General features: G+C 39.8%; 2 protein-coding genes across 3 annotated transcripts in view; one reads left to right on the top strand and one right to left on the bottom strand.

Annotated features, from left to right (window-relative positions):
* Positions 1-1,417, top strand: part of CNIH4 (cornichon family AMPA receptor auxiliary protein 4) — a 12,885-nt gene extending 11,468 nt beyond the window's left edge. Inside the window, exon 5 of the mRNA XM_058533633.1 lies at positions 1,219-1,417. Coding sequence (XP_058389616.1) covers positions 1,219-1,246 — 28 coding nt within the window. The 3' untranslated portion in view covers positions 1,247-1,417. The remainder of the gene's footprint in view (positions 1-1,218) is intronic.
* Positions 1,418-10,367: 8,950 nt separating this feature from the next.
* WDR26 (WD repeat domain 26) lies at positions 10,368-53,034 on the bottom strand. Of its 2 annotated transcripts, none has more exons than XM_058533630.1 (14): positions 52,027-53,034; positions 50,024-50,123; positions 49,819-49,923; positions 43,622-43,758; positions 40,114-40,211; positions 38,840-38,996; positions 33,451-33,589; positions 27,798-27,938; positions 24,774-24,893; positions 23,151-23,296; positions 22,765-22,843; positions 22,333-22,462; positions 18,390-18,575; positions 10,368-15,117 (listed from the first exon to the last, which is right to left on the bottom strand). In XM_058533630.1, the coding sequence occupies exons 1-14, from the start codon at positions 52,440-52,442 to the stop codon at positions 15,092-15,094; spliced, it is 1,980 nt and encodes a 659-aa protein (XP_058389613.1). In that variant the 5' UTR covers positions 52,443-53,034; the 3' UTR covers positions 10,368-15,091. The 2 variants fall into 2 exon arrangements, with proteins under 2 accessions (XP_058389613.1, XP_058389615.1); XM_058533632.1 differs by having other exon boundaries at positions 49,867-49,923.
* Between the last annotated feature and the right edge of the window lie 16,432 nt (positions 53,035-69,466).

Below are 69,466 nucleotides of genomic sequence, written 5' to 3'. Positions count from 1 at the left end.
CCATATCATTAGATTTCTAATGCAGGAATTTTGTGCTGCTCCCCTCTGTATTGCTTGCCACGGCTTGCTGGGTATCTTGCACATAGCAGACGTTCAGGGTTTATTCAATAGAATTAAAGGAAAAATGCCCGGCTTCTTTAGAGATTGGTGGAATCTATGCCTTTGCTTTTTGGTTAGGTGCTAGCCTAGTGGAATCTGGACTCTACACTTACTGTGTGACCCAGGGCAAGTTTCTTAACCTCTCTGAGCCTCAATTTCTTGATCTGAAAACGGGATAGTAATAGTACCTACATTATTGGATTGTGATGTGGACTGAGTGAGATACTGCACGTAAAGCACTTAGGTTTGTGTTGACCTATAGTAGACTCGCAAAAATCCTTCAAAAATATTAGCTACTACCATTAATCTGTGCTGTGTACTGAGTCTACTTAGCATGGTTACGTTTGGACAACTAATCACTCATGTGATTACTTAGTAATGTAAGGGTATCTTTGTGTATTTTAGTCACTTGATCTCAGCAGAGCAGGGCTGAATCCAGTGAAGGAAATGCTAGTTTTGTTACTGTTGTTAACTGTGGTGGCTCTAACAGAGTGTTTATAGGGTGATTCCTGTTTCGGACACTGTGTGCAGCACTGCACATGACACAAAAGAGTAGCACAAAATCCCCATGTGAAAGCTGGGAGCTTGGTAATCGCAGTGCCTGGGTGTCATCCTGGAATATGACAGTGATGACGCCCGTGTCCTGCTCTCGTCTCGAAAGAGCTCACAGTCCACTGGTAGGAACATAAGGAGAAGTGTGCGGGAAGAGGGCGAGCTATGGAAGGAAGCCATGCGACTGCCCTGGGTGGAAACACCCGCTCCCAAAGGAGCTGCCTGGGGGTGGGTGAGGAGGGGGTCCAGGCACAGAGACAGCATCTGCAGAGATCTGGCTACAGAACTAAAGTGTGTTTCTAGACATAGCTTGTTTTTTCTAGACTGTAGCCCAACATTGGTTTCCAGTTATACTCTCTGCCCCCACCGCCACTCCAGTTACATTTTAGTGAAAAAAATCAGGGCACTGAGAGGCCCTAATGTAGATATTCTTTCCTTTAGGTGTAAATTGTCTTGTACCAAATGAGTGTTCCTTTCTGAGCTTTAGGAACACAAGTCTGGACAGACCAGACTATGAAGGAACATTCCTAAGGAAACGTTAGTAACATTAATGTCTTCTCTCCACAGTATGATTTTAGCTTTGATTAATGACTGAAGCTGGAGAAGCCATGGGTGAAGTCAGCCTACACTACAGTGCACAGTTGAGGAGCCAGAGGCTACGTAAATCATCCTTACAACCGTGACCATAGCAGTATATTTTTTCCTCTTTGGACAAAAAAATATTTTTGCTGTATTTTTACCATATAAAGTATTTAAAAAACATGAATTGAGTTTTTGTAGATTTCTGGTTCTCAACTTTAGCCTGAACCCCAACATGTGAAGGTGTTTTTCATCGTCTGTTATTTGTCTGTAGAACAGGACTGCCGTTCCAGCCTTGCATGCCTAAGAAATAAAGGGATAAATGCCCCCTTTAAAGGGAAAACGTAATAGATGGCAAAGCTGCTCTTCAAGTCCCCTGAAAAGTCAGAGTACAGAGCAATACTGCTAATCTGGGCAAAGGAAGAAGGAAAGTAAATTACCCTTTTGCCTAGATTGTGGCAGCTTCATATATTTAATATGGTTTAAAGATTTATGGACTGTCAGCTAAGACTTTTCACAAGAATGTTAACAGAAAAAGACATTTCAAAAAACATATATTTCTTTGCAGTTTCTGAAACCTTATAAGCCATTTGCCCAGGTACAATGTAATTCCTGCTTGTAGAAAGGAAAATAAATCAAAAAAGCAAAACTTTATCAAGAAGCTTTCATTTAAGAGCCACTGCCTCTACAATCACCCTGCAACCCATACAGTCCCACTGGCTCTTTCCAGGTCTTGCTTTTGTGTTCTAACTGATCCAATTGTATTTGATCTTCTGACGTATTTTCTAATGGGTTTGGAGAGGTGATTTGTAGAAGACGCTCATCACGTTAGACGCAGGAAGAGCTGGTCATTCAGTGTCAGTGAAATGGAGCCTGTCAGTGCTCTGCTTGTGCCAGATTAACTGTGACACTTCTGTCCTGCTGCACAGACCATTTTGTGAATTGGGAGACCCAATACAAGCCGTTTCATAGACATAGCAATATCCACCCAAACTCCGTTCCTTGGAGGTGTATTTGTAAACTCTTGCCGTTGATGAGAGCAGTTAACCTCTTCAGTTCTGTTTGCCAGGTAAAGTGAACCTGGCAGTTTAGTCTCAGTCCTAGTTTGTGCTTTAATGTTACTATCTGAAGTGTTGGCATTTAGGCGAAACATGAGTGTGTTTTATGCAGAGTCCAAAGAGATTACTCACTCAGTTGAGGCAGAGTTGGGTGGCTAAACAAGGTGTGCGGTCACCAAAAGATCAAGTGTTGCCTGTCCTTTCAGCCTTGGCAGAAGCCAGGGGGCTGCTAAGCAACTCCCTATACAGATAGACCCACGTTTCGAGGACTACCCGTGAAAGGAACAGTGAAATGGTAGGCAAAGTCAACTTCCTTCTCTTGGCCTCTTTGGGTGTCAGAAGTTGCTCCTTGTGGTTATCTTGTATTTCTGCCAGGCCAAGAGCCAAGAAGCTGTAACATGGATCTTAACCTCGCTTGTCTCTCTCTCTCTCACCTTCGTCTGTTTAAAAAAAAACATTACCTTCACTCTGCCATTCTCTGTAACTTCCAGTGTCTCTTAATGTTCTGCTCAAGCTTTTAAAGCAATGAAGTTGTTGGAGAACTTAAGTCCTTAGGACTGAGAGGCAGACAAGCTACTGTAAGAAGCTCAAAGATGGTGGAAGACGGTTGACCAAAATGTTTTATCTTCTCATTCAGTTATTCTTAATAACCAAAATAGAAACCCATGTAGTTGTAGGCTGTGTCTACATATTGTCAGGCATAAGTTGCTGAGGCTGAGCAAATCAGAAAGGTGCCTTGTTTATGACAACAGGAGCTCTTTGCTTCTGAAACATTAACTGGTTAAAAACAAACAAAACCACCTTTCTTATATTGCTTGTCTGTATCAAAGCCAGGAAAGGGGGTAACTAGGTTTTTGTTTTTATTTTTTAGGGGCTCTTCTACAAATGATGTAAAGGGGGAAAAGCACTGACTTTAAAAGCTGTGCTTAAGATGCTAAACATTAATCTTCTATGCTTTTCATTGATTGGAGAGTTGCAGAGAACAACCTTAGAGGTCATTTGGTCTAACTTCTTCATCCTAAAGATAGAGAACTGAGGCCTAGAGATTGCATCTGGAATCCTGATGGTTGGTCCAGAGTTTTCTCCCTTGTCCCTCCTCTTCCCTGTCCCTCTAGAAGGCAGCACCCAGGGCCCAGCCAGGGCAGACCACCATGGGCTGCTCCTTGTGCAAAATATTTTTATCTGTATGTTGTGTTATTTTCCCTGGTCCTTTTCCTTCCATCCTTTCCGTGGTACCAGGGCCCTTGCTAATCACTGGAATCGCAGATGAGAGAGCTGAGGAAGCAGGATCTAAGATGCAGCTCAGTTCGTCAAAGCCTGGCAGGTCCCCTCAGCCACCTTTTCATGCTACCCAGGTGACAATGGAATGAGTCCAAATGTGCTTGCTCTCACCTGGTCTTACTTTGAAGTTGAGAGCTAAGAAAGCTGCCCATGGAACTCTGTCTTCTGTGGCACTTGCCGCTTTCTGTCTGATCTCAGTTATTTGTGTGCAAGTGATCTCTGCGACTAGACTGTACGCTCCTGGAGGGCAGAGCACACGCGTATTCATATTTGTTTCTTCCTCCGACTGCTCCTGGCACCCAACACAGTGCCTTGCACACAGAAACAATAAATGATTGTTGAATGAACAAGTAAATCGATTGTGTTGTTCTCTTGCTCTTGCAGCACGAAGTCTAACTGATGTCCTTGACATCAGAGAGGTGAGAAGCAATGGAGCAACATAATCAAGGTCTGCCATCTTTGTTTTCCGGGCAGTCACATTATGAGATGTTCTAAGACATGTTAGGCTAGGAAGAGAAATTGCTGTATTTGGTGCACTTGAGACTTGTGAAATCAGCTTTACTCATAAGTAATATTTTGTTAAAAGTTGTGGTGAAACTATTATGCATTAGGTGTAATTAACTGTCCCCAAAATGTAAATAAACTCGTTCTAATATATAGAAACAGGCAGCAATATAGAGAAGGTAAGTTTGAAATTCTGTGCTTATTATTAGATTTCTGCCACGTGAGTTTATGTACTTTAAACCAAATATACTGTTTTGCTATGCAGTGTGACAAAGATTGAAATTTTTAAATTACTTTTTTTTTTTTAATTTTATTTATTTATTTTTTTCCCCCAAAGCCCCAGTAGATAGTTGTGTGTCATAGCTGCACATCCTTCTAGTTGCTGTATGTGGGACTCGGCCTCAGCATGGCCAGAGAAGCGGTGCGTCGGTGCGCGCCCAGGATCCGAACCAGGGCCGCCAGCAGCGGAGCACGTGCACTTAACCGCTAAGCCACGGGGCTGGCCCAAGATTGAAATTTTTGTGTGTGTGAGGAAGACTGGCTCTGAGCTAACATCCATTGCCAATCCTCTTTGTGCTGAGGAAGGTTAGCTCTGAGCTAACATCCGTGCCCATGCTCCTCTACTTTATGTGTGGGACGCCGCCACAGCATGGCTTTGATGAGTGGTGCATAGGTCCATGCCCAGGATCTGAACCCGCGAACCCTGGGGCGCTGAAGCAGAGCATGCGAACTTAACCGCTACACCATTGGGCCGGTCCCAGGTTGAAACTTAAGTGTAGTGAAACTTAAGTTAACAAGGCTAGTCAAAGAATGGGCTATTCTGGCTTTCTGAGGGTTTGTCAGTGAAGCCCTTTGGTTTTTTGTTTTTTTTTTTTTATAATTTTATTTATTTATTTTTCCCCCACAGCCCTAGTAGCTAGTTGTATGTCATAGCTGCACATCCTTCTAGTTGCTGTATGTGGGACGCGGCCTCAGCATGGCCGAAGAAGCGGTGCGTCAGTGCGCGCCCGGGATCCGAACCCGGGGCCACCAGTAGCGGAGCGCGTGTGCACTTAACCACTAAGTCACGGGGCCGGCCCATCCCCTTTGGTTTTAAGCCATACTTATCGTGAAAATTCTAAAAGCTAGTAGCCAAATTGTTTTGCTTAGTTACATGAATATAATCTAAGGACAGAGGGTCAAAGCCTTAGGGCCAGCATTGTGAACTGCGGAATCACAGTACTAATCGCTGTCAGGACCATAGATGTCAGAGGGAGTGTTGTCGGAGTGAACTTGGTACTGAGCTCAACTTGCTCTTTAGAATAAATTCCTTGATAAAAGCTGTTTTTGTTTTCAGTTTCTTCCCTCTGAAGCTGGGGAGGGGAGAGTGAGTGAGTGGATGGTCAGAATCAGCTAGCCGAGAGCTCAGAGGTTTGACTGTGGCTTCCTCTGCTGTGTATTGGGTTTGCTGCATCCGTTATGGAGCAATCTTGGTTTCATTTGTATCAGTTCCCGTTAAACATTAGAACCTAGTCAAAATGTGAGTCGGTTTAACAAATACTGAAATTCCTGTTCTCCGATGGAGCACCTCGTGTGTCAGATATTGAGAGGGCACAGTACGATTCTGAGTCACACACTACTATACCATCACTCTCCAGCCATCTTTCTTATTCCTGGGTCCCTTCTAAGGGCCCTGTGCTTTATCAGAATCCCCACTTTGTTGTTGATCCAGGACACTTGATCTCATTTTATGTCTGCTATTCTAGGTACCATATACTCTGGCACTTAACAAGGAAGGAGCTTGAATCCTTCGTCTGTTTTCACAGTTCACTCAAATTGATAATCTCTGAAGGAGAGGATATAACATGGACTCAATTTAGATGAGGAATGAATTTCCTTCTAGAGCCTGGTCTTATCACTTGATTTGATCAGCAGAGTACTTCACAGATTGGATGCAAACTGGGTGTAAGTTGAACCTGATGGCTCAATTAAAAGCAACAAGTTTGGGGCCAGCCTGGTGGCGTAGTGGTTAAGTTCACACGTTCCGCTTTGGTGGCCCAGGGTTTGCGGATGAGATCCTGGGCGCAGACCTACTCATGGCTCATCAAGCCATGCTGAGGTGGTGTCCCACATAGAAGAACTAGAAGGACCTACAACTAGGATATACAACCATGTACTGGGGCTTTGGGAGAAAAAAAGAAAAATGAAGATTGGCAACAGATGTTAGCTCAGGGCCAATCTTCCTCAAAAAACAAAAACAAAACAAAACAAAACGCAACAAGTTTGGCTGCCACTGTATCTACTCTGAGAAAGAGACCTGCAGGGCAAGGCTAGTCCTCTGGTGTAGCTCTATGTAAAGACACTAACTTTTTGCAAGAGATTAATAGGACTAATCCATGTTACTTGGTAATGTTCTTTTTTTACCAGCTATAATAATCAAACTCATGGGCATTCTTGTTTTATTCACAACCTACTACCTTCCCTCCCCCATCCCACTTTGAAGCAAATACCAGACATCATTACATCTGTAGTATTTTTTTGTGTGTGTGTGTGAGGAGATCAGCCCAGTGCTAACATCCGCCAATCCTCCTTTTTTTTTTTTTTTTTGCTGAGGAAGACTGGCCCTGGGCTAACATCCGTGCCCATCTTCCTCCACTTTATATGGGACGCCACCACAGCATGGCTCGCCAAACAGTGCTTCGGTGCGCCCCTGGGACCCGAACCGGCGAACCCTGGGCCGCCGTAGCGGAGCACTCGCACTTAACCACTTGCACCACCAGGCCGGCCCCATCTGTAGTATTTTTGTACGTGTCTCTGTAAGATAAGAGTTCTTAGAACACAAACCCATAACTGTAGTACCAATGTCATACAGAAACTACTAATTCCTTAGTAACTAAAGATCCAGTTGGTGCCCAGGTTTCCCCCATTGGCTCAAAAGTTTCACAGTTGGTTTGTTCACACTGGGATCCAAACAAGATCTGTACATTTCACTTGATTAATGTCTCTCAATCCACTAGGTTCCTCTCCCTCTCCTTGCGATTTGTTGAAGAAACTGGGTCATCTGACATAGTAATCAAGTCATTTGTTGTGTAGAACCTCCAAAAGTCTGGATTTTGCTATGATTGTAACTTTTGAATCACTCTTGAAAAATTGTTTGTGGTTTTACTCTGTCCTCACCCATTGCAGTGCTGTTTGTGAGACACTGTTGGCTGCTGTTACAGATGAGGGAAGTAGGCTTTGACAGGACAGGTTAAGTCACTTTTCTGAAGTGACACATCAAGTGATAGGATTTATATTCAGGTCTCATGACTCCAAAACCCCTGCTTTTAACCACTACTCTACAAATTCATAAGACAATTTAAAGATATCCAGATTTATTGTGGAGGTTTTCCTCTATAAAACATCGTCTGTTTTATTGATTGCTTTGATTGTATGGAGAAAAGTCTCCTGATATTATTTCAAAAGTGTCATTTTCTTCTTTGAACTATGCAGTTAACTAGAATCAGTCAGGTTGCACCTTCAACTTCTCACCTATCTTGGACAAGTTTTAAGTCACTTTTTATTCGAAGGTGAGTGCCCATCTACAGACCAAGGGAGAGGTTTGTATAGTACAGTGGTTAAGAACATTAGCTCAGAGGCACCTGGCTTTGAGTGCCAGCTCCTTCATCCCAGTTAATTTATTTAAGCCTATTTCCCTCATTTGTAAATGGGAATTAGATCTGCCCCATTGAGCTACCTTGAGAAATAAATGAGAATGCATATAAAGCAGCTCACCCATAGCGACTGGCCTACAGTGAGCACCCAATATATTAGCCCAGATGAATACCTCTTCCATATTAATGTTACTCAGTGGCCAAAGAGGTGTGTAGTGTTGTGGTTAGTCCCTCTCAGTACCCTTCTTGCTCCTGCAAGAAGTAACATAGCCTAGTCCTGTGGTTCTCAAAAACCACCAATAAGTGCATTAGTGCCAGCTGACAACATAAAATTACCTGGGGTGTTAACAAATTTACTCAAGATCTGGAAGGTGGCTTAGAAATCTGAAAGTGAAAAAGCCTCCAGTTGAGTCTCATGCACTTGGATTTAGGAGTTAAAAGCACAGGCTTTGGAATCAAACGGGTTTGAATCGCAGCACCACCATTAACTGTGTTACAATTGCTTTAAGCTTGAGTATATCACACAAAAAAGTGAGCAATAATCCTTGCTCACAGAGATAGAAGTTTAATGTACATAAAATGCCTGGTGCTTAATAAGCACTCCAATTATATATAAGTTGCTCTACACTAGGAGCAAGTATAGAAAGAAAAACTGTATTAAAACCAAATTAGTTGCAGTTCTTTGTGGACAAGGAAATAGAAACTTACTGAAAAGGTCTTTTCATGCAAAACCACTAATAGGGAAAAAGAGCCCATTTAAACATATCTTCCTGGAAAAGGATCAGGCATGTTCATTTAAAGTTTATTTTCCTTTTTGAACTGTAGCTTTAAGATCCAAGATGTTTTCTATCAGAAAGAAGTGCATCTATCTCTTGAAAGCACTTTTAGAAAGTTGTTTTCATTGATAATAAAATCAAGATCCCTTTTCTGAATTCTCAGGCCCACAAACTGATATTTTTCAGTATGCAGGATGAGGGAAAGTTATTCAATATTTGGAAACTATTTGGTGTGTGACTCCCAATTAGCTCCATTTCTTACCTATAAAACAGGAGGAAAATGAAGCCCCACAGGAGGACTTCTGTAGATTAGGGACATTCAGCATAGTCATTAATTTGAATTCTAGATGTGGTCTATCACCGTGGCTAATTATGTCTTAAGTAAGATGTTTTTCCTGAGGCTATAAAGTCTTACATTGAGACGAGGGATTCCAGCGGCATCCATTTAATACAGTGACCCAGGAAGCCACTAATTCTCACGTCAGAAAAGGAAATTAAAACTGGATTGAAAATTTATTTCCCCTTCCCTGTTTACTGCATTAGCTGTAGTTACATGCTGAGTTAGTATTTTAACTACAAGATTAGAATACTGTTTCATATACAGCAAGCTCATGTTGAGTATGCTCATCAAGTTTGAGGGAGAAGAGCCCGCTGCCACAAAATCAACCGCAGGCACTTAAGATTCTTGGAAGTAGTGACACGATGATGGGACCATTTTGTTTGTTGACTCTTCCTTAACAGTTTCAAGTTTTTTCTAGAAAAAATTCAAGTAGAAGTCATTAAATGTCGTAACTAAGGACCATCAACTTTTCTTTTGCACAAGTGGAAGAGAACTGAGTTTTTAAATTTTTTTTGCGATCAGCCCTGTGCTAACATCTGCCAATCCTCCTCTTTTTTTGCTGAGGAAGACTGGCCCTGGGCTAACATCCGTGCCCATCTTCCTCCACTTTATATGGGACGCCGCCACAGCATGGCTTGCCAAGCGGTGCGTCGGTGCGCACCCGGGATCCGAACCCGCGAACCCTGGGCTGCCGCAGCGGAGCGCGCACACTTAACCACTTGCGCCACCCAGCTGGCCCTGAATTGTCTTAAAATAGCCTCTACTCTTAGATTTGTTAAGGTTGGGAAATTTTTTCTACCTGGTGCTGGGATCTGGCATGAAACTTTAAATGTAGATGAACAATCTGACAGCTAAATCTACAAAATATAGCTGTACTTAAAGAAAACAAATACAAAAACTTCTCTTTTCCCTTGCCTGTTGATGAGAGGAAGCTGCGAACCACGACTTCCAAAGCAGTGAGCAACAGCGTGGGAGAACCACCTCTCTGCCTCAGCGGTGGGTCTGCTGTTCTAAGCTGACTCTCCACTCACTGCCTGCCAAATAATCATGTTTCACATTTGAACTTCCTTTTACTGCGTAGAACTCCACTCTTAGTAGTAAAAATCTTAAAGCCCACTTCTGTAATAATTCATCCAGATGAGGCAACTGGTTCTACTTTTTATAACTACAGATGTAGTTTTGTACTGTGTAGGTTTGTACACATTAATGCTTTCTCCAAGGAGATCTTTAAAGAACTATATAATTAATCAAGTATCCAATGTCTAAATGCATAATTTCACATACAGTAGTATTTTTGAACTGGGGCACGTGATTCCTTAAAATGCAAATGTTCCTTAAAGTTTTCTAAATTAATCCATGATTACATGCAATAGCTCTTTAAAAAGATATCCCAACGGACGAAGCAGTGCTTCCTTAGACACCACTTAAAAACTCCAGATAAATATATGGAAGTCAAATTCAGCAAATCAGTTGTTTTAGATGAAAAAAGTACCATTTAAACACTCAGATTAATGGATATTAGGAGATTTAACACAGCAACAATGACTTAGTTATTCATTCTGTTTATTGGATTGAAAGGGAATACAAACGATTGGTTAAGTGCTACGCACTGACATGGAAAAGGTGTTGTATTAAAAAAAAAAAAATCCCAGTAAAGCAAATCAAAGTTAATGTAGTTTCAATTGAACAAAATTTTAAAGACGTTTAATATACTACACATTTATAAAATAAAAGTTAACAAAGGGTGTTTTGTAAATAATTAGTAGAACAGTGAAAATAAATATCAGAGACCTGAAGTTTTTTATGCTTTAATGAAATAATAAAGCAAAGAAATTTAAACTACTAAATATAATCTGAGAGGCAGTTAAAAAAAACTAAAACAAAACCCCCCAAAATTTAAGAACACAATCCTTTGAAACATTTAATCAGTCCATAGCAAATAGTTATTACATACCAAAAGCTCTAAATGTTAACTAGTTCACCACAATGCCATGTAAATCTTGACAATTTAGAAATCTTGAGATCAACACTTAAGTTCTTTTCTTGATCTCTACAGCTTGGTTTGTAAGTACATACATGCTTTTGTGGATCTATTCCCCACGCCACACACACACATTTTCAAGGAGCCAATAACATTTTTTCCGTCTGTGCCTAAAAATGTTACGATTCGGTTTTAGCACATTGACCCTGATAGATGAAAACGTTTAAGTTAAAGATGGGGACACAATTTCAGTCTTATAAAAATATACCAGTATTAACCAAACCTTAAATTCAGAGAGGGCACTTCATACGTGCACGAGACTTTTAGTAAAATTGACAAGAACCCAGAACAGCTGTTTCCAGGACTTTTTATGAATTAAGTACTCTCTCTCTTCCACACAGACACAGAACACACGCGCGCGCGCACACTAGTTTCATTAAATCCAGGCTGCCTGGATTAGGTAGACAGGGGATGGGGCTTTATAGTTTTTGTTTTTGCAACTATAGGGCAGCTACCATAACAATACCTTAATAACACCAAAAAATTTCAATTAAGTTCACCCTGTTTTTAGAAAGTGTCTAAGTGTAAATGCAAATTCACCTCTTCTTTTAAAGTTAGCAGTTTATATTAAATCAGATATGGTTTTTGAAATGGAAGTAATATGTTGGAGAGCAACCCCAAAAGAGAGTTTGCTAAAGTCTAAATGAGAAATTAAAGTAAAACTAAGTTGAGATATTTATACATTTTAGAGATGGGACAAAAAGGATATTAAGAAAAATGTCTTCTTTCCTCCCCATTCAAAAGCAGCCATTCTTCTGCTGTGAAAGAAACTGACATGGATATTTCCCTTTCAAGAGATGTAGAATATATTTACCACTGTGAGCAGAGGTGATAGGGGCAGTTCTTGTGTGCAGGAACCAACATCCTAAAAAAGAAAATTTCAAGATGGGGAGGGGTGGGAAAGAAGAGTTTTCTATTAATGACATGGAATGCCACTCTAGAGGGAGAACACTCCTAATAATAAAAATCACCATATTACTACTAGTGTGATTTCAGATTAAGAAAATATTGACAAAAATTGGATTTTTTTTCCAACTAGCAGGTTATTTTAATAACTTAATTTATATTTAAAGTTAGGTAATCCCTTTTTGTTCTGCCACCCACTAAAATGGGCTAATTTGTAGGGATATTTGCAAATAAAATTTCTTCTGTTTAAACTACTTACCTGGTTTAATATAACACATTTACTTGGCAAATAAGAGTTAACAGAAATGTAGCTGGCATGAACACTAATAAAATACAAAAACCCAAAACTGAAGCTTTGTCATCCCTCCCAATTCCCCACTCTAATTCTTTATTACCACCCACACTCCAATTTTAGTAATCCCCAAATCCAACACTGTACTATTAATAACCAATTATTTGGAGGAAAAAGACATTTAATTTCATACTTGCTCTAGCCCTTAATCAATGAATAACAACAACAAAAACATTTTTAAGCACATGGAAATGAGCCTACTAACCTGATTTTTGGAGCCAAAATTCTCCACTCTATTTTGATCTATGTGCAAAAAGTATTGGTACTTTTCAATTTATACATTTGTTAGTATCTTGCGGCTGGCTTGATAGTATTCTCACTCATATATTCTCACTCTTAAGCCTATATAGAGACTATAGCAGTGTCAGAAGTTTTTAGTTAACAGCTTTGGGTTAGACCATCTTGCCATCAGGTTCTTGGTACCATAAAATCCTAGGTTTCTTCACCATTTATTTCACTTTTCTAGCACAGTCACTTGTGGCAAATGCATGAAATAGATGTTTACAGCAAATTGGCACAGCAAAGTGCCAGTATAGACAGGAAGCTGCCAGTTAGGACAGACCTGGAAAACAGACTCACCTAGCTGCTACAGAAACCTTTGCATAGTTGTTACTCCGTTTTAATGGAGTTATGTTCTTGTAAAATGTGCCTCACTTTTACTCCACTGTGTTCAAGTGTTTTTAAACGTACTTCAGAAGCACTCTGAAAACTCAGATCTAGGGGTGGCTGGGTCAAGTATAGTAGAAATCTGAGTGCTTAATTGCCCCTGAATGGGCACAAATCTCAGTGAATGTTACAAATGTGCCATAGCACACCAAATTTGTAAACAGCTGTGGAGTTTCTATGCCCACATTTTGTTAGTGATGTTACTGTAGAGACTGGGGTGTATTAACGGCTTCAGGGTATACATGAATCACTTAAAATATGAATGGATTTAACTGTACTGAGATAAAGAGAAGTTGCCACTTAATTGTATACAGTTACCAATGAAGATTTTTATTCAAGCTTAAAGTAAAAATTTTAGTTAAGAAAAATGAAGTACCAGATAAACTGTAACATATAGTTATTTTAACTTAGAAGTATCAAAACAAGAATTCTTGATTTTCTAAGTGGTGGTCTCTGCAAAATGGAGCTTAAAGAAATCTTTTACATACCAATTTGATAAAATAATCTGCTGACCACGATCTGTTATTTTCTTACTATGAGCTTTTGAGAGAATCCATGTTTTAAGGCCAATTGTGTTTTGCTTTCTTCTCCCCTTCCCTGCCTTTCCCATTTCTCCCTGCTGCCATCCCCCTACCCCTCACCCCCCAATGGAAGAATTCCTGACATCCAAGCCCTTCTCTTCTTTGTGGATCCTGAAGGAGTCTACTCATGCTAATAATGTATTTTAGACTTGGCTGGGCCTAAAGGGGAACTTAGTACAAGGCTTTTTCTTCACCAGAATCTTATTTTGGGGGTACTCCCACTCTTCGCAACATAACAGCTGTGGTCACCATATTTATCCTCTACTAGAAAAGGGAGGGAATTTTAAAGACTAAGGATGCTGTAGTCAGCTGTTATGGGCTTTAAAAGCACAATGTGAACACCAGGCTTTTGGCTTACTTTAAATGTGAAATTCTCAAAATTAAAAGTGCTTTTCCATGAAGGAAACTTTTCCTTAAACTAAAAGGGGAGGGGAGAGGGAAAGACTATCCACAGCACCAGTTTAGAATGAGGTTCAGTATGGCAATATCTGAAAAACAGGAGGAATCTTCTTTAAATTTATGTATCCCTATATGTCAAAATATTAAGGGCAATTAAAAGAAAGGACTATGAGGTTTTAAACCCAGTTTGTTTGTAACCTGCTGAATTCTTCTAACAAGCTCAGTTATACTATAAACTTCCAAAGTGGTTATATCTGCTGATTCCTACTCTCTTGCTAGATTTCACACCAAAATGATTTCCCAAGTGGAGAACAACTTGGAACAAGTTTTGTCGAAAACCTACATCGACTACTGATCTCTCATGTTGGTATATATTTAAAATTCTCTTTCTGAATCTTGAATCTCTTCAAGATCAGGTACTGATGTTCCTTCAGGAATAAAACAAAAGGGGGAAAACCTTCCAAGGTTGCCTCTGAATTTCCTGTGTAATGTCCTTCCAAGCACTGTGTCTGACCACATCTCTCGGGGAATTCCAGAAGAGCATCAGTTATACTGCGTATCTAAGTCACAGAGAAACTGTTTTTAAGCTGGTTTAGATTCCAAATGTATACAAATGAAGTCACTTTAATCCTATAAATACTTCTTAATTTATTTTTAAAAAATTGTGCTGTTAACCCTTTTACGGGGCAACAAGCTATGTGAAAAGTACAAAACTTTTTGTCAAATGTAATATTGAGAGTGCTTTTGACATAGTTCACTGGTTTATCATCTGGATCAGTATATACTGCGCAACGGGCAAGGCTAGAATCCATGAACCAAGCTGCAAAGATCTCAAGCTAAATAAGGCGGAAAGATTTGGAGAAACAAAAGAAGGAATTCTTTCCTATCCAATGTATACTCTTCAGACTAATGCACTCTTTCTATCAAGCCTTCTAAACTGTTAAATAAAGTTTTCCAAACAAGCATTTAAACTTCATTACACAGAAGAGCAACAAGAATGGTATCCCGCCAGACAAAAGGCAGGAGGGAAAAAAATATATATACTGAGTTCAATGGGTAAGCCTGAATGTAGCACAGTTCTTCACGACCGATGGGGGGTAATTCAACACGGTGTCCACCAACGTTCTAACGACGTGCTTCATCTCAACTGGTTACTATGAAGCAAGGTGTGAATGTTTGGCCCCAATCGGGCTTCAGAAATGGTTCTTTTTTCATGACGAGCATGTCTGTCCAGCTATCAATCATGTTTGTTTGCACCAAATCCCAAGCCATTAAAATACGACTAATTTTAAGTTAAACAGAAGTCGTCTGCTCCAAATTCGCCATCAACTATCCATGCTACTGCATTCCTCTGAATGAAGACAAGATGAAATGTGTATTGGGGCGAAGAGGAAGAAGAGGGGAGGGGGAGAAAAAAGTTACCAGTTAGAAAGTTTTAAATCAGCATCATGACATTACAAAATCTACTAACATTAAAACACAATCATATCAAGGCAAATTCTTAATACTTTCATTATAATCATTAAAACAAGGTGTCTGCATCACATCTTAGGCTATACATTACAGTATTAACTCATGATTATTTTAAATATTGGAGAACCTAGGTGAATAATCATATTGGAATCTCATACTTTTAAAATGAACCTTGAAATAGTTACACAGAACAGAAAAATCTTTGACAGTTTACAATAGAAATAAGGCAAGATCTGGCAGTCCAAGGCAGAACTGTGCCTTATAACTACGTACTTAATTCTCCTTTCAGTGATTCCTAGTGAAATTCTGCAATATCACCCTACACTTTTCTTTTTTAGGTGGGGGGGAGATATGTGTCAACAGCTTTATTGATATAATGCACATACTGTACAAGGCACCCATTTACAGTGTACAATTCAACAGTCACTATTATTATATTCAAAGGATTGCACAACCATCACCACAATCAATTCTAGAACATTTTCCTCACCCATTAGCAGTCATACAGAAACGCCCACCCCCACCCCTAAGCAACCACTAGTCTCCCTTCTGTCTCTGGATTTGCCTATTCAGGACCATTTCATACACATTGTGGAATCACAATATCTGCTCCTTTGTGTCTGGCTTCTTTCACTTTGCATACTGTTTTCCAGGTTGATCCATACTGTAGCATGTATTAGTACTTGATCCTATTCCATTTTACACATTCCTCAAAAAAAACATACAGTACGGAACTCAACTGTTATGATAAAAGGTCCGCAAACTCTCTTTACTGAAATGGAGTTGTTAAGTGAAGTATTTTTATTTGAATGACTTTAATGGTATCCTAGGTTATGATTTTTCTTTATTTTTTATAATTTTATTTATTTTTTCCCCCAAAGCCTCAGTAGACAGTTGTATGTCATAGCTGCACATCCTTCCAGTTGCTGTATGTGGGACGCAGCCTCAGCATGGCGGGAGAAGCAGTGCGTTGGTGCGCGCCCGGGATCCGAAACTGAGCCGCTGGCAGCAGAGCGCACGCACTTAACCACTAAGCCACGGGGCCAGCCCGGTTATGATTTTTAAATGTCATTTTCTTTAGCTTCATCTATATCTTTCAAAATTTCTATTCCAAACATGTTTTTCTTTAATTAGAAAAAACAAGGTTTTCAAGCAGGGGAAAAAGAACCCAGAAGATACCTGCATAAAAGGCACATGACCAAATTCCTAGCTGTATAGAAGCTGTTTTTCTGTTTTAGGTGAAAATGAAAATCTTTTTAGGGCTGTGCCTATGTTGCCAAAGAACAATGGAAAGTTGCCAAATTGGACCCAGATCTCACAACTGAGCCACGATTTGGCCCACCCCACAGTGAGCATCCATGTTGACTCGATTCACCAAGAGCAGTGTGACTCTCACCCCACCGCAGCGGAGGCGTAAACATGTCGCCAAGGCAGGTCTAATAAACCCACTTACAGGGCAAATCTGTTACTACCTCCCTCGTATTTGCCTATTTCTTCAAATCAAATACGCTTATTTGAAGAAATAACTTCCAAATGACTAATAAAATTAGAAAAGCACATATAATCACAGTTACAGATCTATAAAACATATAATCACAGTTATAGATCTATAAAACATCTCTCTTGGAGAGTGGGCCTGGAAACCTAAACAGGACAACATAAGAAGATCGTGATTTTTGGTTTTGGGTGACTTCCCAGAGGAATGGGAGAACGGGAGAACAGAGGAACGTAGGCGGGATCTACGGATAGAGACGGGCCCTCAAGGTTCTGAACAACTGAACAGCAGTTCTCAAACTGGGTGCGCCACGTGCTCCTCCCGCTTCACTCTCATCTTCGGCAGGGTCTCCTCACCTGCCAGTAAGATCTGCTCAAGCCTTTTCCAGTTTGTACCACAAAGACAAAAAAAGGTATAGAGAATATGCTTTTTCAAACCATACATGCTACCTCGATAACCCTCCACTGAGGATAACTTAACTGAGAGCCATAGGTCATCTTTCTTACTAAGATATTTAGGGGGAACACAGTGTGAACAAAAAATTTATCTGTTTCTAGGTAAATTACTTCCTTCTAAGCAAACTAAATATTTTACCTGCTCTGTCTGAAAAAAGGGTGATAGGTCATTTACATAAAATTTCTCATTATCTTGATCTAGTACTGATATCTTGCTCAATTAAGCTATGTCCTTAACTGTTAGCCTTCTGGCTTTGGGCTTTCTTCATCTCCAAGTATCTGAAAGTAGTGGAAAAAAACCTTTCAGACCTAGATTTGAAGACCTGGCAGCACTCAAGTTAATTAGTCTTGCCATGTGTCAGTTTTCTCAGCCGTAGGAAGGAGGATAAAAACCCTTCTCTTGCAGGGCTATGAAGACGTCATGCACGATGGTGTACATACAGGGCCTACCATGATGCCTGGCACATTGAGACACGATCAGTTTCAGTCCCCTTCTCTTTCTCTACCCGTCATGCTCATGCTAGTGTGCTACGTGGTGTCAACAGATGTTTGTTTATTTATTTATTTTTCTTTGTGAGGAGATCAGCCCTATGCTAACATAGGCCAATCCTCCTCTTTTTTTGCTGAGGAAGACTGGCCCTGGGCTAACATCCGTGTCCATCTTCCTCTACTTTATATGGGACGCCGCCACAGCATGGCTTGCCAAGCGGTGCGTCAGTGTGTGCCCGGGATCCGAACCAGCGAACCCCGGGCCGCCGCAGTGGACCGCACGCACTTAACTGCTTGCGCCACCGGGCCGGCCCAACAGATGTTTATTTTTAATAGTAAGATCCATAATTGAGATCATTCTAAAGTTGTTCAAATTTTGTATACTAGGCTAGTTCTCACATGTATAAAAGTATAAAATGCTTCTTGTATGATGAAGCAAGATTTTCAAAGTGACAATACTAAACAGCTAACTGGATGTAAATGAGGTGGCACATTCTACCTTATTCTTCCCACTGTCACCAATAAAACAAACAGACAAACACCATTGTATCTTAGATACTTAAACTCCTTCTATGGAGTGAGACAGTGTACAATCTCTAAAAGAGGGAAAAATAAATTACATCCCCCCCATAACTAAAGTACGGCCACTTCCTAATAAGCAGAGCAGCGTCTCGTGTGGAGAAAGCACTGGCGGCGGGACAGCAGCATTACCTTCAATATTCTGGTGGTCTATAAAAGGTGCTGGTCCCCATATCCTCACAGTGCCATCGTCGGAGGCGCTGGCCATCATGGATGGAATCTGTGGGTTCCAGCTCACACAGTTGACTGTGCGCGTGTGCCCCGTGAGCTCCGCAATCGGCAGTTCGCTACGTTTGTGCCAGATGTAAACCTTGTGATCTGCAGGCAGGGATGCAGAGAACAGTTACGGTGTGGCTACACAGTAACAAACCAACTGGCTTTAAATTTACCATTCTTTACAAACAGAACATACAAGTTGATTGTTAGAACTTAAAAATAGAACAAATATAACATGAATAGTTTAACAAATTACCTTATGAAAAGCCATTTTAATAAGATAGACATTTTTTTCCCTGTTAAAGGTGGTTAGTCCTCAAGTCACCACAAAACCTACCCACAATATTCTCTAATTCAGCAAGGTCTTTGAATGTAAAGAATTCTAGGATAGAGATGACAAATTCCATGGAAATGTGAGGTGACAGAAAAGCAATGTATCCCAATTCAAAAACAGCAATAATGAAGAGGATAGCTAGACCTTTACTGAGTGCGTACAACAGACTAGGTACTGAATGCTCATGTACATGACTGAGTCTTCACCACCACCCCAAGGCGGCCCCTCTATGGACGGTGACTGAAGTCCTGCGAGGTTAAGCAACCTGCTCATGGTCAACAGCCAGTAACGGCGGAGTCGAGGCTGAAATCCAGGAGATCCTGCTCTAGAGCTTCCTAGTGAGTCTAGACAGCTGTCCCTCCCTGCATCACCACGTGGCTCCGTAGCAGACTAAGTATAATTTCATGAAGTGACCACAAAAACCAACCCCTGGAAACCTTGTTACTTTGTGATAAACTAATCTCCAAAAACACAAGCGAATGGTACAGAGTCATGGTTCAGGATACGGGCTCTGGAGTCTGACCATCCCGCTCACCCCTCCCTCACTGAGCAGCTGGGTAACTTTGGGCATGTCACCCACTCTTTGCAACCGTTCCTCTTAAATGGGGATTCGTACTTACCTCATCATGTTATGAGGAGAAAATACATTTGTATATGACAAAGTGTTTTGAACAGTCTAGCACATGTAAACAACCATGTATTACTGTAAAAAGTTAACTAAATGTAGGTGATGGTTCTTAAACAGAAGGCAGAATCCCAGAGTAAACTAGAAGTGTTCAATCTGAAACATGTCAGTCAACTATGTGGCCAGCGTGAGAACGCTGACTGGGTGTGCCGCCAGCTGAAGAGACTTGAGTGGTGAAAAGGGAATTAACTTGTGATGCACGAGTATGTCCTGGTTTCACAACTTCTAACGTAGAGATACAAAGCTGGGACTGTATCTGAACATTTGTGTGTGTGTGTGAAGCAAAAGCTAAAACACACTTACCGAAAAACTGAATTTATTTTTCCTAGACGGTATTTGTTTTTCAATAGTTTTTGAAAAGAATTTTTCCTTGCATTAAATGAAATTAGCAAAAAAAAACAAAACGAGAGATTAGCTATGTTTCCCATTCAACTGAAGAAGTCCACAAAGGAGAAAGATTTCAGGCTTGAAAAGTGTGAATGCAACTGAAATCTGCCTATATATGGAGGAAAATGCTTTTGTGAATACATATCCAAAGAGGAGGTTTGCTGAAGAGGCAGCCAAAACCAATATGTGAAGAAGTAGTCAAGGTCAGAACGACAGGCTTTATGATCAAGCTCTGCTTGCTTTATCAGTCTAGGAAATCCAGTGCTTATGCAAAAGTAAAAAATAGGGAGTTTTTCTGTATATGGACAATGCAATGAAAGGCTTGAGTAATGGCACAACTTTGCAGGGGACAGGCTTCCTAGCTGCTCTGTTTCATCCTGGTATTCATATACTTGGGGATTTGGAAGGTCCTTGGAATATATTCCTTACAAATGGGGAGATAATACATTCACTGTACCCACTTGGTGTTCAAAACATTTTTAGAACCATTCTAAACCACCTGAGTGATGAGAACGCTAATCTCTTTACTTCAGTTATGTTTCACTTTCAGCCCTAAACAAAATATAATGTGGTGTAATTACATTATTCATCAGGCTTAGTTCTAAGTTAGTTTGGGCTTAAAAAGAAAAGATTGTCATCTCTAGGGATAATGGTAGCCATACATATTTTTAAGCACTTCTAGGGTACATATTATTTTTAGAAAGAGCTATGGGGGATTGTGAGGCATAAGTAAGAGGAAAAAGAAACCTACCAGAAACAAGACTGAATAGAGGACGGGGACAGAGATCTTAGAGTAGGAGGAGCTAAAAAGCAAGTCGAAGGCTTAATACATTTAGACCATATCAAATTAGAAACCAATGGAGGGGCCGGCCCTGTGGCTTAGCGGTTAAGTGCACGTGCTCCGCTACTGGCGGCCCGGGTTCGGATCCCAGGTGCGCACTGACACACCGCTTGTTCGGCCATGCTGAGGTGGCGACCGACATACAGCAACTAGAAGGATGTGCAACTATGACATACAACTATCTACTGGGGCTTTGGGGAGAAAAGGGCAAAAAAAAAGGAGGAGGATCGGCAATAGATGTTAGCTCTCAGGGCTGATCTTCCTCACAAAAAAAAAAAACAAAAAAGAAACCAATGGAGAATCAGAAGAACATAACATGATTACACTAACAGGTAAAGAAGTTTTGACTGGAAAGAAGTCAACTCACAACTGTTACCTAACAAACCACCCTTCTCTCCTCTCAATCTTATCTGACAGGAATTTTTTGGGGAAAGAAAGAATAAGTAAATTCACACGCTTCTTGCTAAAATCTAAATCCCTAAATGTCTCTCTTTGTCCTAATCCTTACATACACCTTATACACAAAGGAAAAACTCATGTGTCACATTGTGATCCTCTTATCTATTGATATCAGTTTTTTAGTAAACATCTTATACAATAAATGATTCAGTACCAAAAGTGTTTACCAACACAATCCAGTTCCCTGGTCTATCTTGTAAAACTAGATTCAGTATTTTTTTTTTTTGCTGAGGAGGATTCGCCCTGAGCTAACATCTCTGCCAATCTTCCTCTATTTTGTATGTGGGACGCCTGTAGGTTCGTGCCTAGGATCTGAACCCCTGACCTCGGGCGGCTGAAGCAGAGTGCACGAATTTAACCACTAGGCCACGAGGTCAGCCCCTAGATTCAGTATTTTAAAAAGTGACTTAAATAATTTGCTGCTGCAGCACTTAGAATATCAGTTTACTGGGTACTCAAGAAAAATGTGTTGAATGAAAATTTGCAATAATTTGCCATTATTTATGTTTCTATTACCTTAAAAACTACACTAATTTTTAATACTGCCTCATTTACCTGTGCTTGCATATTTTAAACAATTTATATTTTAAATTAGGTTGGCTACTTTAAGCACATGCCTGCCTGAAATACTGATGTTGTTAGACTGAAAAATAAGTTTATTCAAAAAGGTAGTAGAGACAATTCCGTAACTACAATTCCGTAATTTCAACTTTTCTGAGACCATAAGAATTATCAAAGTGAGTTATTCTCTTTGGCCATTACAGAAACACTGAAGATCTAACTATAGTGAATTCTGTCCAAGTTCAGGTAAAACATCATAATTAACCTTTTTTTAGATACTACTAACCTCTGAAAATCATCAGTCTGATGAAAAAACAAGTCACCATATGAAAAAGTAATGATTTAACTAAACCTGGATTTGACTCATGCACCAAGCACACCCCCACGTGGCCAGAAGAGGCACTACTGCTTTGTGACAAGAAAATAAGGACTCAAGTCATTTCGAAAAAGGGGAATGTTTGAATAAATAACTCATACAATTTTTAATTTAACATCTTGAGTTTGCTTGGAGATGCAACTACCTTCACAAATTGAGAGAATTATAGAACTTTAAATCCATCAATATAAGTGAACTGATAGTGACATAATTTACCTTCACTGCCACTAGCGATGAAGTCTTCATTATGGCCTCCAAAACATGAATGAATTGTATAAAACCCTTGCGTAACACCTTGATACTTTCTTACTAAAACTCTGTCTTGCAAGTCCCATAAATGAACTCCCTGTAGGCAAAAGAGAATACAGGTATTTATTCTACCTCAACTCAAAAGAATTTCAAAAAGTAATCTGTGAATATCCCTTTGCTTGATGGAACGTTTTCATTTTCTATTTATGCAAAATGCCAACGTTCTGACAGACTTACAGTTGACTCTACACACTTAAGGATCAAACACATGCAATAAAATTTAAGAATTAGTAGAAATATTTCTGTTTATATGTATGTGTGTATATATACACACTAAAAAATCACAACTAAAATTTGAACTAAGCTCAATTTTCCTGAGAATTATATTAATAAACTTACCTGAGTTGCTACATTTAACAAAGCTAATCGGCCATTCTTTGAAATAGTAAAAGACATAATGGGATGATCTTCTTGTACTCTGTAACCAGAAAATAACTTGTCAGAAGCAATATACTGAGAATCAAGACATTCAAATTATCAAAATATAAAATGATCTAGCGTCAACACCACAATTTTGTCTGTAATCACTATTATACACTATATTTAATCAAGAAAAAGAATCTGAGTTCATGATTACTAAGCACCACCTGACCATCAATCCACATTACCGAACAATCACACCAAAACAAAAAACAGAATAAAAACTCTTCTGAAAAAGCTAGTTCCACTACACATTTTCATATAAATCAGGTTAACTGTAGCTTAGTGGATATGAAAATCATTACATGTTCCTATCTGTAAGGTCCTCGAAGTTGTATCCCCGGATTCGCTGGTGTGTGTCTGAGGCCAGCACAGTCTTTCCGTCACTCAAGCACCAGAGGCACTGCACCCTCACCCCTTCCCAGGAGTCCAGGAGGTTACCATCTAAATCCTGAGTAGGAGAAGATCACTGTTAACTTCATTATCAAACAGTGCTCAGAGAGGAAAGACAAACCCAGAAGAATCTCTTAGCAACATCCTTTTGTAATAAGTTTGTCTTTTCTCGAGACTGAGCTCAGCCTAATTGTGCCATAAGTGTTTTTAATCATGAAAATTTGAACATAGGGTAAATTGCATTATAACAATACCTAACATGTACGGGGAGACAATATCTGAAAATCTATCTTCCCTTCAAGAACCTGCTGTAGACAGATAAATACAAAGAAAGAAAGAATCCCTAAGTTCCAAGTAAAGGTCTCGTTACTATTGGAAAATTTAAACATTCCTTTAAAATTCACTATGCTGGGATTTGTCCTATAATATTCAGAAGTTGTGATATAGAAACAGATTACTAAAACATTAATTATAGATTTATAGAATTTAGGAATCCGTTATGACATTTTAAAAAACTTCACCAAATTTGTAACGTACTCCACAGATCAAAGCTCTTAGGATCATTCCTATTGAATATTCAAAGCGCTGAGAGGCATTCCCATTCCCATTTTACAGATTAGGGAACCACCAGGTCCTGTATCCTGAAGGTTTAAATACTGTATGGGACGGCTAAAGTCAGAGGAAACATACATGGTCATCTTGCACCCAGGGAATTAAGAACTAATGGCTTATAATCATGCTGAGATAATACGACACTAGATATTTTGTGAGTTTCATGTCCATCTTAATAAAAGAACTTGATAATTTGTAATAGCTACATGCAAGTCTTTATGATAAGTGATCTTTAGCTACTTTGAAAGATTCCATGGGATTATCTTGTTTAATTTTAGTCTTAAAAATAAACCTGGAAGTGCCTACTGTAACCACACTAGGCAGTGAGGCAGTGATGAGAGACATGTGGTCTAAACAGACAGTAATGACACTGTGTTTGTGTCAGTCCACCTTGTCATAAGACTTTTTACCTATTAATTATTTTTATCATCCCAACAATCCAAGATTAACAGGGCAGGTATTGATCAGAAGATACCCCAAATAAAGACTGAAAAGTTCTCGGGTAGCACTCATCACCACAGTCATTCCTCAAATAAGACAGTCTACTCATGAAATTCACCATCTCTTTTTTTTTATACATAAAATTCAAAGGGCTAAAAACCTCAAAAGAAATTAAATACTAAATCTTTTCATTCCTATATATTAGGAACTTGTTTATAAGAAGAAAATGTTTAGTAAAACAATTCTTAAATGTTTTACTAAACTCAAAGTCTGTACTTTGTAAAACACTTGAAATGGTTAAAAATAAGATTAAAAAAACTACAGAAAGTTCCACTGGACAGTGCCTATCTAGAAAGACAGCCAAGCAGATCTTCATATGGTATATTTTACAAAAGATATCAAGTCGAGTGAATTCTTTATTTAAACAGAACTGTATGTGCTTTGACACAAGCAGCCCTTTGAAAGGGGCAGCAAATACTCACACACTGATAGAACTGCCCACGCTGACCGCCAGTCACAAAGCGCTTCCCATCAGGGTTCCAGGCCACACTTGTTAGACTGTCTTCATGAGACTGGCTCATTTTTGTCCTGAGCTCTCCCGTCTACAAAGAAATAAAACTGTATATAAGACCTTCCAGATACCCCTGTAAATGGAATGTATAAAGAAAAAAGAAAAAAAAAAAGAAGGGTAATTGGGATATCTGCTTAGTTTGGTATTCCTAATTAGAGAAATGAGCTGTTTTAACTGGCCTTACAAAACAAGACTATGGCACTCAGAAGAGAAATTAAAGACTTGAAGAAAAATCTAGGAGTTAACGCCTGGCAGAGGTGACCCAAAGACTAGGTATGATGAGATAAATGCCAATACAACTCTCATCTGAAATCAATTACATTCATAAATTAAAACATGTAATTCTTCCCAAGTAAGATGACGAAAAGCCCAACACTACATACCTATTCCTTCTGAGGTTCCACTTCTCCTCAGTCCATAGGTCTTTAGAAATTTTATTCTAAAATTGCATTAATGCAATCAGCACTTCCTTAAAAACATTATTAATGGGTAGAAAAAAACTACGCCCTTAGACTAGGCCAATGGTGTGGGCAGTCTAAATTATGTTAAATTTCATATTCAAGACACTCAAAATGTAGTAGGCAAGATGGGAAGAGAGAAATGAAAATTATTTTTCTGACATGTAACTTTATTTCAATTATAAGTAACAGAAAAGAAAGAGGAACTCTTGTACTATTTAGCATAGACATTCTAAAGCATTCCCAGTTAAGCAAGACTGTTCAGTGGTTACAACCCTCAGATATCCTCCTGTTATTTTTTCTAAGTCATTCAACTTAGAAGGTAGACACATACCATTTAATCTAGTCTTGATTCCATTTTGTTCATGGATTAGAAACAGGATCTGAGAGATAATAGCTGCCCTTGGCATAATAAAAAGTACATGGGCATAATTTTCCTGTGAGAAATGGGTAATCAAAAGTAAAAAAAAAAAAAAAAGAGTGAAAACAAAGTGTATGATCAGGAAACGGGGCCAAGTAATAAAAGCAAAGAGGGCACAAAAAACAGAAAACCAGACATCTCCTCACACTGAAAAATACTCAGCAACAGCAACCTTAGATCCTTCCCCCATATGGTTAACTGCTCTCACCTGTTTACTTTTCGGGTTGCTTGATATAAACAGTTACAAGTTTTGAAGCACAAATACACATGCAACAGCTAAATCCCTGGCATTTTCTATTCACAAATATGTTCACACACTAAGTTCTGAAGGCAGAAATGGTCTTTTCTTCGGTTATGCTCAGGATAGCGAGTATATGAGGCTATTAATTAGGAACTTACCTAAAAACATAAAGGAACAATTTTAAAACTGACTAAAAAAACCCCACCCTTTTGGAACAAGTCTATAAAGTAATGCATAGTAAAACAGGCTAGAATATAGTTTAACTGTCCAGAAATTCAAAATTGACTCAAAGGATGACTACATAGGCACTATAAATTCAGAGTGTCTACCATGGGATTATGACTACATACCTCCTCCTGTGAGGGGGAAAAACGCTTTAACGAAAATAAAATTTGTCTTTTAGGTCCAATTCACTTCAAGCCTGTTTCATTGAGAGAAAGCCATCCATTCTATTTTGTGCTTTGCCACGCCCCTGAACCCAATCACAAATACAACACTGATTAAACAACTGTTTGATAAAAATGGCATAAAGATATTTTGGGAACAACCGGGGATTTTGGTTATTTTGGTTATGAAATGAATATTAGATATAAGAGAATTATAGTTAAAGTTCTTAGATAAGATAGTGCCATTTGATTATATAGGAGAATGTTATTTTTTAGGAGATATATGCTTAAGTATTTAGGGGTAAAATATTCTATCTGTAATTTACCCTTCAAATGTTTTGGGTATATATATAAATATGTATGCACGTTTGTATGCACATATGTATGTACACACAAAATATAACAAAATGTTAACAACTGCTGAATCTAGGGTGGTAGACATACAGGTCAGATTGTACTCTTCCTTCAACTTTTCTTAATATTGAACATTTTCTGATGAAAAAGCTGGGGTTGAAACATAAATCAATGACTGAGCAGTAGGAAAAGCTCCCTGTCGTGACAGCAGAGTTGGAATTCTGGCCCGTCATCTTCCGGTGCATCTTAGTGCTCCCTCTGTCCTCGGAAGCGTCGTCATTCTTTGAGCCGTTTCTGTGGGGCTTCATCTTGACTCTCTCGGTAAACATCAACTTACTTACAGCCCCAGACTCAAAGCCCTATCCCACCAACTTGTATTTTTACACCCAAACCACAGCCTGGACCATTCCGTGGCCCAGGGGTGAAAAGAACAAAACATGTCACCTAACCAGTCAGCCGAGAGAAGGAAGTTTAAAAAAAATTTTAAATCCTAACTATACGTTTTCCAAAACACAGTCTGTAGATAATGGAGTGAACTTAATGCTGAGTTTTTCTAAAATGGGACCCGGATAAAGTTCAAGTTTTCATTTAGAAACAGTAATAAAGCCCTTAATAATAAGTACCGAAAACATCATTTAAATTTACTAAACTAAATCAGAATATTCAATATAGGTAAAGAGATGGCTATTGCCATCAGATGGAAAATTTGGTTTAATGCCAATGTTTTCACACCTAAAAGGTAATTTTCGTGTACAATTCTCAAACTATGAAACAACAGTAAAATCTTTTCTGAGGGACAAAGCACCACAGTAAATGGTACAAATTCCACAGAACAAAGCACAACATTCCTGAAAATACTTACTGATCCATCTCCAAAAACTCTACTGTGCTCAGCATAATAATTAAGTTTATAAATCTGGCCACTTGGGTTCCATTTGAAGAATTATCTTTTACAAGAGATACCTAATGCTAATTTTGGTTGAATGGCTCTGTTCTTAGATCAAGAATAAAGTTATACTGAGTATGTGCAGTATGACTGTGCTTTAAAGGCTAAACCGAGGATGAAGTTGCTCACCTGGACGTTCCAGAGCCAAAGCTCAGAGCAGTCATCCGGGCCACAGGCAACGAGATAGTTGTCGTCTGGACTCCACGCAATATAAGAAACGCCATAGGCGTGCCCTTCTAACGTTTTCAGCAGTTTCAGCAGGTGTGTGTCCTAGGAGGGAAAAGAGCTCAGTTACCTCCCATCCATTGTCACTGCTTTTTCGGCACAGAACTTAAATAGCTGTAAAGATGTACTTTGATAATTTAACCTGAGAAAGTTTTCACCCATCTCACCAATTTTTCCCCTAATGAGGCTCTAACAGCTCGCTTCATAAAGACCGTTCACACAGCAATATTAAGCATCTACTATATACAAGGCATTGTGTGCTAGATGGAAATAGAAAACGACACAGACTTGGCCCTTGTGAGACTTTCTAGGAAACTGAAAAGAGGTTTAAGAGCGACCTCTTATTTATTTTTTTAAACAGCTTTATTGAGATATAACTTACATACCATAAAATTCACCCTTTTAAAGTATACAATTCAGTGGCTTTTAGTATATTTACCGAGGTGTGCAACCATCACCATGAAAATTTTAGAACATTTTCATCACCCCAAAAACTAACCCCACACTCACTAGCAGTTATTCCCCACTGCCCCTCCCTACAGCCCCTGGCAACCACTACTTTCTCAGTGGATTTGCCTATTCTGAACATTGCATATAAATGGAATCATACAGGTGGTCTTTTGTAATTGGCTTCTTTCACTTAGCACAATGCTCAGGGTTCATTCATGTTGTAGAATGTATCGGTATTTTATTCCTTTTAATTGCTGAATAATATCTCATTTTACGGATATACCATATTTTGTTTATCTACTCATCAGCTGATGAACATCTGGATTGTTTCCACTTTCTGGCTAACATGAATAATGCTGCTACGACTACGTACGAGCTTTTGTGCAGCCCTGTGTTTTTATATCTCTTGGTTATATATATAGGAGTGGAAGTGCTGGGTCATATGCTAACTCTACCTCTAACATTTTGAGGAACTGCCAAACTGCTTTCCAAGTGTCTGCACCATTTTACATTCCCACCAGCAGAGCTATCATTTATTTGCTGCTAATCAATATTAGCACCATTCACAAACAATATCTCACTTAATCCTCATAAATCTCTCAGGTAAGTATTATTCCCCTCCCCGCTATTACAGGGAAGGGGATGAAGGTTTAGAAAGGTTGGAAACTTGCCTCTGTTTATAGTACGGTGGGATTTGAACCTGGGCTGCCCGACTCTAGAGCAGATACTCTGAGCTGTGCAGGATGAACTGAGAGTATAAATGTAGAAGTGGCAAGTGACACGGCTGGAGAAGTTGACATCTTTATTTTAGGCTAAGGGGTTAAATTTATCCCGTGAGTGAAGAGCCACTTACAAGACTTTTAAGCTGGGGAATACATACTATGCTATTTGGCTTTAGGACGAGAACTCACTGTACAACAATGTGGAAGATGAATCAGAACAGAGAGACACAGGATAAGGACACCTGTAATGAGCCAATGCAACAGCCAGAGTTCAGACAAGAAACGAGCTTCTAAACTCACATGGTCAGCACTTAGGTCAGATCAAAATATACCTGGGACATAAAACTGACACAACAGAAGGAGATGAGAAATGTTGAAAGACAACCGCCAAATTTCTGTCTTAGGGGGTACGGATGGATGTTGACAGGGAATAGAGGACGTAGGAATTTGGCTAGAGGTGGGAAAAGCAAGGAGTTAAGTTTCAGACTTTGGTCTAAAGACTTATTGAGACCAGTTTTGAGCCTGGGGGAAAATCCAATGACAGCGACCTACAAGCATTTATTTTATTTTTTTTATATATATATATATATTTTTTTTTTTGTGGGGAAGATCAGCCCTGAGCTAACCGTGCTAATCCTCCTCTTTTTTTGCTGAGGAAGACTGGCTCTGAGCTAACATCTATTGCCAGTCCTCCTCCTTTTTTTTTTTTCCCCCAAAGCCCCAGTAAATAGTTGTATGTCATAGCTGCACATCCTTCTAGTTGCTGTATGTGGGACGCGGCCTCAGCATGGCCGGACAAGCGGTGCGTTGGTGCGTGCCCGGGATCCGAACCTGGGCCGCCAGTAGCGGAGCGCACGCACTTAACCGCTAAGCCACGGGGCCAGCCCACCTACAAGCATTTAGAACTAGGTCTGGAACTAGTCTCATAAAACTAAGTTGCGAATTTTTTTCCAGAAATTCATTTCTCAGAAAATCACTGAGAAATAGACGTGTTTACTATGATTTTGCTTCTTCACTGGACCCTAAGTTTCTCATTCATTCAATTATTTAGTCCAGCGGAGAATGGGCACGAGGTATTTGTATTAGATTCTAGCATCGTTAGGTCCATGCAGCTTGCATAATTTAATAAGCAAGTTGTCTTTGGAGTGGCTCAAGATGTTCCAGAAACAAACTTTCATTCATAATGGTGCTTCAGATCTACACAAAGATTTGCTTCTAAACTGATGACAAACAACTTCAGGAATATTTAACTCAAAAACTAATTGTTTCGTCCATACTAATAAAAAAATATAATCTTGCAAAAGTAAAATTGAAAATAAATGAAGATAGTAATACTATAGCTTTACAAGTACAATGTCTTTTATTTTTTTTCTGTGAGGAAGATTAGCCCTGAGCTAACATCTATTGCCAATCCTCCTCCTTTTTTTTCCCCAAAGCCCCAGTAGATAGTTGTATGTCATAGTTGCACATCCTTCTAGTTGCTGTTATGTGGGACGCGGCCTCAGCATGGCCAGAGAAGCGGTGCGTTGGTGCGCGCCCAGAATCCGAACCCGGGCCGCCAGTAGCAGAGCGGGCGCACTTAACTGCTAAGCCACGGGGCCGACCCAGTACAATGTCTTTAGACTAACCTATTCAAAGTGGAAATATCATGTTCATGGAATCCACTTAACTTTGCTTGGATTTTGGGTGGGGGAATGGGTAAAATTCTTTTTTAGGGGGCAAAGGTAAGAAAACCTGGTAAAGGAAACTAGGCATTGGAATCACATCAACTCCAATCTAAAGGCTCTCTATGCCTTCTTTTTTCTATCCATTAAAAAATACATATTCAAAAAGATCACCAATTTTCTTGCAAGTTTTTCAAATAGTATCTGACATAACAAAATAGCATCATACCAAACCCTAAAACCCACTGTATCTCAGATTGGAATGTAATCATTAACTCTGCATTTCCCAAGCTAATCTGGCCAAAAAAAAGCTCTTTACATGTAACACCTATTGCCATTCTGCATAACTAGTATTCTGACAAAAACACTCTGGGAAACACTGGCATAAAAGTCTTAGCAAAGTATACAAAAGCCTCCTCGATCTGGCTGCTACTTACTTCATTAATCTCATCTCCTAATCTATAAAATCTCTTCCTCCAAATTGCCCAAATGCCCAGCCATGTTTGCTTTCACCCAAGGGCCAGTTGTAACCAGTTTTGCCTAAATAATTATCTAATCCTTCTTTACCTAAGACTTACTTGCCTTACTTTCCCCTGCTTTCCAGTTCCACTAGGAGCTCTTTCTCGAGCTCCTGAGAACCCATCATAGAACTATTACCCTGTGTCATCCTGAGCTCAGTCTGTCCCTCTTTAGCAAAAGGCCTGGCGCACAGCAGGCACTCAATAAACACTTGCTAAATAAACAAAAAGCACTCGTACACACTGCTGCTAGAAAACAATGTAATAGAGCATAATTTTGATATAGTTGCTTTCTTTTCAGACATCTTGCAAATAACTGCTGAATGAAAATACAACTCCTTAGAATAGTATTCAAAGGCCATGACTGGATCCCAAACTCTTTTCCCAGTCTCATTTCCCACTCTTCGCCTTACTCATTCTATTCTCTTATTCGGGGGTGGGGGGAGGGCAAGGGAAGGCCCCTCTCTTCCTAGAATGCCCTGTTCCTGTCTCCACATGTGTGACGTACAGCGAGGCTCAAATGAGGCCCTCCTACCTGTGACGCTCCTTTGTGCTTTCATAATACTTTATATATACAGTATGATACTTATTTCAGGGTGTTTTCCTTCCCTTTCTAAACTGCACATTCCTTTGCAGGGGCTCCTAACCTGAGATCTACAAGGAGTCAACCAGGGATAGAAGGAGGGGTCCTTGAACTTAAATGGGAGGAAAAATGCACATCTTTATTTTCACTAACCACAGGCTGAATTTCAGTATTTCCTTCAATCCTGTAGGCAACTGACAAGGTAGTATTAGGTATTATATAAGGTAGCATTAGGTGATATATTAGGTACATTAGTATACTATATCAGGTAATAGCAGGTGACTGTTATAATAGAAATCTCAAATATTTTCATATCATATTACAGTTGAAATATTATTTATGCTCATCACTACTTCAAAATTCTGGCAGTTATTAGATCTGCTGCTAGAATTTGTTAATGCGTTAATAAAAAAGCAACATATAATTATACTATAACTGTTTCTGTACTATTTTGATAACTTTATTTCAATACAGTTGGGTTTCCTTAGTAATTAACATATAACATATACTTGGGCTTCCTTCGAGTTTTGGTTTACGCACTTAAAAACATTATTCTGAGGAGGGGTCCACAGGTCATTGGACTGCCAGGAGTACATGGTACAAAAAAAGTAAAGAGTGCCTGCTTTAAGGCAAAGAATAGACCTTATTTACCTTTCCTCATTCACAGCATACAGCAGGTGCACAAGAATGGACGTACGCTCTCAAATTTGATTCTCTTCTTTTTAAGGTATTTCCTTCTATGGCTCCTATTCTCTATTTTTTTCAACGTGAGAGTCCAAAACTTTATCTTGGGCTAACAGCATATTCTAATTCTAAATTTTAAAATAAGATTATTTACTTCATGATTTTAGGTGAATGACTCCTAAACCAAATATATCTCCTTAACCTATCTGGAGTCAGGTACTTCTCTGACTGCTTGATAAATGTTCAACTGGCTGAAAGAAATGGAAATACTTATTTCTACAAATCTGTAGGTCACCTAGTTAAAAACAAAGACCAATATGATTTAGAGATAACTTACAATTTTAAGTCCAGGATACAATACTTTTCATACGTATCACTGGGGGGAAACAAAAGTGGGGGGTGTTTAACAGAAGTTCCACAAATTACACAAGTCAATGAAGGGTTTCAGAAGGCAAAATGGTAATGAGTCTTTTCTAACTTGTGACAGAATGGACATTGTATTAATCTGTAAAGCAAGTATTAACAAAGATACAAATTGGCAGAGACATAAAGAGCGGTAGGTCCAGAGTCACAATATTCCTGAATTTGAGTCTTATTCTGCTATTTACCAGCTGTGAGAGCCTGGGCATTTAACTTCTATCTCAGTTTCCTCATCTGAAAACAGGAGATACTAGTATCTCGAAGAGTTAATCAGAGGAGTACATTAGATAATGCACACAGAGACTTAACACAAAACACTCAAAAATTCTGATAATACTATTAACCTATACATATCATCTAGCCAACACAGAAAGAGGTAAGACATGACAAAGATAACAAAAAAATGCTCTTGCAAAAGAATACTATTTATATATGCATGCTTTAAAAATATGCACTCAATCAATTAAATTAAAAACGATCTCTTCGCAATCTAAACGCTCATACTGGAGTACATACCGGATCAACTTGCCATATGATAACTGTTGTATCTTTTGATCCTGTTGCTAGTTTAGTGCCATCATTAGAGAATTTACAGAACCACACTTCATTACAATGCTCCGTAAGTATCTGCTGAGTATAACACGGGAACTGCCTCCTATAACAAAGAAGTCCACAAATAATTATTCTTTCAAAACAGATGAGAGTAGTTAACAGTGAAAAAGGTTACACAACTGATAAAACTTCTTTGGAGATCAAAAACGTTAAAAATAAGATATGAATGCATTTGCAAATCTTAAGAATCAAGTTTCTATTGCTATGTTGAAAAATATTATAATACTAATCAAGGCAATCTTTGGGGAAATCAGTAATTTAAACCTGCTTCAGTTTACAGTTTATTCTTTTTTTCCTCTTCTCAACCTTAAAAAAGACACAAAGTACTTATCCATCACAGAATTTTTTGGTCTGATTAAGTCAAATTCATACAAATAAAAATTAATAATCAGGGCTTCACGTTTGTCTGTTTAAGTTGGCTGGTATCAGGCTGTTCTATCAGGAATAATGTATATTTTCACTGATATAAAAGCAACTTGGCATAACAAAAAGAATAGGCATTGTAGTCAGACAAGTTGGGTTCACAAGCTTTGGCAAGTCACTTAACTCCTCTGAGCCACGGTTGCCTCACCTATAAAATGAGATTTATACCTAAAGGGGTTCTTAGGGTTCTTGTAAGGATAAGAATTACATCTAAAATTCCTGGAATGCAATAGATATTCCACAGTGATTACTAATATTATTTTTGGGGGAGCACAGGAGAAGTGCCATATATGATAGGGGCTGTTGTGGTTGAGTTAAAGCCTTAGGAATGGAGGCAGTAGAGTCTGACAGACATAGGTTCAAATCCTGGCTCAGCCACTTACTAGCTGTGATTCTGGGCAACTTATTTAACCTCTCTAAACCTCAATTTTTCCAACTATAAAATGAAGACAATGGTACTTGCCTTACAGAATTTCTTACACAAGAATGAAATGAAAGGATGAGATAATTAATGTGAGGCATTTAGACTGAGTCTGACACTTAGCCAGTACTTTGTAAGTGGCAGTTATTATTATATATTAAAGGCAAAGAATTCTATGACTAACTTTACCAAGTTAAAGAGGAAGTTACCGTAAGAACAACTATTCTCATTAAATACTCACTTCTAAAAACCATTCTATCCTTTTCCAGCTTCTGCATCAGCACCGTCCAATATAGCTTTCTGTGATAACTGAAATGGTATACACCTGTATTGTCCAATCTGGTAGTCCTAGCCACATGTGGCTACTGAGCATTTGAAATGTGGCTAGTACATCTGAGGAACTCGATTTTTAATTTCACTTTAATTTGAATTACTTTATGTTTAAATTTAAATGGTCACATGTAATCAGTGGCTACTGTCTGGACAGAACAGCATTATATTATACACTCTATATTATTATAAAAAAGTTATTTAAACATTAATGGATCAACTTTTTTAAGTCTGTATTGAAAAAACGGTCTTTCTATTGTTTCCTCCAACCAATCTATAACTTAAAAACATATTTTGTCAATTTACCAGCCTGATGGGTCATAGATATTTAAAGATAAATTCAGTTAACACTCTTTATTTTATCGGGCACCCATGGCAAGTTACCTTAGCAATTAGCTATTTGGAGGCTGCTTTAAACTTTCAGATTGTCTAATTATAATTTACCCTCATGTTAAACTTTTATTCTACAGCTGAACTGAAACATAATCAATACCAGTTGACATTAACTCAGCACTTACTAGATGCCAAGCAGTTTGTGACATGCTTTATATATAGTATTGCTACTTCTCAAAACTACCTCGCAAAGCAAGTAATATCCCCATTTTCATGAGGCTCAGAGGGAAAATAACTCATCAGATATCATAAACTGATAAATAACTGGACTAGGATTTAAACCTATGGCTGACTCCAAGGCCAATTTTCTTTACAAATATAATTTTTTAAATTGTATCTTTCAAGACACTGCTGGATAAAACTCCAACCAAATAAGTACTTTCAATATCAAAAATGGCTTCCCCCCTCTCCTATGGGTAATAACCAATAGCGATGTCATATATTCAGTGAGAAACACTTTATATCTAGGCATAAAATACACAGTAATTCAAACGGCTAACGTTGATCATAAATGAAAAGATATATCTAAAATCAGAGTAGCAAATGTCCTTAAGGAAGGAAGACTTCATAATCAAAATTATAGGGCAAAAATCATCGAGTCTACTGACAATCATTTATATCTGAACGCCAGTAAAGTGGTATTTAAATTGTCATTACTTTATCATTACTTAAATAATCTTTTTAAAAGACTAATTAACAGCCCCCAGTTTATTAAAAGCCTAATTTTAAATGTATACAAGTGATAGTTTACATGTCTTTGTTTTCAAATAAATTTTAAATTTAAGATGGTGTTAAACATATTACTACCTTCCCAAATAAAACTGAATAAAATGTAGCATTTTAATCAAACTGAATCTTAATAGTTTAAGTTTCTATAAATATTTTATAGTAATCCTTTACTAAAAAATTCATACTTATAAAGCTACCTGTGAAAACATCCTTCTATTGATTGGTGAAAAAAACCCACAAAATCATTAAGAAAAAAAAAAAATCTATTCCTTACTGCTCAAATTTAACCAAAAATATATATACACTAACTGTGAAAAACATAATATATAACCTAATGAAAACTCTTCAGTGCTCATCAGGACTTTTTAAAAAAGTCATAGTTCACTTATTCATAATCAATTTTCTGTTCTCCAGACAGAGGAGAGAAAAGCTGGTATTTAGATTTCAATGCTAAGATTTAACTTCTGAAAATTTAGTTTTCTAGTTTCAATGCTAAAATCTAGTTTCTAAAAGGGAGTAAAGCAGAAAATAAAAAATATCAACTCTTCTTTTGAAGACTTGGAGATGAGTGGGGAATATTAGGAATTAAATCAAATTCCGGTTCTATTACCCCAGTTCAGGAACACAAGACATAACTCTCTCTAAAGACTGTACACGGTGACTCAATGCCTGACATCTTCCCCTTAGTGTCTTCAAAACCTATCTCTAGAGTGACAAGTCAAGGCTGACCCCTGGTTTTCTGGCCTGGAGAAACTGGGTAGATGGCAGCCTTTCACTGACAGGGAGTTCAAGAGGAAAGGCAGACAGACTTCGCAGGCACAGCTGAGAGGACAGGGGAGTTCTATTTCTGCCATGCTGCACTGAAGGTACTGGAGTGACACCCATGTTGTTGTACTGAGGTCTGAGGCTTAGGAGGTAAATTCTGTAGCTCTACCCCGACCTAGGAGTCACTAGAACCACGGAGGTGTAATCTAAAGGAGGAGAGTAGGATGAGAAAAGGAACACCATTCTGGAACACACACTTATGAAAGGGACAGGTAAAGAGGAGGAGCCTAAGGAATAGTCAGGAGTAAAACCTAGAGTCTGGAATGTTTTAGAAGTCAAAGGACAAGTTTCAAGGCCATGTAGTCAAATGCTATGGAAAGGTCAAGATATAGGCTAGAAAGTAGCCACTGGATTTAATAAAGACACCGTTCCTCACCAACACCTGCAACAGTTCTGGGGGTGTGCTGCCTGCACAAGCCCTACTACTACAGAAATCTGAAGAGGGAAGGAAAAGGAAGGGTGTAGATTTTGTGAACATAGAGTAGGCAACTATTTTAAGAAGCTGGCTCTAAAGTGGGGGTGGGGGTGGGGTGGCGCAGTGGTAACTAGCAGCAGCAGAGTCCAAGCTTTGTTCTGTCTCTAAAAGATTACAGAGCAGCCCTTCCAATCAATGGTCATTCCTGAAGAGCAAGAACTCTTTCACTCCTATGTAACACTTCAGAGGGCTTGCTATGTAGGTTTACAGGAGCCTGATCCTGATCTGAGGGTTGGAAAAGTTAGACTAGGTATTTTCCATCATTTACTTTCATAGGTACTGGTATAAAAGTTAAAGGACTTAGGAAAAACGTAGGTCACATTCTCATAGATTTCCGTTTCCAAACAGGAAGGCAAGCTCTTGACCTACTAACACCTCTTGAACCATAAAGTCTACCATAAACACCTTTCAATGTATTCCGCCAGCAATAAACTCATGAACCAAAAAATGATTTGAGTTTATAATTGTCTTGATTTTAACATTGGTCTCAAATTCCCTAAAGGAGCTATGAAATACGAAACCATATAACCTTTTACTCTATTATCTCCTTCTACCTCTATTCAATGTAAGTGAAAAGACTTAAAAATTCTCAAAACCAAGTCAAAGAACAATGTTAAAGAGTAAAAAGGGATAAAGGAAAAGGATCTCTAATCACTTTCTTTTAGAACTTTTAAGACACGCACCAAGAAATCACCAATACTTGAAGACAAATAACAGGTAACTAATTGAAGGCCAATAGCTCAGTTTTTATCTTTTATTGCAATTGGGGACGGTGAGGTGAGAACTCAACTACATGTAGTTTATGCACACCTAACAAATTATCTTCAACCACAGTAAATATGTGCATATATATAATTTCTATGGTTCTTCAGTTCCTCATTTTTCCAAAGCCCTCACACTTCTACACTTTTGTCCTTCCTATTCACGCTGCTTTCAGTAGTTCTTTGATGATCTTTGGCAAAAGAAATTGAGCACAAGTACTGCAGCTGTTCATGTTTGGTTGGTTCACTAGACCCAAATCATTTCCTTCCTGGAGTTCGAAAGATGTCACAAGTTGTTTTTTAGTATCTTAAAAATGAAAGCTCTGCTGTAATTTTGGAGCATATTAAAATAGTAGGGACATTTTTACTTAAAATACTCCTAACATTAAAAGTGATGCCTGAATTCCTACAAGTTAAACTATGCACATGGGTAGGTATAATAACAAAACCCAAGCCAGAAAGTTAATACCTGTTATTCTCACCGTTTTTAGTTTAGAGGCCATCTTCTGCTAAAAAGCAGAACTTTCGTTATGAAAAAAGTATTTCCATGATCTTTATGGGCAGAAAATAATTTGGGCCATAGTTAAAATAGACATAATGTCCAGAAAAAGAGGCACTAAGTGATCTCTGGCATTCCCAAACAATTATCACTTATAAGTCCTTAAAAAAATGGCCAGATACGGAAAATGACCAACCACACCTATGGACAAGAAAAGGAAAAATAGGCTTTCCAGCTTCAGATCTCAAAGTGTGGTTTAGATACACAAATAGCTCTTAATTTTCAAGTTCAGTAGTTCTAGCTTTGCTTGTGAACAACTATTAAATCAGACATGAATAGTTTGGATAAAACTCTAAAAAAGAAAACATTTTAATAAAGTTCATAATTGAGTCTGTAAAGTGTTAGCTGCTGCAGAATGTGAGAAGTGTTCCTCTTACCTACTGCACACGTGGTCTATAAGCAGAGACACGGAATCTAGATCATTATCGAGCTTGGTGTTGTGATACAGGCACCGATCCCTTTGTAGCTCCACCGCCTGCCGCAGGAGAGTCTGTAAACGCCGTGGGGGAAGCATCACTGATGGTGGTAAATAAGCTTTAATAGGAGATATTTTTAAAAAGAGAAATAAAAATAAAAATTAAAAAAAACAAAGAAGTATAAACTTTTATTTAAGACATTTCCTCATCTTCTGCTGCACTTGCCCCTGCCCTAATAACATCGTGTGCCTTAAGTAGAGCAGTTCTGGGTGATGTGATGTAACACGTGAGCTTTATGAATATTTGCCAGCACCTATAGCTATGTTGCCACTCTTATGAAATATACTTGGATAGGGGGGCTTTAATTTGTATGCGGATTTTCTTAAAATCAAAAAAAACCAGATTAAAAAAAACCAACAAAAAATAAAAAGGTGGTGATGACAAAAAGAAAACCTAAAGATGACTGCGTACCAGAGAGAGAGTAAGCATCACTAGAAGTATAAGAGAAATCTCCAGTAACAAAAAGCAGCCACATGCTGGAACAAGTCAAGTTCCAGGTCCCATCGAACTGCTTCTAACGCCAAGTATACTGTGAAAATGCAGGGACTCAGTGGTGGTCTGATATTGATACTGATCTATTTCAATCCTTCAATGCCTCATACCTCCCCAACCACATGGTTTTCTGATTCTTAGGATCTCCACTCCCACCTCAACATGAAACATAGAGAATAATATGATTTCACCAGAGAGGGAAAGATCTTTTAGATAAAGATGAGGCAAAAATAAAACCCCTAATCTAATGTGGAAGTTATGTAACATATTTGGGGGGAGAGTAAAAAAATTTACCTAAAGAAACCCGGGCCATACTATTGAAATCAACAAAATATTTAAAACGCTTTGTGGCTTAAAGCTGTGGTTTACATTATTTTTTCTCTAACCACACTTCTCCCCTCAACAAAATCTTAAGGGGACCATCAATCTATAAAGCAAAGGAAAGGAGAACTGCTCTGGGACCACCATCCTCGCACTGACTCCTGAGGTTAGCTTCTTAGAGACTCCACGGCAGAGTTCCAAAACCTTTGGTTTAAAGGGCCTCTTAATGCATTTCCCCGTTGTCTTCCCCTATATAACCACTCAACAAGGGTATGTCTAGGCACAAGTCTTCCTAGTGGATTTACAATATCTATTTCTAATCTAAGAAAATACACAGAAACACCAAAAAGTAAGACTCTCACTCTGAAGTTTGTCCAACAGCTTGGACCGGGAAGCTGTTCCTTTGCCCTCCCACTCTGCTTTTGCACGTAGGTCTTCTGCATGGCTACACATCAGATACCTAAAAATATGACAGAGAAAGCACCAAATATCACACTCTTTTCTTTGGATTTAACATAATTGAAAAATACTGATTATACTTTGGATATCTAGTTCTTACTAAGAAATATATATCAAGACATTTCTACAGTAGACCCACTTCATTAATACAACCTGGCACCTGGATATAATTACTAAAATGTAATATAACAGTAACAGCTAAACATATATTATTGTTATCTATAAATAGAATATATTCTTATATTTATTGTTATTTATCATTATATATATGTAGCTCTTATTGTGTGCCAGGCTCTGATCTAAGCACTCAACATACAAATTACTTCATTTAATGTTCATAACAATCCTGTATGAAGTAAGCAATATTACTCTATTTTTATAAATGAGGAAACCAAGGCACAGAAAGCTTAAGAAACTGGCTTAGGCTTAGGTTAAGAGGCACAGTAGGAATATGAACCCAGGCAGTCTAGCTGCAGAACTTGCTCTTAACCACTACGCTAACTTAACTGCTTCTCAATAGTAAAACAAAACTCAAAAAAACCTCCAAAGATATTTATATTAAGTTAACAAAAACAACATACTTTCAAGAGTTTATCATAAACGTCACTCAAGAAATGGTATAATAGGATAATCATCCTTGTGTCATCCTGTGAAAGGTATTGAGATCCCAAAGCAGAAAATTTGGGAACTGTTTTATTACTCACTATATGTGCCGCAGGAGGCATAAACGCTAAAGTTCAGGGATTCTGGAGAATACATGAGGGCCCCCTGCTGGAAGTGTGACCCTGACCTGGTTCTGGCTCTTCTCAGAAGAACGGGCTTAAAAAGTAAAAGAAGTGAAGGCATTACTCAAACACGGAGATTAGACCAGGCAAGTAACTCTCTTGCTATTCTGTCTGGTACTCAGTTTTCAGACAAATCTGTTCTTCTCACTTGTAAAGAGAGTATTAAACAGGGTAGTGAGGATTACATAAGATGGAGTATATGAAGAACGCGGTCCACCAGCTGGTATACAGGTAGAGCTTAGTAAATGATAACGTAAGCATCAGAGATCTTTGTGTTAACATGAGCATCACCTCCTCTTTTTCTTAATTGTATCAAGTATATTGCTTTTAGCATTGAAGTAATTTAATAGCCTTTTACCCAATAGCAGAACTACTGGTTTTCTTGCTACTTAGTACATATCCAGTGTCTCAGCTGATGAGAAGTACTTGGTTTTTTTAATATGAATAATTAGATCAAAATACCCTATAAGATCAAAACTCTAAGAAGCTGAATATTGCAAAAACTTGGTTTCTAAAATAACTTTTGGGGAGTAATATTTATTATCAATAATTTTATGGAAAAATTGTTACTTTTTAAATTTTGCCAAAGTGATCTATGACTGCTTCCATGCCCTTGTGAAAACACACCGTATACCTTAAGGTTTCAGTATCTGTTATGGGAAGTCACGGAGTACAAGAGAAAGGACACTAGACTGAGAGGACTGGGTTCTGAAGCCAATTCCACAACTTGTCATCTCTGGGCTATTCCCTTATGTGAAAAGTTCAAAGGATAAACTTGATGAAGTTCATTTTGGAATAAAAACTATATGATTAAATTATGTGTTCTGTTACCAGAGCGGGAAAAACTTCATCATGTGAATGGCCTTTAGGTGATACAGAAAGCAGACACCCCATGAAAGAGGTGATCAGAAAGGGAATCTGTCAGCTACAATACTAACCTATCTAGCAGAGTCTATTACTTCAAGATGTAGCAGCAGTAAAGACCCGAGACTCTGGGATCTGTCACACCAGGCTTTGACTCTTGGCTCTCTGATCAGCTGTATCTTGGGCTGGTTACTTCACTCTCTGAGGCTCCGTTTCCTTATCTGCAAAAACCCTACAATGAACCCTATACCTCTCTGGGCCTATCTTTTCGTCCATCATTTTGTATCTGAAAACTCATTCTGTGCCAGATACTGTTCTAGATGTTGGACATATACAGTGAAAAATGCTATAAAGAACAAAATTTAAAAAGAGAGTGATGTGATAGAGAACGCCTGGTGGGTGGTCTCAGGAGAGGACATTTGGCTTGAGCAACCAGATTAAGGGAAGAGTATTTAAGATAAAGGGAACAGACAGTGCAAATGCTTTAAGGCTTGGCAAGTTAAGAAACAAAAAGAACATTAGTGTCACTAGAGAGTAATGCATAAGGGAAAAGATGGCAGAAAAAGATCAGGGACCTTGTGGGCCTGAGCAGAGATTGGATTTTAAGCATGCTGGGAAGTTTTAAGAAAGAGAGAGAAATGAAGTCATTAATGTATGGTTTTATTACTGTTCTTATCTGGCTGCTGTGTGAAATATGCATTGTTAAGGGAGCAAGGGTGAAGGCACTGTGACTCATTAGGAGGCTACTACAATATTCTAGGAGAAACGTGTACGGCTTAACTAGGACAGAAATTGTGGAGACGGAAAGAAATGAACAAATTTGGGAGGTTTTGGTATTAGGTCAATATATGTCAAAGTTAAAAGATAAAAAAAATGCAAGGATGAGGCTTAAGTTTTTTGTTTGAACAAGCAGGTAGAAGGTCTTACCACTTACTGAGATGAGGAAAACTGGGGGAACAGGTCTCTGGGGGTAGAGGAGGTGGAGGGACAACTGGAATCAAGAATTTTAGACACCCAAACGGAGACTGTCAAGCAGGCTATTAGATATACACATCAGGAGCTCAGATGAGAGGAGATAACAGACAGAGAACAGAAGGGAAGTCCTGAATCAAGCCTCTGGGCACTTGAACTTTTAAAGGACTGACATGAAATTAAACTAAAACGATTAAAATGAGATTGTATATATGAAACTTATGCTGGTACATGACAAGCATACGTTAAAAAAAAACGTTTGTATGCATTGATACTGGAAACTACATTGCGCTTTTTTTTTTTTAATAATTTTATTTATTTATTTTTTTCCCCCAAAGCCCCAGTAGATAGTTGTATGTCATAGCTGCACATCCTTCTAGTTGCCGTATGTGGGCCTCAGCACGGCTGGAGAAGCGGTGCATCGGTGCGCACCCAGGATCCGAACCCAGGCCGCCAGCAGCGGAGCGCGCGCACTTAACCGTTAAGCCACGGGGCCGGCCCAGCTTATTGTTTTTACAGAAGATTATGAAATGGCATTTTACTGGCAATACATATCTCTTCTCCCTTTCACCCACTTAAATCTCTCTCTATTCTAATAGGGAAAGCTTCCTAGGATGACAAAAATAGTTTGTACACATATAAGTGAATTTATCCAGACAAATATTATCTAAGAATTTAGCAATATTCAGATCTTGGAAAAATGCTGAAGCAATGTAACTCTGAAACAGTAACCTTGATAAAGATAACAGCCCCTTCATCAACCTGGAGTCTAAGAACTGAGCTTCCTTACCCACTAAGAACATGAATGCGCTCTGTATTGTATTTCAGTGGCGTCAATTCACAGCGTAGGACTTGAAGTGCCTCCAGGACCTTGCCATCCTCCAGGTATTCCAGGTACTTCTGCTGCAGCAGCAAAAACTTCATCCTCTGACATGACAGAAAGCAGCAGTCAGGGGAAAAAAGTTGATGGAAGTTTCAGAAAATGTTTGTGCCTAAACAGAACAGTAGAAACCATTCTACTATGCCCTTTGAAAATAACTTTTTATAAAGCTTTAAGATGACTCAAACTATTCTGGTTTAATAGTCACAGTAGATTGAATGTGACTTTGCTCAATTCCACATCTTAATAAAACTCTGCTTTGAACGAATAATCTCAAATTAGATACGACCATTAGTGACCAAGACATCAACACAGGAAAAAGTGAATTCTGCCCTCAAAACATTCACCTAGAATTTTATTTCTTGTATGAAAATTTAGAACTATCTCAAATATTCTAAATTTGCTTTTTCAAAAGTCTGACTTTTATAATAGGGCATTGGGGGTTTTATGCAACAAGTTTTAAAAGACTGCAGAAAAACCGGTTAATGAAGGAATTATTTAAAAGTTACAATGTGAAAGGACTCAGTAGACCAGAAAGCAGAGCTAGAGCCACAGGGGAGAAGCCATCAACTGTCAGATTTTAGCTTATCAAAAGTAAGAAGACCTGTCCAGCAAATGGACTACAGTCATGCGCTGCTTAACGACATTTCGGTCAACGATGAACCACACATACGACGGTGGTCCTGTAACATCAGTACCATACAGCCGAGGTGTGTAGTAGGCTGTACCATCTAGGTTTGTGTTACGTATACTCTATGATGTTCACACAACGAAAAAATTGCCTAACGACGCATTTCTCAGAATACATCCCCATCGTTAAGCGACACATGACTGTGGAGACTGGTGTGCAAAGCACGAGTGTCCTATGACTGAAGTGGACAAGCATAACCTTGATGGACTCACTCTTTCTAGAAGGCAATAAGAGGATACCTCCAATAGAAGGTTGAACTCAGAGGTCTTTAAATAGCTTCAATGTTTGTATTTGTGTATTGGTAACAATCTGATCACTGAAGCACTTAACTAACGAAGCACAATTATTATCGGCTCTTTACCCCAAAAGGGACAAGCCATTTCCAGCTTACTGTGAAACACTTTCACATCTAGCTTTTTTCTGAAACGTGTTTGGCTTTAATATTTTTTCTTTGGTGAGGATGTTAGCCCTGAGCTAACATCTGTTGCCACTCCTCCTCTTTTTGCTGAGGAAGATTGGCCCTGGGCTAACATCTGTGCCCATCCTCCGCTACTTTATATGTAGGACATCTGCCACAGCATGGGTTGATGAGCAGTGTGTAGGTCCGCACCAGGGATCCGAACCTGCGAACCCCGGGCCGCTGAAGCGGAGTGGGCAAACCCAATGACCACGCCACCGGGCTGGCCCTGCTTTAATATTCTTTAATGTTCCTTTACTCTATTATTTTACTTTTAATTTGAAAGTGATCATCACAATCTTAGCAGCTTTTTGCTACAGGAATGAGATATTTATGCATATCAAGTTTGGAATTTCTTTTAAACCTTAAACCTAATCAAGGACCACTTCTTGGAGGGACTGTTTCATCATATCTGCTACTTGTGCTGCCTGAGCAAGCCAAGTGATATAGGTAGAAAAGTTAGTAAATAAGAAATGTTAGTTATATTTAGAAACTCCAAGGAAAACAGTGGTAAAAATCTCAAATCCACTTAAAAGAAAAACCCAAATGACAGCCTTTTCTTCTTCAGTAAGATGCTTTAAAAAAAAATTAAAAATATACTGCTGTCAAAAAATAGTGTGGACAAATTATCATTTATTTACAGAATTAAGAGTATAAGGAACTGCTCTACAAGCCTTTCTATTAGGGAGTATTTAGAAGAAAGGCATAACTTACAAGCTTATAAAAATGGTTTCTAGAGAAAGTAAACAAAAACAAACTGTCTCATATAAGTTAGGCATACATTTAAATATATCTTTTATAAGATACAGTGCTTATGTTTGGTAATAATCTTATCTTAAATCTTAAAGAACAATAGAAAAATTTCGAACCATGAGATAAGGTCGTATAACTCTAGAAAAATTACACTTACCAAATTTTACACATAAAGTTAGATTGACTAATGAATGTTTCAGAAATAGATTAGTTACCAAGAAGTTCTGAAAAGTATGTTGCTGTACATGTAACCTAAAGTTAACCTTTATATGTCAAATAAAAAAAATACTTTGAAGTCCATCTGGTGACAAAAACTGAAAATAAGACTAAATAAAACAAAACAATCTAAAAATCAAAGGATTTTATGTAAGTTATTCTGGATATTCTCACCATTTTATCTTGCGGAAAACACTTCAAGTCTTTATGAAATGGAGAGCTCATATATTTCCATTTATCAACATACTGTTAGAAGTTTCATTTTGGATAGTGTTTTTGATTCAAAATTAAGAATCATATTTAGTTGCAGAATTTTTCATTTAAAGGCCACGTGGAACCGGCCAGTATGTATTTCTTAACAATTGGGAATTTGGGGAAACTTGTTTTTTTTAATTCAGGGCAAGTCTTTATTTATTTATTTATTTATTTTGGGGGTATCCATTATTAGGTCCTATGCACTCCCTCCCCCATTCCAATGTGTGTAGGGACAGTGACCCAAGTGCTATTTCCCCCTTATTTCCCCACTAAGATCCTGCTAGAACTCTTATTACTTTCTAGGGGCAGAGGCAGGGCAGGAGAGAAGGGGAAGGCAGAGCAAAACTTTTCGAGAAGCCAACACAAATATGTGTTTCTGTGTATACAGGGAATGCTGTAAAAGCAGTGCAAGAACATTTTTCTATGAGTCATTTTATCCAGATTAAGACAAAGAATATCCTCAAACAGACACCAAATCCTGGTAGTGTACATGGCAACTACATGCTGTGGCCACGCACAGCCAGAGATCTGGCTGAGAGAGAGAATGCTTATTCTCCTAAAAATCAGTTCAGGTATTTGACACATAGGATAAGGATGGTGAGTAAAACTGCATTTTACTTCCCAAAATTTAAAGCACAAAAATATGAATACAGTTTCAAGAAAATAAACATCTTTCACAAATCATGTTAATTATTTACTGAAAAAGTTTAAAAAACCAGGCAAAATTGAAATTTGCTGAGGTGGGGACAGGGCTTTACTAATGGTTTTTTAGAAGATCATGAGCTTCTTAAATGAAGAAGAAAAAGAAAAGAGAAAACAAACTCTCCTTTATATCTTTCCCCAACTCCTAATTAGACCTCTGTAAGAGATTATTTCTGGTCTCTGATAATTTTGCAGCATCTCTGGGCCCAGCAGTATTTCTTTCTCTCTTTTACTATCTAATAAAAACTTGAAATTGATAAGTGACTAGGATAGCTTGCAAGACAGTTTCACATGGTAAATACTGCTGTTTGCCCCCCTATCCTACCCAATATTTGGATTGTTTTATCCTTTCCCCTCACATAATTATACTGAACTCAATATGAAAGAAAAACTCAGAAGTTGTGAACACAGGAAGTCTGGTTATCAAGGGCAGCCTCCTAGCTAACTTAGCAGTGGTTCTGACTAACTCTGGAATAAGGTTATAACCAAGTTATAGCAATTAAATCATGACTCAGAGGAAAGGGGAAATGAATTGTATTTATACCATGGCTCTCAAAACTCCTCCCTATTTGACTTCAAAATATTACTAGTCAATTTTTGTACATCAAGTTAATATTTGAACACTTTTGTTAAGCATATTTCTATTATATTAAAAAATAAAGAATCAAACATTTGTAGACATATAAAAGTTTTCTAATGTTATTGATCTCAAATACCCACCTAAATTCCCCAGACATGGCTAAGCATATTTGAACCCAAACTGAAAAATGTTGATTCAGGAGCTCAGCTGCCAGAAAATCCAGAGCAAGTTCTGCTATTCCTAGGATCATTTGACTGGAAACCATTAAAAAATATGGGAAGGGATTGTAGAGAATGGATTGGGTAAATAAAAACATTCAGGTTTAAAAAGTAAAATACAATTTGAGTCTAGACTAAGTCATCAAATATGTCTGGGCATACAATTAAAATAATTATGTTAAAAAAAACCCCAAATAGTTGTCTCCTAAGGTATTATTACCAATTGATGCTTACATTAGATTATCTTCTGGAGATGGAGTGGGGGAGAGGAGTAAATCTAAACACAATTAGAAAGGAGAAAAAATGCTGAACTTAATTCACTCTTTAAAAGCAATTGATTCATCAATGCTTAAAGTGAGATAAAGTTAGAACTCCTTTCTTTGTATCAATACCTAAACAGTTTGAGGGTGTGAGGTTCAGCCAGAGACTTAATCTTCATTTTTTATTAGATCCTAGAATGTTCTAGACTGAACAGGCAGCAAAAAGAAAGGATTCCTCCTTATCTACAACTACCTTTCTTCAGTTTACATGTTGCTTCCAACCAAGGTTTCTAATGAGATAGTCCTAATCTAAATCCAATACATAAGTCTCAAATTACTATAAACAAATGAGAAAAAGAAAGTGAACCTATTAAAATTTTTACTACTAAATTACAGATATAACTTGGGTGAAGCTTCAAAAAGGAAAACAATCGTCCAAGAAATTACACACTTATTTTAAAATAGTCCATGGACAAGTTCTCTTTGGTCACCATAGGAGCACAGCTAACTTGTCCAATGGGAAAAGAACCCCAGTTCTTATTTTGGCCATTTAATTGTCTTTATTTTAGGGTCACCGTCCATTATGTCACAGGTAGCAATTTATGAAAAACTGCCCAGTTAAAATATACTTAGATTTTTTTTTTTAAACCCCAAACACACTGATTGGGGAAAATTTAGTTACTGGAAAATTTGTAATCCTTTTGAATACAGATGTTTATTTATTTTAACTTCTGTATTTTCACTTTTAAAACTTACCATGGAATTGATTATTCTATGAGTTAATTTACTATCAATCTGATTCAATAAATTAAAAATTTTAGTATTTTAAATATTTAATGAAAGAAAAAAATAATATAATAGATCATCAATTTAAATGAATCCATATTTTTTTATACTTGTTTGCACTTTTAATTCACCTTAAGTCCATTCTCTAGGATTATATTATTGGATAAAATTCTATTAAGAGTTTGAAAACTCTTTTGTAATTAAGGTTTCAAAAAAACTCAAACATCAAAAACAGGAGGCTCCATTAGGTTTACAGACAAAGGCAAAAAGATTAATGTTTGAGCCAATTTAAAAAAATCAAAATGTAACAGTCATTTACTAATATTTAACAAACAGCTGGTTTCCCTGCTTCACTTCCTATTTGCCTTCTTTCCCTCCCCCACCAGACAGGAAACTGCTTTTGACAACAAATGAATCAGCTAGAAGTTAAAAAGCCAGGGGCCAGCAGCTGATTCTTCATGGTTTCCAATCACTTGGAAACAAACTTCTTCCCTCCTCTCCCTCACCAACATCTACTGAAGAATTAGAGCCTATCAGTAGAAAAGATTCACTAAGATTTATGAAAGAGGCTAACAGGTTAAACTACTAAATTGATCTTGTTGGGGAAATAAGTAAGCAGAGCCCAATGGATAAGTCTGCATACAAACCCTCCACCAGAGTAATACCTATTACACAAACTTTGACACTGTCAATTCACACAACTGGAATGCAAGAATGGAAAATGGTGAGCACACCAATGGAGTTGGTTTGAATTAACTATAATTCCCAAAGATTAAAAAAAAGATAATCAATGTATCAGTTACTTAAGGCTATATGGATATACACACACCAAAGCACGTTCTTTACCAGCACATTCAGTATTTTAAATAATATAAAAGTACAATTTACCCTTGATTCTATAAATGTAAAACTCTATTAAAAGCACTGAAAGCATGATGATCTTTCAATATAATTTTGTAGAAGATTAATTTATAAAGTAGGTTCAAATGACACATTGACTAAATGTGACTTCAAAAATATAAAACTCAAACTTTAAAACATCATAAATACTCATCCTAGTTTACAAATTTAATTATATGAAATTTAACTATTGTTAGGCCTTATCTTTTATAAGAGGCAGAAACCTAGAATTATCAATAACCTAGTAAAATAAGCATAAATGTGAAACTAAGAACAAAAGTGTATTTACCACAATTATTCCCAACAACGTTTGAGAGATTTCAAGTGCGCCTCTTACCACAATAGCATGAGGAGAATGCACTAAAGGCTTAAGTTCGTTCAGGTCATTTTCTGCCTGCAAAAATTGGTATAAAAGAAAAACAGAGACGTCACAAAATGCACATCAGATATATAATTTTAGCAGCAGTCACACAGCTCTATATGCCCTACTTTACCTTATCCCAGTCTCCTTCCATGACATGATTTCGGAATTTGGTAGCAGAAGGATGTTCTAAACGACATCCTGACTCTTGCATGAGGAGATCAACAGTCTGGCTGCAGGAGAGATACAGTGTAAAAAGACCTGGCCAACTTCAGGGTTTCACTCTTCCAAATAAACTAATGTCTATGAAAACAGTTGCCAAAGCTTTTAAGCTAACCTCCTGATGAAGAAAATAGAAAGAACAGCTTTCGCGTGCTTGGAGAAAGAAGCTTGATTTTTCAACTGGCCACCTACATTTCTATCTAGTCAAATCTAAAAACCTTCTTGAAACCAGAATCAAAATAAGTTCTTCCTACTTTTGCCATTCAATGCCTCAGAAGTTTAATGAAGCATAAAATTTCTAAAAATGTGTTGCAACCAACTGGTTAAATAAATGAAAAAACCAGGATCTACATAGTAACCATACTATTACATTTCAAAAGACAAAAATTGTTAGCTCCATACAAGGTGGTGGAGATGACCTGTGTTAGGTAAGAGCCTTACATCCAGATATTACGTCCGCATAGAAATTCTACTAGGTCAATCTTTAAAAGTAAAATAAATCCAGCATCAAAAATCATTCCCTTTCTCTCTATACTAAAAATAGCAAATTTACTACGGTGTAGGTTCCAAACAGTCACGAGTTATTTCCTCCTGCTGCTGTCAGCTTGCTTGTTCTCTCAGGAATATGTTCTGTTAGCATTTACAAAATCTGTTTTCCTACTAATCCTTTTCCTTAGGGAACCAACTGAACTCTTCCTACGATATATTTCTCTTTAAGAGCTTCCGAGATTCATCAACTGTGGTTTCTCCCATCAGATATTTCGATATCTAAGAATCTTCCTTTATCAGTCTTACATATTTGTTTATGTTTCAACGCTTCGTTATTCAGCTCCTTTTATTTTTCAGCTAAACAGTGCAATAATCTGCCTGAGAATCAAAATACTTATATCATTTTTAAAAAGTGCTCCTTCTCCCCCTCCCCAGAACAAATCTGTAAATCCAAGACTACACTTTGAGCCAAAGACCTTATTTTAATCTATGCTTTGAAGCTAAGAAACCGACTGCTCCATGTCTTCCCCCTTAGTCCTATCCTGGTTCTGCTTCATCCACCTCCTCCATTGGGCTCCATGGCACTCCCACCAATCCAATCTCCTACTCCCTTAGTTTTTCTTTGTGTGTATACACAACAGTGTTTTTTTTAGCCAAGGTCGTTGTCTACTTCCACTCTATTTTAGGTACACAAGGCCACCTAAATTATATTTGAAAATAAATGATTCACCAGATCAGATGTCCCTTTTTCAGAGGAAATCATCTTGGTATTAAACAGGGATTTCAGACCAGCTAGTGGTAGGCCTCTTGTACACAATTAAGGGCCTTTCAATGACATCAACGTGGTATCTTACTTTATTATTTCCATCAGATTTATCCAACAACCTCCTTCCAATTTATCCCAGCCCCTCAGTTCCCATAAACACTTGTAGGTGATTGTCTTTCCTGATTGGTAGTTTGCCTGACTCGTCTGTCATGGTTGGGGGTGGGGAGGTGTCCCACAAAGATGCCTCTGAGATATACTTGAAAAACAAATCCTCCAAGGTTCATTATTTCCACCAGCTCGAATCCACCCCTCCCCCAACACATACAGAGACCCACTCCCGCATCTGTCTTTATTGACAGACAATTAAGCTCCGAAGGTGTGCAGGGAGGGGCAAACCTTTGGGTTTCTACTCCCCCTCCCTGAACCCTCCGACCGCCCCTCTCGGCTCACAATTTGTCAGCCTGATTGATTTTCCCTTCTTCCCCTCCAGGTCAGCTCCTCCTCCCCGGTCGGCCGGTCTGAGCTGCGTCCTCCCGGGTCCGGGGCCCTGCGTGCCCAGCAGTGATTCCCCCTTCGACCGAGCTCCTTCCAGCCCCCCTCCCCCCTGCAGCCTCCGTCCCTCGGTCTGTCCCCACCAGCTGCCTGGGAGAAATACTTACTTGAGCCCTAAGCCATTCAAGTGCTGTCCTATTAGCCTGATGACATCCTCATCAGACTGGGAGAGCCGCTTCTTCTTCTTGAGGCTGCTGCCCAGGTCTGGGGTGGCCAAGGAAGAGGAGGCGGCCGTGGTGGCGGAGGAGGCTGCGACGGTGGCGGAGGCTGCGGCGGCAGCCCCGCCGGGGACCCCGTTATTGACATTCAGGCTGTTGCTATTGTTGCTGGCGGCGGAGGGGGCGGAAGGCAGGAGCCCATTGGCGTGGGCCAGGTCCCCCGCGGACGACGACGACGAGGGGGACGTCTCCCCGTTCTGGGCCGCCAGGCAGGCGAGCTCCTGGGTCTGTCCCTGGCCCCCGCCGCCCCCTCCTCCGCCGCCGCCGCCGCCTCCTCCTCCTCCTCCTGCCCCGTTGGCCTGCATGATGCTGCCGCTGACCAGGCTGTGGCCGCTACTTCGGTGGGGGGCGGCAGCGGCGGCGGGAGGGGCAGCAGCCGGGGGGAGTCCCACCACTACCACCACGGAGGAGGAGGAGGAGGAGGACGACGAGGACGAGGACGACGAGGACGGAGGGGAGAGGCCTGCGCGGCCGGCCGAAGCCCCGGGCTCTCCTGCTCCCTCCGCCGCCGAGGCTCGGGGTTTCTTCCGCGGGGGCGGGGAGGCTCCGCCGGTGTCCGAGTCGGAGGAGGAGGAAGCGGAGGCCAGAGTTTCCTCGCCGAGAGAGGCCGTGGTGGGAAGCCGGGGGGGCGAGGCGGGGGAGGGGAGGGGAGGCGGGGGCCGGGGCGAGGGTCGGGCGGGGGGCGGGGGGGTCAGGGCAGGGGTGAGAGGAGGGGAGGGGGACAGGAGGAGGAGGGGGAGAAGGAGGATCCGGGCCCTTTCCCCCCCCCCTCCCGGGGCAGCTCGGGGTGCGCGGCCCGGGGGGCGCGCCGGGGGCGCGGCGGGCGGTGCGGGGGCGCGGGGCGGCCGCTGGGCTGCGGCCGGGGCGGCGGCGGCGGCGGCGGCGGGCGGCAGCGGAGGCAGCTGCCGCCTCTGTCCTCGGGCCCGCTCCGCTCCGCTCCCTGGTGTGTTGATTCTTCCCCCAGCTGCTGCCTAATGGAGTCCAGGCGCTCGCGTCACAGGAAATGCCTATACTGCCCTCCTCACTCACTTCCGGTGGCAGGTATGGAACCTATAGGGCGCCTGTCACCCGGCACGTGCGCCGGGGGCCGGCCGGCCTGGGAGGGGAGGGAGGCCCGCGGGCCGGCGGGGCCCGACCCCGACCCCGACCCCGACCCGACCCGACCCGGAGCCCGGCCCGCTCGGCCTCTCCGCCTGCGCCCCGGCCGCGCCGCCTCGGCGAGGAGTAAGTTTGTCACCGCCCTCCGAGGCCGGGCGTGCACAGGATGGCCGCGAGTGTGTGCGCGAGTGTGTGCGTGTCTACCTCGGGGTGACCCAGAAATGGAAGGCGTGCGGAGGGACGGCGGACTCTCCAGGCCGGGCTGAAGATGGGGCTGGAGCAGGTGGCAAGGGTCTGTCACCAGCCTGCAAGGCGCCGGGTTGTGGTAGGCCACTTAGTGGCAACCAGGACTCCGGCCAGGATGAACCACCTCCCCATTTTGGTGCGGAACAACTGGAATTTCCACAGCCGGGCGCCGCACACAGTTGTGCTCGGGCCATCCCGGGAGGTTTGAGATGATGAGCACGTGGGAATCTGTGCTCCACCCCTGAAGATGAAATAATCTGGATGAGCAATATCTGATGGGGACAAGGAGTGACAAAAAGAATGTGGGTGTGTAGAGGAGGGGGGGCCTTTGCTGAAGGGGTTTCACTCTCTTAGCACTTGGCTGGGTCCTCCTCCCTGCCGGCTGCCTCTTGAGTCCTGCCCAGTTTAGACAGCAGTAATGTAGATCAAGCAGTTGCCTCCAAAACATACATCTTAAGGAGAATTCAGACTCCACTTGAGATCCCAGGCTTGAAATTTTTAGGTGAAATGTGCAGCTTCCGTGTCACTGTGACTTACTCATTTATGTGGATGTAGAAATGCAGCAACAGAAAACTGGGCAGAATCTTGATCATTGGTGAATGGTCTGCATTACCTCCTAAAATTATTGACCTGTATGTAATTGATAGCGTGTACACCTGATATGTACAAATAGTTTCTGGGAAATTAAAAAAAATCTTTCAAGTAGTTTCCCTATGGAAAAAAATATAGACTCACTAATGCATCTGATATCTCTGAAACTTACAATATTAATAATCTAACTTTGAGGCCTTTGGAGACAGTCCTTTTTAAATTTAGAAAAATAATGAAAAATGATGCTTCTGAGAAATTAGTAAAGAATCTTGAGCTCTAGTGATCCTCAGACTGGAAGAAGGGGGAGGAAGACAATGCAGGATCTTACAGAGGTTTGTAGTTCTCATCGCTTAAATATGCTTCCAGCTGGCGGTGTAATTGCAAGGTGACTCACATGCGATGTTTTTATTCACCTGAGACAGGCCTGAGTTCTAGCTAAGGTCCATAGGGCACTGTCACTGTATCCAGCAGAGCCTGAATTACTAGATGGTTAACATCTTCAGAAATCCTTGTTAGTATATTAACTTTAGACAGCCTTATTATTAAAAGTGTTGTTATCGTTTATATAAAATTTAATTTTTGCAAAATTGTTTATAATAATTTATTAGGCCCATAACAGTACTGAGGACAAGCTTCTGAATAAAGTCTATAGCTTTCATAAAGGAAATAATCACTTAGTGGTGGCTACAGACAAGGCTCACGCTTCATTAAGAAAAGTAAAACAATGAAAGGAAAAAGAAACTGGACTCAATTGCTGTCTAAACTCAATATGTATATCCCAGCTTTTCTATTTTTTGTGTGACCAAGACTGCTCTTACCAGAATTCTGAATTTATGAAGTCCACGTGCACACATTTTTCTTCATACTAAACTACAGCTGGAGAACCTGTTGTCTGAACTCTTGAGTGTTTTTAGAGCCAGGTTTCAAGTCCATGTGCAGATGAGTAATTCTGAAATACCACCCAGTACACACTCAGAAACCTTCAGTAACACCGAATTACCTGCAGGATGAAATCCAGAGTCTATCTTGCTTTCTGCAGATGCACCTCAATGTTTGTTTCTGACTTTATCTCTTCCTGCTCCCTTTATGAACCCTTCGTTACTATTCCCTCAAATGTGGTGGGCTCATTTCTCTCTGAGTCTGATCACACCCTCCCATCTTCTCTCTACCCTTCTGATTCCAGTCAGTCTTTTGAGGCTCAGCCTGTTTCAGACCTCCTCAGGGGTACCTTTCTTGACTTCCAGCTTCCTAGCCTTTGTGACTATCATTTATTTAGGCCTCCAATTTTGAAGGCTGCTTGTAATGTTTTTGACTTACTAAGCCCCTTCAAGTCAGAGAGGGGCCTTTCTAGACTTCTATCCCTCTGATTTACACTCCCCTTTTCATCCTCCTCCTAGAGAAGACTGAGATGGATTTAGGAATAAAGGTCCAAGTTGTCTTTTAGGAAAAAGAAATTGAATGTATCTTTAGGTATTTGATTCTTTCGACTTCATTTCTGTACCATTTTAACAGGTCTTTATATGAACAGCTCTGCGCTGGGTTCCAAATCAGAGGTAGCTTCTTGTCCTCGAGATATTCAAGCAAAGCCTTTCACTTATGTCACCCTCTGTAAGGGATGTTGTAAAATCAGTTACTGAGTAGATAGTTGAACTAATTGACCGCTAAGGACTTTCCAGCTATAAGATGTCTGTGAACTACATTGATGAGACTCGCTACTAGTGTATAAATTCTTTGAGGCAGGATCTTCGTATTGTTCATCTAAGCCAGTGTTTTCCAGATTGTGGACCATGACCTATTTGTGAGTCATGAAATCAAGGTATTGGTCTATAATTACAATTTTAAAAAATGAAATGGAAAAGTATAAAAGCATCGAAAATATAAATTACCCATAGAAAAGGGTAATTATTATTTTGTGAAGGTTTTGTTTCAATGACAGCTGCATATCTATGCTTTACAAAATAAAATATATTTCTTCTGTAGGCCATTCTCAAAAAAATTTGAAAAACACTCATCTAGGACAGTCCTGATTAACAAGAAGGCAGCTCAAGAAATAGGTGTTAGATATCTAAATGACAGAAACTAGTACTGGACAAGGCAGGGCCTTAGTGTAAAAATCAAGAGCTACTAGATTAAGAAAAGCTGAGATAGTGTGGGTGTTTATAATAAAACGTAAAACCAAATTTTCACAAAATCTTCATAAAACTAGTAGAGACTGATATTTTTCTGTCAAGGTTTAAGTTTGGTGTCTCAACCTGGAACTTAGCAACATCAATAGTATTCAATTTCTTACATTCCTATTAGGAAGAGATACTTTTTCGGATCTGGGGTATCACTGGGGAGGGATGTATTCATATTTTCACCTCTAGCTTCATTCCTAGCTTTTCTTGGTTTGGAGTTCTAAAATTAGCAAGCTGGACTTGTTGGACTTGTGTGGGCTTGAGAGCATTCAGGAAAGAGCACACTGGGCCGGCCCCGTGCCTTAGTGGTTAAGTGAGTGCGCTCCACTGCTGGCGACCCGGGTTCGGATCCCGGGCTCGCACCGACGCGCTGCTTCTCTGGCCATGCTGAGGCCACGTCCCACATACAGCAACTAGAAGGATGTGCAGCTATGACACACAACTATCTACTGGGGCTTTGGGGGGAAAAAATAAATAAATAAAATCTTTAAAAAAAAAAAAGGAAAGAGCGCACTTCTCGGAGTCAGAACACTTAGCCCATTGACCTGGGGCAAGTCGTTGTACCTTGCTGCCTGGCGGTCACTTCATCTTTTCAGTGAGGATAATGACACAGGCCTACCTGCCTCATGGAGTTGATGTATGAGCCAAATGAGATAACAAATATAACAAATATTTGGAAAAATACTGTGTTGAAATACTGTGTTGATAGATTTTAAAATATAATTTAAATTCTGCATCATTTCCAAAAGGACTCGAGCCAACTAAGTGCAAAGATATAAGATGGTTTTATTAGTAGTGATATTTCTGAGCTGTGGACTCTGTAGTTATTTTTTACCCAACTCTGCTGCTCAGCTGTGTTTCTGTGCACCTGTAGGCAGACAGCTCTGAATGTTGTGCTTCATATTGGTCTCCATGACTGGAGAGTTTCCAGTACCTGTGTAATAGAGTGAAGGGCACAGTGATCAGACAGTTCACCTGCTGTCCCATGCATGTCTTTCCAGCACTTGCTTATTTTCCCCTTTCTGCAAACATTCCGTTCATGCCATGAGCACTCGGGACACTCCTGTAAGTGGGGTAGGGGTGGCGCACGAGGTGGATCTAGATGGAAAGACGGGACTCCTGCGCACTGAGAAGCGAACAGGTAGAAGTATTCACCTTCCTCTCAGCCGAAAAGGCTTCTTTTCTCAGTAGCCATCTCAAGCGGTTCCCGAGACGCATTTGGTGTAAATAACAGTGTCTCAGGAAATTTTCTGAAGAAACTGAAATAAACCAAGGAAACTAGATTGTTCTTTCCCCACCACACAGCTGGGATAGACTGCTTGGAGTCGCTTGTACTTGCTGCACTGACTTTGGTGTTAGGTCACATTAAAAAAATGCATGTAACGCTGAGCTGTGTGTGCAAAGATATTCACAGAAGCATTGTGTATAAGAGCACAAAAAATGTGGTAATCACCATGTGCTGATATAGAAAGAGTATCAAGATATGTTATTAAGTAAAAAATGTGTGTAACAGAACTGTGCATAATATGATTCATTTTGGTAAATAAATGAATATATATGCATACACTATTTTTTCTGGTAGGATAGAAAAGCACAAACAATGATTTACCTTTGGGTGGAAGGACTGGGAGGGAGGTTCTTATTTTTTCCATTTGATACTTTTCTTCGGTTTTTGCGTTTTCTAACTATATATATATTTTTAAGTGTCAACAGGGGTTATTTGAATTTTGCTTTCTTTTTTTAATATTAATGTTATGTTTTTAAAGCACTCATGTTTTTTAAAGTACACTCAAAAACCATCAAAATATTCATGAGAATTTAATCATAATAAAAACATGCCAGATAAAGCAGTGTTGTGCATATTTAATTGACATTAAATATATTTGTTTTTTTTTTAAATCTTCTCTTTTCCTTTACCTGCACTTCCTGTTCTCAGACTGCTAACTCTGCACATACACACCCCTATCTCTCATTTGGTTAAATTCATCTGGGGAATAAAGGGCAAAAAGACATTCCTATTTATTAACTTTGAAAAGTAGATAAATAATTAATTGCCTCTGGCGTCCCTGCATCGTAGACAACAAGCCCTTTGGGCTGTCTGCCTCGTTCTCAGTTTCATATATGCTGTTCGTCCCTCTGGGATTATGACAATCATAAATAATAATCAATAGTAAAACCCAATTGTGATTGTTAACAACAAAGTCTAATTATTATGAGAAAATATGTTTTCTGAATATGTATACGCAGCCCATATGGAAGTCATGGTCTAACGGCTAGACTTTTAAAAATTAAAAATTTTAAAGACTGTAGTGGGTAATTATACATAAAGTTTAAAAAGCTGTTGAAAAGATCCCTGGACTCTGTTAATTATTTTTATATTGAAATTGTACTCTTTACTAAATAATACTAAATGTATAGGTGGGTGTGGAACATTATAATGCCGTACTCTAAATAAAAAAAAATTGGCTGAATGAGCCCATGAGTGCCAGTCATTAACAACAAAAGAGCAAAACAGTAGCTCTTAGCTTCTTTTTGTGACTTGTGGAGCAGTGCTCGGCTAAATCAGGACTGACAATTTTAGAGACTTGCTGGTTCCCTTAATACTAATGAGGTTGTGTCCCCACGCGTAAGAGCAGCCTTTCCATACACATTTCTGAAATAGAAGGATGTCCACTTTCCTGCTATCTCAGAATATCTTTTTCTGTATCCCCCAGTTATTGACAAATATCATGGAAATAGATCAAAATAGATGTGTTCGTAAGGGTGAGCCACAGAGTTTCAACAACACTGTACTTTTCCTTTTGTTGCCTAGCATCCACCCTTTCCATTCTTATCCTTTCTTTCCTGTGATGGCACATGTCCATGGCAAGGCTTCCATAATAATAAAATAATACTAAAAGCTAACACTTACCAGGCATTGTTTTAAGTGCTGTGTATATATTGTACTATTTTAATCTTCTCATCAACCTTAGGAGGTATGTTCTACTATAACTCCCATTTTACAGGTGATTAAGCAAAGCACAGAAAACTGAGAGTCACATAGCTGGTGTGTGGGACAGCTGGGCGCCCAACCCCTACACTACACTACTTTTCAGAGATGGCTGGTATTAGTCTGGAAAGTACCCGTTGTTTAAATTCCTAGGGGTCAAAAGAAGAAATGGAGCAAGTCCTGTAAATTAATTTCTGAATCTTGCCCTTTTTGTGTATATGAAACCTTGGTCCCTCACCTTGGAAGCTCTCAGCATTTCATCAGCCTAATTAGTAGTAGGTAAGTGAGCCCATGAGGGACAGTAAAAGGTTTTCCTTCCCCCAGAAGCTACCACAGGGAGGGCCTGAAAACTTGTTATCAAAGAGACTGTTCATTTTCCCAAGAAGTCCTTGCTGAAGTGCAGTATTTTGCCTAGAGGGGATAGCACACTAAGGTGGGTGTAACCTGGATATTTGTTTCTCAGTTTAGCAGATTTCACCTTGAAATGGTGAATGGTGAATGAGGGCCGGAAGGAATGAGTGATTTCCTTTCCCTATGAACTAGGAAAGCTGCAAACCTAGAGGGCCTCCTGGGAGACACATTAAGTCAGGAGGCCCTCGCCAGGTTATTTTTGCACCCACTTGTATCCATCTAATGAGGGTTTCTAAACTGTGTAAGCCTATGCTAGTCCAGGATCCTGGAATAAGAAGGAGCCAGACTTGATTTATACAGGAATTCATGCTTGATTGCTTTATTCCATTAGCAGCTCCAGTCAGGTCAACTGGCAAAGGAAGGCACGGGTATCTAACTGAGATGAGGCTACATAGCATCAGCTTAATATCTAGGGACAAGTCAGGAAGGGTCAGCTCAGGGAGACCACAGAAGCTTGTGTTAAGCGTCTGCTCTTTTAGGGAGGGCAACCAGATTGCTAGAGACTTTACTTTGGCATACACCCCAAAGAACATGGGGAAATGATTGCTCTGCCATATTGGGTCCCTAGTAAACGTTTCTTTTTTAACTCCTTCTCTGAGAGTAGGCACGCTGTCTCCTATGCTGGTCAGTGTGCACACATGGTATGGGTTCTCCTCTATTTCAGATACTCTGCTTGGTAATGAAGGAATGGCCAAGATGACTTCTGGAGGTCCCTGTAGCCTAAGGATTCAATGTTCCTGGTTTCCATCATCACTACATAACATTATTTGATTAGGTTGGGGAGGGTGGAAGAGAGGAGTTATAAATAGCCCCAAAGCATAAAACCTTGGCTATTCTATAGCTTTAAAAAAGGTTTTATTATGCAAGATTTTAAACTTACACAAAGGTAGAGAATAGTACAGTGATTCCCATGTGCCCAGCATCCAGCTACAATAGCTATCAACTCACCTACTCTTGTTTTATCCGTCCTCCCTCTTCTGAGTATTTTGAAGCCAATTCAAGATATTATTTTTATTTATAGTATATGTATTTATGCTTCAGAATGTAGCTCTAAAAGATAAGAGCTCTTTTTGAAAACATTGCCACAATACCATCATTACACCTAAAAAAACTAATAATCCCTTGTCATCACATATGCAGTAAGTGTTCATATTCCACCAACTGTCTCACAAATTCTTTTTTAACAGTTGGCTCATGTGAAGCAAGATCCAAACAGGGTCTACACATTGCATTTGGTTGATATATTTCTAATTATCTCTCTTTTTTAGGAAACAGTTTTATTAAAGTATAGTATAGAGAGAGGAGTGCACAAATCTGTAAGTGTACAACTCAGTGAATTTTTTCCTGTGAAGCCACCACCCTTGTCATGAAATAGAACATTACCAGGATCCCACTAATATCTTCTTGTAGTTTTAATTTGCGTTTTTCTGATGATTAATGATGTTGAACCCTTTTTAAATGTTTTTTGGGGCCATTTGCGTATTCTCTTCTATGAAGTGCCTTTTTAAGTCTTTTGCCCCTCCCCCTTTTTAAAATTGTGTTTCTTTTTTCTTATCGATTTGTGGAATTCTTTATATATTCTGGATACACATCCTTTGTTGGATATATGTACTGCAAATTTCTTCTCCCAATGGGTGGTTTGCTTTCACTCTCTTAATAGTGTCTTGATGAGCAGAAGAAGCTCTTAATGAAATCCAATTCATCAATTATTCCCTTTATGTTTTGTGCTTTTCATGTCCTACGTTAGAAGTCATTCCCTGTCCTCAAGGGCATGAAGATATTCTCCTAAGTTACCCTCTGGAAGTTTCAATGTTTTGCCTTTCCAATTTATGGCTACACTCTTTCCAGAATTTACTTTGTGACTGGTGTGAGATAGGGGTCAAGGTTCATTTGTTTTTCCATATGGGTATCCAGATGATCAAGTGCCATTTTGAAAGGACCATCTTTCCCCCTCTGTCTTGCAGTGATATCATAAATTAGAGGACTGTACATGTGTGGGTCTGTTTCTAAACTCTCTTTGTTCTATCAGTCTATTTGTGTATCTTTATACTGTAATTGACAAAAGTTTGTGCTAATGCCATACTGACTTAATTGCTGTAATTTTATAATAAGTTTTGCCATCTGGTAGTGTAAATCTTTCAGCTCTGTTTTTCTTCTTCAAGATTGCCTTGGCTATTCTTGGCCCTTTGCATTTTATAGAAAAAATAGAACCATCTTGTCAGTTTCCACAAAAAATTGCTGAGATTTTGACTGGAATTGAATAAAATCTGTAGATCAATTTGGGGAGAACAAATATCTTTATAATATTGAATCTTTGTGTCTAGGAATATGGCATATTTCTCCATTTATGTCGGTCTTCTTTAATTTTTCTTAGTAGTGTTCCTTGATTTTCTGGGTAGGTCTTACACATCTCTTATTAGATTTGTTCCTATGTATTGGATGTTTTTTGATGCTAATGTAAATGGCATCATCTTTAAAATTTCATTTTCCTCTCCCTGTCCTAATGTTAAAACTAGTGACAGATACTTCATCATCAAAGATAAATTAAAAGTCCATTCCAGAACTATTCTTTTTCTTTTCTCTCCCCAAAGCCCCAGTGCATGGTTGTATATCCTATTTGTAAGTCCTTCCAGTTCTTCTATGTGAGCCACCGTCACAGCATGGCTACTGACGGACGAGTAGTGTAGTTCCGCAACCGAGAAGTGAACCCAGGCCACCAAAGTGGTTAGAGCGCCTAACTTTAACCACTAGGCCATCAGGGCTGGCTCCAGAACTATTGTTTAGTCTTTAATTTATCATGTTTTTACAGTTTATACTTGTTTTCCACTTACAAGTAATTTCATAATACAGCTGGTCTTTCATTCTTATAAAGGATCAGATTTAAACTCTCCCTTTGGAAGAATGGAGAAGAGGGCTCCGGAAGTCTGTTTAGGAGGAACGAAGGATTCTCCTGGGAAGAACTCATCCTAAGGGAGTGGGAGCCTGGCAGGACCCACTTGACGTTGTAACAAGGCCCCACCCCGAGGGAGGGAGACGGTGTGGTGTCTGTCACTCATTTGTCTTCTAGCCTGGGTGCCCATGGACTCACATCTCAGTCCTTTGGAGGATGGTGTGAGAAGGGAGCTCTGCAAGTAAAAAATGTAAATAACTCTTTTACTGGTAATTTTAGAAAACACCAGGCATAAGCTGTACTGCTTTGTGACCCCTTTGATATCATGTTACAGAAGGAGGGCATTGTCCCTTGGCAGGACGCTTTATGGCAGGACCTACCAGAGGCTTCCCCAGTCCCAATAGGAGCAGTGGTAGTAGGAATAATAGCTTACATGTATTGAGTGCTTGCTGTGTGCTAGGTACTAGTCTAAGTCCTTTATAAATATTAACTCATTTAATCAACTCAACTCCCCCATGAGGTAGGTTAGATAATATTACTCTTACTTTACAAGGGCGGAAACTAAGGCACAGAGAGGCTAGATAACTTGGCCCCAGGTCACACAGCTCACAAATGGCAAAGCCAGGATTCAAGCCCAAGCTGGTAGGCACCAGAGCCCATGCTCTTAACACGATATAGCCTCTCAGGTGGCAGCAGCAGACGGGGGCCGGAGGAGGAAATAGGAATAAACTGGGATCTTTGTAGGGTGTCGGGTCAGAGAGCCGACCGTGGTTGCTTTACGGCACCTGTGAGATATCCCTTGAGGGCTGTGAGAAATATCTTGGGATGGGAGTGGGGGCTGCTTTAGAGGGGTCTGGGGGCTAAATTAGCAGTTAAGGTCAAGAGAAGTGAAACCTAGGTGAGGTCATCCTTTCGATCAGATTTACAGACTTAAGAAACATTACATCAGTTTTTCAATTTTATCACCTTAAAATTTCCTTGGAGTAAGTGGAATCATGACTTCTGGTCTGTTCTTTCTCTGAGGTGACAGGCACATCTATATTTAGACCAATACTCATGCTTCTGTGGTGATGGATCAGTGTGTGCCTCCAAAAATGGCTGTGCATTGAAATAACACGTGGGTCTTTATGAACAGAGAAATCATCAACATTCTAGATTTGATGCACACACATCAGAGGGACTTCTATACAAACTTACTTATTAAGTAGATAAACTATCATTTGTGCTAGGACCGTAGATAGCCACTGGGGCAAGTGTCCGTGAGCTCATGTAAACAGCAAGCAGACTCAGAATCGGCCATGTCATAAACGAAAAGAATTTAGGGATTCACAGGCCTAAAGCATGAAAACCATTAATTCTGATGACACAAACCACAACCTGGGATTTTCTTTAACCCTATCCTTTCCCTCACCTCCCACATTTCGTGTGTCACTAAGCTCTATTGATCTACCCTTTTAATAGCTTTCAAATCTGTCTCCTCTTTTCCCTCTCCATTGCCACTAATAGTTGGGATCTTTGACATTTTTTCACCTAGATTGGACAATAACCCCCTGAATGCTTTGTTCTTTTCTCTAATTAGTTGCTTTCACTGTCACCAAAGTTATCTTTATAAAGCATAAAACCATCATGTCACTTTCCTACTTAAAACTATCTCAAGGGCTCCCATTGCTTAGAAGATTCAACTAATGGTCTACGAGGCTCACTAAGAACTGGCTCATGCCTCTCTTTCGAGGCCCCTCATTCCTTCACCTGTGGACCAACCATACCCAACCTCGTGGGGCTCCTGGAACCCATGCTCTGCCTTCAGACTTGGTGCCTTTGTTGTGATGTTTCTCAGTGGGTAGCCTTCCCTGCCACCCCTCTTGTAACCTTTGCCCTTTTGGCCAACTCTTAAGTTTCCTTAGAGATTGCCCTCATACTCATCTTGGGGAGAAGACTTCATACGCTTCTATAAGCATTTCTCTCACCATATTGCACCGTATAAACGTCTGTCCTCCCTGGTAGTCTGTGGAGTGCTTGAAGGAGGATTTTATTCCTCATTGTATTCCCAGTGCACCAGAGGCGCTTCACAGCTATTTGCTGGATGGAGTCTTCCATTCATCCAACCATCCGTTCATTCTTTCAACTAATATTTATCCAGCACTTGCTATATGCAGGGCACTGTTCTTGCTGCTGGAAATACGCCATGAACAAGACACAAAGTCCTTATTACCCTGGAGCTTATATACTAGTGAGAGAAGACAGGCAATAAAGAAAGAGATCAACAGGAAATAAATCAGGTGGTGTGAAGTGCCAGGCCCAGAATTAAAGTAGGGCCATGTGACACAGAGTGCATGGGCAAATACTTTATATTGGATGGGCAGAGAGGGCCTCTCTGAGGGCCACCCTGGAGGCTGAGACCTGAATGAGCTACCCTTGTGAAGGTCAGGGCAAAGAGCATTCCCAGCAGAGGGAACAGATGATACGAAGGCCTTAGGGTAAAAACGAGCTGACTTAGAATAAACACTGGTTACCTAAAGCCAGGGCAGTAACAGGGCACGGTGAAGAAAATGCCCTAAGAGACAGAGCTGAAGACATAGATCATAGTTGGTTTTGGAGTCAAAGGTAATTCATCGTTTAAAACATGCTAGATACTTATTGGCAGCTGCTAATAGGAAAATAAAAAGGCCTTGTTCACAATTGATGCACAAAAGCGCTTAGGAATGAAGGTGCCATATACCCACTCCCCACTTCCCCTGGAGCCAGGCGATCTGTGTCAAGATGGCCTGTGTGAAGAAGCTGCCCAGTTATAGTTCACTTCGCTTTCTGTTGTTCTTCAGGCCTTCAGTTGCCCCAGCCACACAGTTAATATAACCACAAGAATGTGAACAGTTTCATTTGCTCTGAAATGTGCCTATTTTTAACCTTTGCAGTGGGAAAAGGCCCGTAATTGACCCATCCCTCATTATTTTCCAGCTCAATATTTTTCATTCCCATCCCGTGCTCCCTGAGAACCAACGTGCCGTGTCTGAAATCCTGTGTGCTTTTCTGCAGGATGAGCCGTGTGCTCATGTCCGCATGTGGGCCGCGGCCGAGGGTTATGTAACAAGAGCTGTTCCGAGTGCAGCTGGCTCATGCAGAAGGCCAGGATGCGGCAACTACAAATCCCGTCGCAGGTAGGCTGAGCGTGAACTTGAAAAGCAAGAGTCGTGGCTCAGGACAGCCTGTTGATCAGCTGTGATTTCTGACTCAACGTTCCCTTGAAATCCTGGGTTTGGGTTGAAAAGTCCCAAGAGAGTTCTGTTTCATAGAGAGGTGCTCCTGCCACAGTCATGATATACTGGAAATATACAATTTTTTATTTTCCCCGGTGGGTGGGCGGCTATCACAGAGGAAAGCTGGCCTGATAAAAGGGTTCACATTCTTGTGGTTATATTAACCAAGTGCCTTGGCCACACCGAGGCCGTGTCTAGACAGTGTAATAGACCCTGCTCTGGCACAATGATCCATTTTTTTTTTCTTTTAATTATGTTCCTGGTTATTCTTTTGGGAATTGGCCATCTAGAAAACTTATTTAACTATGTAGTATAATAATTTAGAATTGAAAGGATTTTTGGTCCTGTACACTTTTCAGACAAGGTAACTGAGACCCAGGATGGTTAGGTGTCTTGCCCAGGGACAGAGTGAGTTGGTGTCAGAGCTAGGTCTAAGAGTCATGGGTTCCTGATTTCCAAGATAGTTCTATTCCCAGTCATACTGCCTTCAGTCAGTAAAGGGAAGTAGCAAAGTGACGACCTGATGACTGTTTTTTTTTTTTTTAAGCTAATAGTGCATATTTAAAAATTGGGAGATTATCCATAAGAATCTGGATTTCTGATTTCTATAAAAAGACTTTAGTCCACACTTCTCCAAGACGAACTGTTGGCGTTATCAGTGGCTTCTACCTTTATACAGTTATGTGCTCTCCAGTTCACCACAGTCTCCACTACTCCGTATTTTCTCCCAAACATTGAGTTTGACTGTCAGCTGCCATTTATGGTCAAACTTGCGCTGTTGTATATTTTTGATAGTAGAATTAAGAGGAAAGTGAGCTATTTCTCATACCCATGTCTCTATAAAAAGTGGGCTATAGGGCCAGACCTGATGGCCTAGTGGTTAAACTTTGGCACGCTCTGCTTCAGCAGCCCAGGTTCAGTTCCTGGGCGTAGGACCACACCACTCATCTATCAGTGGCCATGCTGTGGCAGTGGCTCGCATTAAAAAAAAAAAAAAGGAGGAAGATTGGCAACAGATCTTAGCTCAGAGTGAATCTTCCCCAGCAAAATAAATAAATAAATAAATAAATAAATAAATAAATAAATAAATAAATAAAAGTGGGCTATATTTCAGGAAGAATGGATATTTTAAAAAGCAAAATATTTCAGGGACAAAAGAATACAACTCAAGATAATATTATGAAACAAATCTATTTGGCACCTGTAGGCACTGGAAGTTACAACTCTGGTGTTAAACTCTTAGTACCATAATCAGAAGAACATTGGATATCTCTCTTCACGTGAGGTTGTGTATACCTTTGATAAATTTTGAAAGATTTTCATAGTGTGGAGTGGAAAACAGTGGAACAAAGAGAGAAAATGGACCCTTCTCTCCCCTTGCCCCATAGCAGAGCTATTAGAAGTGAGATCCAGGGGCTGGCCAGATGGCACAGTGGTTAAGTTCTCATGTTCTGCTTCACTGGCCCAGGCTTCCCCGGTTGGGATCCTGGGCGCAGACATACTCACCGCTCATCAAGCCATGCTGAGGCGGCATCCCACATAGAAGAACTAGAAGGACCTAAAACTAGGATATACAACTATGTACTGGGGCCTTTGGGGGGAAAAAAGAAGAAAAGAGGAAGATTGGCAACAGATGTTAGCTCAGGGCCAATCTTCCTCAAAAAAAAAAATTGAGGAAGTATTCTTAAAAAAAAAAATCATTTAAAAAAACAACAAAAAAAGTGAGATCCATGTGTTTAGACACTGAGTCAAGTTGTCCAGAAGATGGGGCATTAAGAACTCTTCGTGTTGACTTTAGGCAGAATTATCTCGAACTCTTCTACTGTGATCTGATAATCATGGCAGCAGAGCCACTGGGGAAGTCAGAACTGAGGGTTCCTCTGCTGTTTGCTGAAATAGCACTGAAATTGCTTAAAGGAAATGCACTATATTATTCTGAGAAATAAATTGCAAATAAGCAACACCCAAAACACACCACACTTCTCGTTCCTTGAACGAAAGGTGCCATCCTTTACCTACCCAATATTTACAGGCTCATTTCTACTTGTCAAGTTTTTCCTGGTCTCTGCTTCTAGCTATCTTTCAACTCTACCAACTAATATTTCTTTTGTGAAGCCAGGAGTCTCCATGAAGGTTAAAAATAATTCGGTTATATTGTGTTGAACATAATTGAAATGTCATGAACCTTCTGGAGAGCAGGAGAACCAGTTCTCTCTTGTTTCTATTGGTTTAGTCTGTTTACTTTTCTGGGACCCGTGGCTGAAGCTGGGGCTGGGAGCCTGGGGGGGAGTGTTTCGTCTGGACTTTCGACAGGCTCAGCTATTCGTCACTGCCTCGGAAGCTGCTTGGCCACAGGTAAGGAAGGCTGCCCTTATGGGAGGGATAATTATGGTCAGTGACCTCTGAGCTTTTAGCTTGGCCTCACTCTGCACCCAAACTCGTGTTTGATTCAGGAAGTCTTCTATTTTTGTGTGTTCACATCAATGATTTCCTTACTCACTTTATGGGAGGGAAACAGCCTCAGGTACTGGTGAGGCTACAAGATTCTGAATCGAGCAGAGGGCAGGGCTTGGAGGTGGAGTCTCTGTGGAAGAGGGATTAAGTAGGGAGCGGAGTCATTGTCATTAGGATACCATACAGCATACCAAAGCCAAACAGAACCACCCACCTCTCTCTGACTAGCTCACCAAAGCATGATTAAACTGGAGGGGGCGGGTGGCAAGCAGGTATTTGATTCAGTGAGCTGGGGGCCTGAATCCTTTCCCTTCCCACGCCCGAGACCCCACCGGTTGCTCCTTTTCCAGAGGACCTAGAAGCCTGGGGATCTCAAGATACACCTTGACCTGTGAAGTCTGTCTTGGACTTGTGAGACCCTTGTCATCTGAGTGGCTAATGAAGTAGAACTTGGGGTGGGTTTGGGCAGCCCTTTGACTGACCAGGAATCCAGTGGGTCCAGGATTATCCAGGAGTCACCAAACAGTGACTGCAGTGCTGGGAGGGGGTGCCTGTCGTTAACCCGGCCTCCCTGAGGTGGACAAACCCAGAGCAGATTAGGGTGGTGCTCGATGGCCCCAACCCTTGGCTCAGGCCTCGCTCCCGAGGGAGGGCACGCCCTTTGAAACGATCAGGGGTATAGTATGCTTAGCATTATGAGAGATTCTTTGTGTTCCATACCTCTTATATCACATATAATAGGATAATGGGAAAAAAAAGTCTCTGCTGCCGCACCAGTGCTGGCCACATCAAAGCAACAGTTATTATACCAGTCATGGTCAACTAATGCAGATCCCAGCATAAACATCGTTTTATCCCTTTTTATTTTTAAATGAAGCATTTGGCTTGTACATTGTTTAAACATCAAACATAATGCATGGTCATATTTGACTATGAATGCTACCTATGTTTAATAATAACTGGCATTTTTATTATGTGTATGGCACCACAGGTGTATCATTTTAAATTTTGTATATAGCATTTAAGATGTATAGTGACTTAAATAATTGCTGTTGCTTCCTGTGGCCTATATAGGATGTACCAGTTTAGCAGATGAGGTCGTTCAAATCACATAAAGGATCGCCTTAATCTGCCTTTCAGAATTGATGGAAATCACAAATCTTGAGTAGTATTTGAATATCAATAGCATGGTCCGTGAAATGTGGAACTCTTTTCTTGC

The sequence above is a fragment of the Diceros bicornis genome, chromosome 38 (assembly GCF_020826845.1).
Source record: "Diceros bicornis minor isolate mBicDic1 chromosome 38, mDicBic1.mat.cur, whole genome shotgun sequence".
In the NCBI taxonomy this organism is placed as follows: Eukaryota; Metazoa; Chordata; class Mammalia; order Perissodactyla; family Rhinocerotidae; genus Diceros; species Diceros bicornis.
Note: the sequence above shows the minus strand (reverse complement) of the source record. Positions and strands in the feature narration are given on the sequence as shown.

Excerpts from the sequence above, each read along its gene's own strand:
- WDR26 (XM_058533630.1), bottom strand. The coding sequence starts at position 52,442 with ATGCAGGCCAACGGGGCAGGAGGAGGAGGAGGAGGCGGCGGCGGCGGC. Across the intron at positions 33,590-38,839 it reads ATAGACCACGTGTGCAGTAG|GAGGCAGTTCCCGTGTTATA; the intron begins GTAAGAGGAACA and ends TCTTTGTTATAG. Across the intron at positions 22,844-23,150 it reads GACCTTACAGATAGGAACAT|AGTACAAGAAGATCATCCCA; the intron begins GTAATGATTTTC and ends TTCTGGTTACAG.